The 71,497-nt window shown below is 49.8% G+C and overlaps 1 protein-coding gene and 1 pseudogene across 1 annotated transcript; one reads left to right on the top strand and one right to left on the bottom strand.

The window, feature by feature from the left end:
* Window positions 1–20,142: 20,142 nt before the first annotated feature.
* On the bottom strand, window positions 20,143–30,153 carry LOC135568512 (proline-rich protein 36-like). The gene is made up of 24 exons (XM_065015305.1): window positions 30,017–30,153; window positions 27,820–27,937; window positions 27,571–27,777; window positions 27,035–27,481; window positions 26,839–26,941; window positions 26,500–26,695; window positions 26,159–26,312; window positions 25,897–26,071; window positions 25,326–25,624; window positions 24,748–24,940; window positions 24,505–24,660; window positions 24,173–24,276; window positions 23,890–24,036; window positions 23,663–23,758; window positions 23,228–23,570; window positions 22,989–23,137; window positions 22,800–22,901; window positions 22,421–22,708; window positions 21,847–22,279; window positions 21,643–21,799; window positions 21,303–21,556; window positions 20,869–21,209; window positions 20,675–20,777; window positions 20,143–20,531 (listed from the first exon to the last, which is right to left on the bottom strand). The coding sequence occupies exons 1-24, from the start codon at window positions 30,151–30,153 to the stop codon at window positions 20,143–20,145; spliced, it is 5,091 nt and encodes a 1,696-aa protein (XP_064871377.1).
* Window positions 30,154–32,355: 2,202 nt separating this feature from the next.
* On the top strand, window positions 32,356–43,840 carry LOC135568513 (coilin-like; annotated as a pseudogene).
* Window positions 43,841–71,497: the final 27,657 nt, after the last annotated feature.

Raw genomic sequence — 71,497 nt, 5'->3', positions numbered from 1 at the left:
TACATCCTCCCCTCCCTCCTCCTCTCCCTGTAAGAGATACATCCTCTCCTCCCTCTCCCTGTAAGAGATACCCTCCCCTCCTCCCTCTCCCCTGTAAGAGATACATCCTCTACCCCTCCCTCCCCTCCCCCCTCCCTCCTCTCTCCCTGTAAGAGATACATCCCTCCCTACCCTCCCTGTTAGAGATACCCTCCCTCCCTCTCCCTGTAAGAGATACATCCTCTACCCTCCCTCCCCTCCTATCCCTGTAAGAGATACATCCTCTACCCTCCTCTCCCTCTCCCTGTAAGAGATACATCCTCTACCTCCTCCCTCCCTCCTGTAAGAGACAATCCTCTACCCTCCCTCCCTCTCCTCTCCCTGTAAGAGATACATCCTCTACCCTCCCTCCCTCCCTCCCTGTAAGAGATACATCCTCTACCCTCCCTCCCTCCCTCCCTGTAAGAGATACATCCTCTACCCTCCTCCTCCCCTCCCTGTAAGAGATACATCCTCTACCCTCCCTCCCTCCCTCCCTCTCCCTGTAAGAGATACATCCTCTACCCTCCCTCCCTCTCCCTGTAAGAGACATCCTCTACCTCTCCTCCCTCCCTCCCTCTCCTGTAAGAGATACATCCTCTACCCTCCCCCTCCCCCTCTCCCTGTAAGAGATACATCCTCTACCCTCCCTCCCTCCCTCTCCTGTAAGAGATACATCCTCTCTCCCTCCCTCCCTCTCCCTGTAAGAGATACATCCTCTACCCTCCCTCCCTCCCTCTCCCTGTAAGAATACATCCTCTACCCTCCCTCCCTCCCTCATCCTCCCCTGTAAGAGATACATCCTCTACCCTCCTCTCCCTCCCTCTCCCTGTAAGAGATACATCCTCTACCCTCCCTCCCTCCCTCCCTCTCCCTGTAAGAGATACATCCTCTACCCTCCCTCCCCTCCCTCCCTCCCTGTAAGAGATACATCCTCTACCCTCCCTCCCTCTCCCTGTAAGAGATACATCCTCTACCCTCCCTCTCCCTGTAAGAGATACATCCTCTACCCTCCCTCCCTCCCTCTCCTGTAAGAGATACATCCTCTACCCTCCCTCCCTCCCTCCCTCATCCTCTGCCCTCCCTCTCCCTGTAAGAGATACATCCTCTACCCTCCCTCCCTCTCCCCTGTAAGAGATACATCCTCTACCCTCCCTCCCTCCCTCCCTGTAAGAGATACATCCTCTACCCTCCCCCTCCCCTCTCCCTGTAAGAGATACATCCTCTACCCTCCCCTCCCTCCCCTCTCCCTGTAAGAGATACATCCTCTACCCTCCCTCCCTCCCTCTCCCTGTAAGAGATACATCCTCTACCCTCCCTCCCTCCCTCTCCCCCTGTAAGAGATACATCCTCTACCCTCCCTCCCTCATCCTCTCCCTGTAAGAGATACATCCTCTACCCTCCTCCCTCCCTCTCCCTGTAAGAGATACATCCCTCTACCCCCTCCCTCCCTCTCCCTGTAAGAGATACATCCTCTACCCTCCCTCCCTCTCCCTGTAAAGAGATACATCCTCTACCCTCCCTCCCTCCCTCTCCCTGTAAGAGATACATCCTCTACCCTCCCTCCTCCCTCCCTCTCCCTGTAAGAGATACATCCTCTACCCTCCCTCCCCTCCCTCTCCCTGTAAGAGATACATCCTCTACCCTCCCTCCCCCTGTAAGAGATACATCCTCTACCCTCCCTCTCCCTGTGTAAGAGATACATCCTCTACCCTCCCTCCCTCCCTCCTCTCCCTGTAAGAGATACATCCTCTACCCTCCCTCCCTCCCTCTCCCTGTAAGAGATACATCCTCTACCCTCCCTCCCTCCCTCTCCCTGTAAGAGATACATCCTCTACCCTCCCTCCCTCCCTCTCCCCTGTAAGAGAGATAAGCATCCTACCCTCCCTCCCCTCCTCTCCTGTAAGAGACCCCTCTACCCTCCCTCTCCCTCTCCCTGTAAGAGATACATCCTCTACCACTCCCTCCCTCCCTCTCCCTGTAAGAGATACATCCTCTACCCTCCCTCCCTCCCTCTCCCTGTAAGAGATACATCCTCTACCCTCCCTCCCTCCCTCTCCCTGTAAGAGATACATCCCTCTACCCTCCCTCCCTCTCCCCTGTAAGAGATACATCCTCTACCCTCCCTCCCTCCCTCCCTCTCCCTGTAAGAGATACATCCTCTACCCTCCCTCCCTCTCCCTGTAAGAGATACATCCTCTACCCTCCCCTCCCTCCCTCCCTCTCCCTGTAAGAGATACATCCTCTACCCTCCCTCCCCCCCTCTCCCTGTAAGAGATACATCCTCTACCCTCCCTCCCTCTCCCTGTAAGAGATACATCCTCTATCCTCCCTCCCTCCCTCCCTCCCTCTCCTGTAAGAGATACATCCTCTACCCCCTCCCTCCCTCCCTCTCCCTGTAAGAGATACATCCTCTACCCTCCCTCTCCCCTCCCTCCTCCCTCCCTCCCTCTCCCTGTAAGAGATACATCCTCCTCCCTCCCTGTAAGAGATACCTCCCTCCCTCCCTCTCCCTGTAAGAGATACATCCTCTACCCTCCCTCCTCTACCCTCCCTCCCTCCCTGTAAGAGATACATCCTCTACCCTCCCTCCCTCCCTCCCTCTCCCTGTAAGAGATACATCCTCTACCCTCCCTCCCTCCCTCTCCCTGTAAGAGATACATCCTCTACCCTCCCTCCCTCCCTCTCCCTGTAAGAGATACATCCTCTACCCTCCCCCTCCCTCCCTCTCCCTGTAAGAGATACATCCTCTACCCTCCCTCCCTCCCTCCCTCTCCCTGTAAGAGATACATCCTCTACCCTCCTCCCTCCCTCTCCTGTAAGAGATACATCCTCTACCCTCCCTCCCTCCCCTCTCCCTGTAAGAGATACATCCTCTACCCTCCCTCCTCCCTCTCCCTGTAAGAGATACATCCTCTACCCTCCCTCCCTCCCTCCCTCCCTCTCCTCCCTCCCTCCTCTCTGTAAGAGATACATCCTCTACCCTCCCTCCCTCCCTCCCTCTCCCTGTAAGAGATACATCCTCTACCCTCCCTCCCTCCCTCCCCTGTAAGAGATACATCCTCTACCCTCCCTCCCTCCCTCCCTCCCTGTAAGAGATACATCCTCTACCCTCCCTCCCTCCCTCTCCCTGTAAGAGATACATCCTCTACCCTCCCTCCCTCCCTCCCTCCCTCTCCCTGTAAGAGATACATCCTCTACCCTCCTCCTCCCTCCTCCCTCTCCCTGTAAGAGATACATCCTCTACCCTCCCCTCCCTCCCTCTCCCTGTAAGAGATACATCCTCTACCCTCCCTCCCTCCCTCCCTCTCCCTGTAAGAGATACATCCTCTACCCTCCCTCCCTCCCTCTCCCTGTAAGAGATACATCCTCTACCCTCCCTCCCTCCCTCCCTCCCTGTAAGAGATACATCCTCTACCCTCCCTCCCTCCCTCTCCCTGTAAGAGATACATCCTCTCCCTCCCTCCCTCTCCCTCTCCCTGTAAGAGATACATCCTCTACCCTCCCTCCCTCCCTCTCCCTGTAAGAGATACATCCTCTCCCTCCCTCCCTCCCTCCCTCCCTCTACCCTCCCTCCCTCTCCCTGTAAGAGATACATCCTCTGCCTCCCTCCCTCCCTCTCCCTGTAAGAGATACATCCTCTACCCTCCCTCCCTCCCTCCCTCTCCCTGTAAGAGATACATCCTCTACCCTCCCTCCCTCCCTCCCTCCCTCCCTGTAAGAGATACATCCTCTACCCTCCCTCCTCTCTCCCTGTAAGAGATACATCCTCTACCCTCCCTCCCTCCCCTCCTCCCTGTAAGAGATACATCCTCTACCCTCCCTCTCCCTCTCCCCTGTAAGAGATACATCCTCTACCCTCCCTCCCTCCCTCCCTCTCCCTGTAAGAGATACATCCTCTACCCTCCCTCCCTCCCTCTCCCTGTAAGAGATACATCCTCTACCCTCCCTCCCTCCCTCTCCCTGTAAGAGATACATCCTCTACCCTCCCTCCTCCCTCTCCCTGTAAGAGATACATCCTCTACCCTCCCTCCCTCCCTCTCCCCTGTAAGAGATACATCCTCTACCCTCCCTCCCCTCCCTCCCTCTCCCTGTAAGAGATACATCCTCTACCCTCCCTCCCTCCCCTCCCTCTCCCTGTAAGAGATACATCCTCTACCCTCCCTCCCTCCCTCTCCCCTGTAAGAGATACATCCTCTACCCTCCCTCCCTCCCTCTCCCCTGTAAGAGATACATCCTCTACCCTCCCTCCCTCCCTCTCCCTGTAAGAGATACATCCTCTACCCTCCCTCCCTCCCTCTCCCTGTAAGAGATACATCCTCTACCCTCCCTCCCTCCCTCTCCTGTAAGAGATACATCCTCTACCCTCCCTCCCTCCCTCTCCCTGTAAGAGATACATCCTCTACCCTCCCTCCCTCCCTCTCCCTGTAAGAGATACATCCTCCCCTCCCTCCCTCCCTCTCCCTCCCTCCCTCCCTGTAAGAGATACATCCTCTACCCTCCCTCCCTCCCTCCCCTGTAAGAGATACATCCTCTACCCTCCCTCCCTCCCTCTCCCTGTAAGAGATACATCCTCTACCCTCCCTGTAAGAGATACATCCTCTACCCTCCCCTCCCTCTCCCTGTAAGAGATACATCCTCTACCCTCCCTCCCTCCCTCTCCCTGTAAGAGATACATCCTCTACCCTCCCCTCCCTCCCTCTCCCTGTAAGAGATACATCCTCTACCCTCCCTCCTCCTCTCCTGTAAGAGATACATCCTCTACCCTCCCTCCTCCCTCTCCCTGTAAGAGATACATCCTCTACCCTCCCTCCCCTCTCCTCTCCCTGTAAGAGATACATCCTCTACCCTCCCTCCCTCCTCTCCCTGTAAGAGATACATCCTCTACCCCTCCCTCCTCTCCCTGTAAGAGATACATCCTCTACCCTCCCTCCCTCCCTCTCCCTGTAAGAGATACATCCTCTCCCTCCTCCTCTCCCTGTAAGAGATACATCCTCTACCCTCCCTCCCTCTCTCCTGTAAGAGATACATCCTCTACCCTCCCTCCCTCCCTCTCCCTGTAAGAGATACATCCTCTACCCTCCCTCCCTCCCTCCCTGTAAGAGATATATCCTCTACCCTCCCTCCCTCCTCTCCCTGTAAGAGATACATCCTCTACCCTCCCTCCCTCCTCTCCCTGTAAGAGATACATCCTCTACCCTCCTCTCCCTCTCCCTGTAAGAGATACATCCTCTACCCTCCCTCCCTCCCTCTCCCTGTAAGAGATACATCCTCTACCCTCCCTCCCTCCCTCCCTCCTCTCCCTGTAAGAGATACATCCTCTACCCTCCCTCCCTCCCTCTCCCTGTAAGAGATACATCCTCTACCCTCCCTCCCCTCCCTCTCCCTGTAAGAGATACATCCTCTACCCTCCCTCCCTCCCTCCCTCCCTCTCCCTGTAAGAGATACATCCTCTACTCCTCCCTCCCTCCCTCTCCCTGTAAGAGATACATCCTCTACCCTCCCTCCCTCCCTCTCCCTGTAAGAGATACATCCTCTACCCTCCCTCCCTCTCCCTGTAAGAGATACATCCTCTACCCTCCCTCCCTCCCTCTCCCTGTAAGAGATACATCCTCTACCCTCCCTCCCTCCCTCTCCCCCCTGTAAGAGATACATCCTCTACCCTCCCTCCCTCCCTCTCCCTGTAAGAGATACATCCTCTACCCTCCCTCCCTCCCTCTCCCTGTAAGAGATACCTCCCTGTAAGAGAGACATCCTCTACCCTCCCTCCCTCCCTCCCTCTCCCTGTAAGAGATACATCCTCTCCCCTCCCTCCCTCCCTCCCTCTCCCTGTAAGAGATACATCCTCTACCCCCCTCCCTCCCTCTCCCTGTAAGAGATACATCCTCTACCCTCCCTCCCTCCCTCCTCTCCCTGTAAGAGATACATCCTCTACCCTCCCTCCCTCCCTCTCCCTGTAAGAGATACATCCTCTACCCTCCCTCCCTCCTCTCCCTGTAAGAGATACATCCTCTACCCTCCCCCTCCCTCCCCTATCTCCCTCCCTGTAAGAGATACATCCTCTACCCTCCCTCCCTCCCTCCCTCTCCCTGTAAGAGATACATCCTCTACCCTCCCTCCCTCCCTCTCCCCTGTAAGAGATACATCCTCTCTCCCTCCCTCCCTCCCTCTCCCTGTAAGAGATACATCCTCTACCCTCCCTCCCTCCCTCTCCCTGTAAGAGATACATCCTCTACCCTCCCTCCCTCTCCTGTAAGAGATACATCCTCTACCCTCCCTCCCTCCCTCTCCCTGTAAGAGATACATCCTCTACCTCCCTCCCTCCCTCTCCCTGTAAGAGATACATCCTCTACCCTCCCTCCCTCCCTCCCTCCCTCTCCCTGTAAGAGATACATCCTCTACCCTCCTCCTCCCTCCCTCTCCCTGTAAGAGATACATCCTCTACCCTCCCTCCCTCCCTCTCCCTGTAAGAGATACATCCTCTACCCTCCCTCCCTCCCTCCCTCTCCCTGTAAGAGATACATCCTCTACCCCCTCCCTCCCTCCCTCTCCCTGTAAGAGATACATCCTCTACCCTCCCTCCCTCCCTCTCCCTGTAAGAGATACATCCTCTACCTCCCTCCCTCCCTCCCTCCCCTGTAAGAGATACATCCTCTACCTCCCTCCCTCCCTCTCCCTGTAAGAGATACATCCTCTACCCTCCCTCTCCCCTCTCCCTGTAAGAGATACATCCTCTACCCTCCCTCTCCCTGTAAGAGATACATCCTCTACCCTCCCTCCCTCCCTCTCCCTGTAAGAGATACATCCTCTACCCTCCTCCCTCCCTCCCTCTCCCTGTAAGAGATACATCCTCTACCCTCCCTCCCTCCCTCCCTCCCTCCCTGTAAGAGATATATCCTCCCTCCCTCCCTCTCCCTGTAAGAGATACATCCTCTACCCTCCCTCCCTCCCTCTCCCTGTAAGAGATACATCCTCTACCCCCTCCTCCCTCTCCCTGTAAGAGATACATCCTCTCCCTCCCTCCCTCTCCCTGTAAGAGATACATCCTCTACCCCCTCCCTCCCTCCCTCCCCTGTAAGAGATACATCCTCTACCCTCCCTCCCTCCCTCTCCCTGTAAGAGATACATCCTCTACCCTCCCTCCCTCCCTCCCTGTAAGAGATACATCCTCTACCCTCCCTCCCTCTCCCTGTAAGAGATACATCCTCTACCCTCCCTCCCTCCCTCTCCCTGTAAGAGATACATCCTCTACCCTCCCTCCCTCCCCCTCTCCCTGTAAGAGATACATCCTCTACCTCTCCCTCCCTCCCTCCCTCCCCTGTAAGAGATACATCCTCTCCCTCCCTCCCTGTAAGAGATCCCTCCCTCCCTCCCTCTCCCTGTAAGAGATACATCCTCTACCCTCCCTCCCTCTCCTGTAAGAGATACATCCTCTACCCTCCCTCCCTCCCTCTCCCTGTAAGAGATACATCCTCTACCCTCCCTCCCTCCCTCTCCCCTGTAAGAGATACATCCTCTACCCTCCCCTCTCCCTCTCCCTGTAAGAGATACATCCTCTACCCTCCCTCCCTCCCTCTCCCTGTAAGAGATACATCCTCTACCCTCCCTCCCTCTCCCTGTAAGAGATACATCCTCTACCCTCCCTCCCTCCCTCTCCCTGTAAGAGATACATCCTCTACCCTCCCTCCCTCCCTCTCCCTGTAAAGAGATACATCCTCTACCCTCCTCCCTCCCTCCCTCTCCCTGTAAGAGATATATCCTCTACCCTCCCTCCCTCTCCCCTGTAAGAGATACATCCTCTACCCTCCCTCCCCCTCCCTCTCCCTGTAAGAGATACATCCTCCCTCCCTCCCTCCCTCCCTCCCTCTCCCTGTAAGAGATATATCCTCTACCCTCCTCCCTCCCTCCCTCTCCCTGTAAGAGATACATCCTCTACCCTCCCTCCCTCTCCCTGTAAGAGATACATCCTCTACCCTCCCTCCCTCTCCCTGTAAGAGATACATCCTCTACCCTCCCTCCCTCTCCCTGTAAGAGATACATCCTCTACCCTCCCTCCCTCTCCCTGTAAGAGATACATCCTCTACCCTCCCTCCCCCTCTCCCTGTAAGAGATACATCCTCTACCCTCCCTCCCTCTCCCTGTAAGAGATACATCCTCTACCCTCCCTCCCTCTCCCCTGTAAGAGATACATCCTCTACCTCCCTCCCTCCTCTCCCTCCCTCCCTCTCCCTGTAAGAGATACATCCTCTACCCTCCCTCCCTCCAAGAGATACATCCTCTACCCTCCCTCCCTCTCCAAGAGATACATCCTCTATCCTCTCCCTGTAAGAGATACCCTCCTCCCTCTCTCCTGTAAGAGATACATCCTCTACCCTCCCTCTCCCTGTAAGAGATACATCCTCTACCCTCCCTCCCTCCAAGAGATACATCCTCTACCCTCCCTCCCTCCCTCTCCCTGTAAGAGATACATCCTCTACCCTCCCTCCCCTCCCTCTACCCTCCCCTAAGAGATACATCCTCTACCCTCCCTCCCTCCTCCCTGTAAGAGATACATCCTCTCCCCTCCCTGTAAGAGATATCCCCTCCCTCCCTCTCCCTGTAAGAGATACATCCTCTCTCCTCCACCCTCCCTCCTCCCTCCCCTCCCTCCCCTGTAAGAGATACATCCTCTACCCTCCCTCCCTCCCTCCCTCTCCCTGTAAGAGATACATCCTCTACCCTCCCTCCCTCCCTCCCTCTCCCTGTAAGAGATACATCCTCTACCCTCCCTCCCCTCCCTCTCCCTGTAAGAGATACATCCTCTACCCTCCCTCCCTCCCTCTCCCTGTAAGAGATACATCCTCTACCATCCCTCCCTCTCTTACAGGGAGAGGGAGGGTAGAGGATATATCTCTTGCAGTTCTGCTCCAGTCATTATCATGAGCCTGCCCTCCCCAATTAAGGTGCTACCAACCACCTGTGGTGTAAGGTTACCCACTTGTAGCTAAGTAAGAGTCGTGTAGTGTAAGGTTACCCACTTCACTTCTAGATGGGTAAGAGAGTAGTATAGTGTAGACTAGTGTAGTGTAAGGTTACCCACTTGTAGCTAAGTAAGAGTTGTGTAGTGTAAGGTTACCCACTTGTAAGCAAGGTAAGAGTTGTGTAGTGTAGTGCAGGTTACCCACTTCACTTCTAGATGGGTAAGAGAGTAGTATAGTGTAGACTAGTGTAGTGTAAGGTTACCCACTTCACGTCTAGATGGGTAAGAGAGTAGTAGTGTAGACTAGTGTAGTGTAAGGTTATAGTATAGTGTAGACTAGTGTAGTGTAAGGTTACCCACTTCACGTCTAGATGGGTAAGAGAGTAGTATAGTGTAGACTAGTGTAGTGTAAGGTTACCCACTTCACGTCTAGATGGGTAAGAGAGTAGTATAGTGTAGACTAGTGTAGTGTAAGGTTACCCACTTCACTTCTAGATGGGTAAGAGAGTAGTATAGTGTAGACTAGTGTAGTGTAAAGTTACTCACCTGCAGCCACATCACGAGAGGCAGCTGGGAGTAGCTGGTGGAAGGGCTGTCAGCATAGTAAAGCCACCAGAACATATGTGCCCCCTCGCGTACGTCAACATATCCCCAGGATTCTTTAGATTTGAGGGGATTCGAGAACCCTGCATACAAGAGTTGGAGACATTGAAATGATGTTATTAAAAATACTGCGGTTGGTCTTAAAATGCAGTCTAATGGCAAAATCCCAGCCCTGATTGCTGCAGCAGACGTCGTGGAACAGCGCAGTGGGGGTTTCTGATCAGGAAAACGTTAACATTGTAGCTAAGCCAACTTTTTGCTTTCACATTTAACGCTGACATGAAACCCGAACAAGTAAAGCACATTAATGGATTTGATCAATTTGATTGTTGGAGCCTGAGTCAACATACTTAGCGGACTAAACTCTGTGGAGTCACCGTCGTGATTTCAAGCATGTTTGGATAACGGCGCAGTTAATATTCAAACTGGAATTGAACCATTTGAAACACCGATATATCGGACACAATCACTCGACAGAGCTAACTACTTACCTGTATCAATTGCCACGACAAGTAGCAACACAACGCTGCAAGCGCTTGTTTTCGTCAACCCCATCATCCCGACTTGTTCACAAGAACTTCACAACGACAACACTTTTCATTACACTATTGTGTCATGTCAGACTTTAGTCACATGACTGACCGACTCCTCAGCTGACCAGAATATGGAAAATGGGGAGAGACCATCAGGATATTTAGAGCCAATCAATGAGCATTGTGAAGCTAGCCACGCCTACCTCCGCCTTGAATTGTGTCAAAATAAAAGTCCCGGGCAAAATGTCCTGTGAATTTTCCATATTAAAAGCCACGGAACACAGGAGCGGTATAAACTGAAGATTGACCAAGAAAAATACATTTATTTATCAAGTCATAAGAACGCAATCATGGTTGTATACTTCTGCCGGAGGACAAAAGAGCTAATCAAATGAATCAATCAATCTCAATCAATCAAACCTCCAAATCATGTGACTTACTCTGGAAACTTTTTTTTCAAACAGCACCTAGCAACAAATTTAGCTACTTTTAAAACATTTATTTTTAACTTTTAGCGACTTTTGAAAAGTGACTCATGTTAAAATGCACGCATTTTCCCTCTAAATGACACAAAAACGTTTTTCTGTCACACACTCAGTCACAACACACGTGCCTGACTGTAGAAGTGCATTGTGAGTGACGTCAGCAGCAGGCGCTCAGCTCGTGCAGAGGCAGCAGCAATTTAAACAAATTGCAAATCATTGTTGGATGACTGCAGCTGCAGTAGCACGGGTTTAACAAGCCAACCCCAATGAATACAGTTGGTCACGAATGCTTGATCTTGAACAGAACTTACAACATCAATAAAAATGGTACAGCCATAAGAACAGAAACGAGTGGGAGTCGGTACCTGAACAAATGTCAAATCATATTTTTCGCTGAGATGGCCAGTCAATTTGAGTAACGTTGTTGTGTATTCTACGCTAAGACGCAGTTTTACGCTATCACTCAATGACATCACAACGTCATTTAGCAACAAATCAACCTGCCTCTAGCATTTTACCCTGAACATTTGTTGGCAACACCGGTCTTAGAGTGAGCAGTCTTGACTCGTGACCTGAAGGAACGAGATGTCAACTCGTCCCAGCTAATGCTCTAGGGTTTGGATCCCATCAGTGAGAGTCTGTCTCAATCCATCTCCATCTCATCTTTTCGCTGAGATGGCCAGTCAATTTGAGTAACGTTGTTGTGTATTCTACGAAAAGACGCAGTTTTACGCTATCACTCAATGACATCACAACGTCATTTAGCAACAAATCAACCTGCCTCTAGCGTCTTACCCTAAAAATGTCCTATCTTCTCTTGAATCCGCTTCATCTTCTACTCAACCTCGTTCTTCAAGGCAGCGATCCTGACTGCCTCATCCTCTCTCAGGAACTGATGAAGCTTCTCAAACTCACCTATTATCTGCTGTTCAGTGGCTCTGGAGACAGGGAGAAAACTGTTACTGACTTAGTTGCCATAATAAAGCTATGTAATTATTAAGTAAGTTACATAGGGGCGGCAGGTAGTCTAGTGGTTAGAGCAGGTAGTCTAGTGGTTAGAGGGGCGGCAGGTAGCCTAGTGGTTAGAGGGGCGGCAGGTAGCCTAGTGGTTAGAGGGGCGGCAGGCAGTCTAGTGGTTAGAGCAGGTAGCCTAGTGGTTAGAGGGGCGGCAGGTAGCCTAGTGGTTAGAGGGGCGGCAGAGGGGTTAGAGCAGGTAGCCTAGTGGTTAGAGGGGGCGGCAGGTAGCCTAGTGGTTAAAGGGGAGGCGGGTAGCCTAGTGGTTAGAGGGGCGGCAGGTAGTCTAGTGGTTAGGGAGCAGGTAGTCTAGTGGTTAGAGGGGCGGCAGGTAGCCTAGTGGTTAGAGGGTAGTCTAGTGGTTGGCAGGTAGCCTAGTGGTTAGAGGGGCGGCAGGTAGCCTAGTGGTTAAGGTAGCCTAGGGGAGGCGGGTAGCCTAGTGGTTAGAGGGGCGGCAGGTAGCCTAGTGGTTAGAGGGGCGGCAGGTAGCCTAGTGTTTAGAGGGGCGTCAGATAGCCTAGAGGGGTTAGAGGAGCGGCAGGTAGCCTAGTGGTTAGAGGAGCGGCAGGGTAGCCTAGTGGTTAGAGGGGCGTCAGGTAGCCTAGTGGTTAGAGGGGCGGCAGGTAGCCTAGTGGTTAGAGGAGCGGCAGGTAGCCTAGTGGTTAGAGGGGCGGCAGGTAGCCTAGTGGTTAGAGGGGCGGCAGGTAGCCTAGTGGTTAGAGGGGCGGCAGGTAGCCTAGTGGTTAGAGGGGCGGCAGGTAGCCTAGTGGTTAGAGGAGCGGCAGGTAGCCTAGTGGTTGGTTAGAGAGGCGGCAGGTAGCCTAGTGGTTAGAGGGGCGGCAGGTAGCCTAGTGGTTAGAGGAGCGGCAGGTAGCCTAGTGGTTAGAGGAGCGGCAGGTAGCCTAGTGGTTAGAGGGGCGTCAGATAGCCTAGTGGTTAGAGGGGCGGTAGGTAGCCTAGTGGTTAGAGGGGCGTCAGATAGCCTAGTGGTCCTCCCCTCCCGCTCCGTGGCTCAATGACTCATTGCGAGCTCACAGAACAGGGCTCCGGGCAGCAGAGCGGAAATGGAGGAAAACTCGCCTCCCTGCGGACCTGACATCCTTTCACTCCCTCCTCTCTACATTTTCCTCTTCTCTCTCTGCTGCTAAAGCCACTTTCTACCACTCTAAATTCCAAGCATCTGCCTCTAACCCTAGGAAGCTCTTTGCAACCTTCTCCTCCCTCCTGAATCCTCCTCCCCCTCCCCCCCCTCCTCCCTCTCTGCAGATGACTTCGTCAACCATTTTGAAAAGAAGGTCGACGACATCCGATCCTCGTTTGCTAAGTCAAACGACACCGCTGGTTCTGCTCACACTGCCCTACCCTATGCTCTGACCTCTTTCTCCCCCTCTCTCCAGATGAAATCTCGCGTCTTGTGACGGCCGGCGCCCAACAACCTGCCCGCTTGACCCTATCCCCTCCTCTCTTCTCCAGACCATTTCCGGAGACCTTCTCCCTTACCTCACCTCGCTCATCAACTCATCCCTGACCGCTGGCTACGTCCCTTCCGTCTTCAAGAGAGCGAGAGTTGCACCCTTCTGAAAAAAACCTACACTCGATCCCTCCGATGTCAACAACTACAGACCAGTATCCCTTCTTTCTTTTCTCTCCAAAACTCTTGAACGTGCCGTCCTTGGCCAGCTCTCCCGCTATCTCTCTCAGAATGACCTTCTTGATCCAAATCAGTCAGGTTTCAAGACTAGTCATTCAACTGAGACTGCTCTTCTCTGTATCACGGAGGCGCTCCGCACTGCTAAAGCTAACTCTCTCTCCTCTGCTCTCATCCTTCTAGACCTATCGGCTGCCTTCGATACTGTGAACCATCAGATCCTCCTCTCCACCCTCTCCGAGTTGGGCATCTCCGGCGCGGCCCACGCTGGATTGCGTCCTACCTGACAGGTCGCTCCTACCAGGTGGCGTGGCGAGAATCCGTCTCCACACCACGTGCTCTCACCACTGGTGTCCCCCAGGGCTCTGTTCTAGGCCCTCTCCTATTCTCGCTATACACCAAGTCACTTGGCTCTGTCATAACCTCACATGGTCTCTCCTATCATTGCTATGCAGACGACACACAATTAATCTTCTCCTTTCCCCTTCTGATGATCAGGTGGCGAATCGCATCTCTGCATGTCTGGCAGACATATCAGTGTGGATGACGGATCACCACCTCAAGCTGAACCTCGGCAAGACGGAGCTGCTCTTCCTCCCGGGGAAGGACTGCCCGTTCCATGATCTCGCCATCACGGTTGACAACTCCATTGTGTCCTCCTCCCAGAGCGCTAAGAACCTTGGCGTGATCCTGGACAACACCCTGTCGTTCTCAACTAACATCAAGGCGGTGGCCCGTTCCTGTAGGTTCATGCTCTACAACATCCGCAGAGTACGACCCTGCCTCACACAGGAAGCGGCGCAGGTCCTAATCCAGGCACTCGTCATCTCCCGTCTGGATTACTGCAACTCGCTGTTGGCTGGGCTCCCTGCCTGTGCCATTAAACCCCTACAACTCATCCAGAACGCCGCAGCCCGTCTGGTGTTCAACCTTCCCAAGTTCTCTCACGTCACCCCGCTCCTCCACTCTCTCCACTGGCTTCCAGTTGAAGCTCGCATCCGCTACAAGACCATGGTGCTTGCCTACGGAGCTGTGAGGGGAACGGCACCTCAGTACCTCCAGGCTCTGATCAGGCCCTACACCCAAACAAGGGCACTGCGTTCATCCACCTCTGGCCTGCTCGCCTCCCTACCACTGAGGAAGTACAGTTCCCGCTCAGCCCAGTCAAAACTGTTCGCTGCTCTGGCCCCCAAATGGTGGAACAAACTCCCTCACGACGCCAGGACAGCGGAGTCAATCACCACCTTCCGGAGACACCTGAAACCCCACCTCTTTAAGGAATACCTAGGATAGGATAAAGTAATCCCTCTCACCCCCTTAAAAGATTTAGATGCACTACTGTTCCACTGGATGTCATAAGGTGAATGCACCAATTTGTAAGTCGCTCTGGATAAGAGCGTCTGCTAAATGACTTAAATGTAAATGTAAATGTAGTGGTTAGAGGGGCGGTAGGTAGCCTAGTGTTTAGAGGGGCGGCAAGTAGCCTAGTGGTTAGAGGAGCGGCAGGTAGTCTAGTGGTTAGAGGGGCGGTAGGTAGCCTAGTGGTTAGAGGAGCGGCAGGTAGCCTAGTGGTTAGAGGGGCGGTAGGTAGCCTAGTGGTTAGAGGGGAGGTAGGTAGCCTAGTGGTTAGAGGGGCGGTAGGTAGCCTAGTGGTTAGGTAGCCTAGTGGTTAGAGGGGCGGTAGGTAGCCTAGTGGTTAGAGGAGCGGCAGGTAGCCTAGTGGTTAGAGGAGCGGCAGGTAGCCTAGTGGTTAGAGGAGCGGCAGGTAGCCTAGTGGTTAGAGGGGCCTAGCCTAGTGGTTAGAGGAGCGGCAGGTAGCCTAGTGGTTAGAGGGGCGGCAGGTAGCCTAGTGGTTAGAGGGGCGGTAGGTAGCCTAGTGGTTAGAGGGGCGGCAGGTAGCCTAGTGGTTAGAGGGGCGGCAGGTAGCCTAGTGGTTAGAGGGCGGTGGTAGCCTAGTGGTTAGAGGGGCGGCAGGTAGCCTAGTGGTTAGAGGAGCCAGGTAGCCTAGTGGTTAGAGGGGCGGTAGGTAGCCTAGTGGTTAGAGGGGCGGCAGGTAGCCTAGTGGTTAGAGGAGCGGCAGGTAGTCTAGTGGTTAGAGGGGCGGCAGGTAGTCTAGTGGTTAGAGGGGCGGTAGGTAGCCTAGTGGTTAGAGGGGCGGTAGGTAGCCTAGTGGTTAGAGGGGCGGCAGGTAGCCTAGTGGTTAGAGGGGCGGCAGGTAGCCTAGTGGTTAGAGGGCGGCAGGTAGCCTAGTGGTTAGAGGGGCGGCAGGTAGCCTAGTGGTTAGAGGGGCGGTAGGTAGCCTAGTGGTTAGAGGGGCGGCAGGTAGCCTAGTGGTTAGAGGGGCGGTAGGTAGCCTAGTGGTTAGAGGGGCGGTAGGTAGCCTAGTGGTTAGAGGGGCGGCAGGTAGCCTAGTGGTTAGAGGGGCGGCAGGTAGCCTAGTGGTTAGAGGGGCGGCAGGTAGCCTAGTGGTTAGAGGGGCGGCAGGTAGCCTAGTGGTTAGAGGGGCGGTAGGTAGCCTAGTGGTTAGAGGGGCGGCAGGTAGCCTAGTGTTTAGAGGGGCGTCAGGTAGCCTAGTGGTTAGAGGGGCGGCAGGTAGCCTAGTGTTTAGAGCGTTGGGTCAGTAACCAAAAGGTTGCTAGATCGAATCCCCTAGCTGTCGTTCTGCACCTAAACAAGGAAGTTAACCTACTAGGCAGTCGTTGTAAATAAGAATTTGTTCTTAACTGACTTGCCTAGTTAAATAAGTGTTTTCTATGTAAAAAAACAAACACCACTACCATGAGGAATACTGACCAGGGCTTGGGGTCAGAAAGGGTACCTTAATACGCCCTGCAGTTTCTTATAAGTCTTGTTGTGCATTAAGACAGGTGCCCAGCTTCCTCCATACCCTATTCAGGGTAGTCACCAGTTCATCCATAGCCTATTCAGGGTAGTCACCAGTTCCTCCATAGCCTATTCAGGGTAGTCATCAGTTCCTCCATAGCCTATTCAGGGTAGTCACCAGTTCCTCCATACCCTATTCAGGGTAGTCACCAGTTCCTCCATAGCCTATTCAGGGTAGTCACCAGTTCCTCCATAGCCTATTCAGGGTAGTCACCAGTTCCTCCATAGCCTATTCAGGGTAGTCACCAGTTCCTCCATAGCCTATTCAGGGTAGTCATCAGTTCCTCCATACCCTATTCAGGGTAGTCATCAGTTCCTCCATAGCCTATTCAGGGTAGTCACCAGTTCCTCCATAGCCTATTCAGGGTAGTCACCAGTTCCTCCATAGCCTATTCAGGGTAGTCACCAGTTCCTCCATAGCCTATTCAGGGTAGTCACCAGTTCCTCCATAGCCTATTCAGGGTAGTCACCAGTTCCTCCATAGCCTATTCAGGATAGTCATCAGTTCCTCCATAGCCTATTCAGGGTAGTCACCAGTTCCTCCATACCCTATTCAGGGTAGTCACCAGTTCCTCCATACCCTATTCAGGGTAGTCACCAGTTCCTCCATAGCCTATTCAGGGTAGTCACCAGTTCCTCCATAGCCTATTCAGGGTAGTCACCAGTTCCTCCATACCCTATTCAGGGTAGTCACCAGTTCCTCCATAGCCTATTCAGGGTAGTCACCAGTTCCTCCATAGCCTATTCAGGGTAGTCACCAGTTCCTCCATAGCCTATTCAGGGTAGTCACCAGTTCCTCCATACCCTATTCAGGGTAGTCACCAGTTCCTCCATACCCTATTCAGGGTAGTCACCAGTTCCTCCATAGCCTATTCAGGGTAGTCACCAGTTCCTCCATACCCTATTCAGGGTAGTCACCAGTTCCTCCATAGCCTATTCAGGGTAGTCACCAGTTCCTCCATAGCCTATTCAGGGTAGTCACCAGTTCCTCCATACCCTATTCAGGGTAGTCACCAGTTCCTCCATACCCTATTCAGGGTAGTCATCAGTTCCTCCATAGCCTATTCAGGATAGTCACCAGTTCCTCCATAGCCTATTCAGGGTAGTCACCAGTTCCTCCATACCCTATTCAGGGTAGTCACCAGTTCCTCCATAGCCTATTCAGGGTAGTCATCAGTTCCTCCATAGCCTATTCAGGATAGTCACCAGTTCCTCCATAGCCTATTCAGGGTAGTCATCAGTTCCTCCATAGCCTATTCAGGTAGTCACCAGTTCCTCCATACCCTATTCAGGGTAGTCACCAGTTCATCCATAGCCTATTCAGGGTAGTCACCAGTTCATCCATACCCTATTCAGGGTAGTCACCAGTTCATCCATAGCCTATTCAGGGTAGTCACCAGTTCCTCCATACCCTATTCAGGGTAGTCACCAGTTCCTCCATAGCCTATTCAGGGTAGTCATCAGTTCCTCCATACCCTATTCAGGGTAGTCACCAGTTCCTCCATACCCTATTCAGGGTAGTCACCAGTTCATCCTGAAAATATTAATATTTATGCCAGTGGAGAGAGACTGTTTAACGTTAACTAGCCTCACTGAAACTGACAGTATAATGACAAGTAGACATGTCTATGTTCTGGTACAGACAGTGAATTTATTTATGCTATTGTACCTTGTACTAGGAATGTCAAACATCCAGACTGCTACACAGACCCTATGGACACTCAGGTCTAAAGCGCTTGGTTAAATTGTGTTTGGGAGCATTTTTAAACTCTCACCTTTAGTGATGCACGGGTTGACTCGTAGCCCGCAGTCCCCATGGTTAGGACAGTCGTCAGTTCCTCCTGAAAATATGTTGATGAAGGGCGGGTTGAATAAAGAGAAAACGAAACAAAAATCCATAAATATATAATTATTGTGTCATTTATATCTATAGGCTAAATAAAAAAGTAGTTTATTTATTTATTTTAGGCTCTCTGGTATTATTGCGTAGCAGCTTTTAAAGCCGAGTTGGGTATGTGCGCCAAACAGCCTACATGCCTATCGCCAAGTGCTTTTGGAACGGGCAGACAAAGTTCACATTGATCCATGGAGCTGAAAAGGGACAATGTCGGAGTTTAATTCAATAATAGAAAAGCTGCGAAATGGAGAGTTGAAAATAAAGAGAAGGGAGGGACAGGAAATTAATGTTTGAGAAATATTTGGTGAAATGGTAAAAGACGATGATAGCAGTGCCGGCTTTGTCATGTGTGGTGATTGTGAGGCACAATACAAGTTCGACAGTCACAAGTCGGGACTTCAAATAGGCCTAAAACACGTCAAAGGAACTTCTCAAATGGATTGAATGGGAATTGAAATCTGGACACTGACTGTAGGTCTATAACCTCTCACATTGCCTTAACATTAACTTCTGCTGAATTAACATTTTTTTTCAGTAAAATTATACACCAAATGTCGGCAATTTTTAAAATTTGGAAACAGGAGTGGAGATATTATTTATTAATCTCAGCATCTTGAGAGAATCCGAATGTGCAGTTAGATACCATCTGTAGAGGTGCTATCTTTGTCAGCATCATAAAAGCTGATAGTGTTTCAACCAGATAAAATATGCATCCAAGCCAAACAGAAATCAGAAACATGTTGGGTCGTTTTCACAGCTTTATATTTCATTATGAGGTCGAAAAAAAAGACTGAATGCGTCCCAAAACATTGATTTAGATTATAGTGAAATCGTGAAAATATATGTTTATCTTGGCTACTTGTACTCTTGAGTAGATTCTTCAATGGGGTAGCAGTCGTGTTTTTGGTGGTCTGTCAAACAACACCTACAGTGCATTCGGAAAGTATTCAGACCACTGGACCTTTTCCAAATGCTGTTATGTTACAGCAGTATTCTAAAATGGATTAAATAAAACCTTTTCCTCATCAATCTACACACAATACCTCATAACGACAGCGAAAACATGTTTTTACAAATTTTAGCAAATTTATTAAGAATGTAAAAAACAGAAATACCTTATTTACATAAGTATTCAGACCCTTTGCTATGAGACTCGATATTCAGCTCAGGAGCATCCTGTTTTCATTGATCATCCTAGAGATGTTTCTACAACTTCATTGGAGTCCACCTGTGGTACATTAAAATGAATGGACATGATTTGGAAAGGCACACACCTGTCTATAAAAGGTCCCACAGTTGACAGTGTATGTCAGAGCAAGAACTAAGCCATGAGGTAGAAGGAATTGTCCGTAGAACTCTGAGACATGATTGTGTCGAGACACAGATCTGGAGAAGGGAACCATGTCTGCAGCTTTGAAGATCCCCCAAGAACACAGTGACCTCCATCATTCTTAAATGGAAGAAATTTGGAACCACCAAGACTCATCCTAGAGCTGGCCGACCTGCCAAACTGAGCTATCGGGGGAGAAGGGCCTTGGTCAGGGAGGTGACCTATGACCCCATGATCAAACCCTAGAGCAGGAGCTGGGATGAGTTGACATCTCATTCCTTCAACTCAAGACTGCTCTCTCCAAGTACACATGATCTGTGGGTTTGATTGATTGACTGGTAGGTATTGATTGATTTTGATTCTCTCATTTGACCTGCAGAAATGTAAAGCCACAGCAAATACAAGGTAAGTCAACCATCTCTGTCTCTATCTCTCTCCCCCCTTATTTCCCTCTCTCCTCTGTTGTTCTGAACCCAGCCCCAAAGCAGCCCTGACTCCTGAATGTTCCTCCAGAGACTGACGCGTTGCTGTACCTGAACAAGACCGGGTCTCGGGATGGCTGGTCGACGTGGCCAAAACACCTGGGCAACCTGCGCTTCAGAGTGTCGGAGAAGATGAAGGACATTCTGACCTGTAGTGAGTATCAATGTGTGATTATACTGTGCAATATGTAGGTTTACAATTTCAATGAAATAAGGGAACTACTGTATCAGAATCAAAGGTTCTACTTCAGAATGTCTCTATTTCTCCTCCACTCCTGTGGTTCTGGACCTCAACACTGCCCACTCAGATGACTTGACAAGTATGTAAAGTTCCTGAAAACATTGTGGCACCTCAGAGTCCTGACAACAGAAATAGGTTTCTTCCGTCCTGGGCTCAGAGGCATATCACTCAGTGGAACACTGTTGGGACGGGACGGACACTGGAGGCTGGGTGGGCCGAAGGAGCCGGGGGGCAACGGACACTGAGGCTGGGTGTGGGCCGTAGGAGCCAGGAGGGGGGGCAACGACACTGGAGGCTGGGTGGGCCGAGGAGCCGAGAGGGGGGGCAACGGACACTGGAGGCTGGGCGTGGCCGAGGGAGCCCGAGAGGGGGGGGCAACGGACACTGGAGGCTGGGTGTGGGCCAAGGAGCCGAGAGGGGGGCAACGGACACTGGAGGCTGGGTGTGGGCCGAGGAGCCGAGAGGGGGGGCAACGGACACTGGAGGCTGGGTGTGGGCCGAAGGAGCCGAGAGGGGGGGCAACGGACACTGGAGGCTGGGTGTGGGCCGTAGGAGCCGAGAGGGGGGGGGGGGGGGCAGACACTGGAGGCTGGGTGGGCCGTAGGAGCCGAGAGGGGGGCCAACGGACACTGGAGGCTGGTTGTAAATCGTAGGAGCCGAGAGGGGGGCAACGGACACTGGAGGCTGGGTGGGGCCGAGGAGCCGAGAGGGGGGGGAGGCAACGGACACTGGAGGCTGGGTGTGGGCCGTAGGAGCCGAGAGGGGGGCAACAGACACTGGAGGCTGGGTGTGGGCCGTAGGAGCCGAGAGGGGGGCAACGGACACTGAGGCTGGGTGTGGGCCGTATGAGCCGAGAGGGGGGGGCAACAGACACTGGAGGCTGGGTGTGGGCCGTATGAGCCGAGAGGGGGGCAACGGACACTGGAGGCTGGGTGTGGCCGAAGGAGCCGGGGGGCAACGGACACTGGAGGCTGGGTGTGGGCCGTAGGAGCCGAGAGGGGGCAACGGACACTGGAGGCTGGGTGTGGGCCGAGGAGCCGAGGGGGGAGGGGCAACGGACACTGGAGGCTGGGTGTGGGCCGTAGGAGCCGAGAGGGGGGCAACGGACACTGGAGGCTGGGTGTGGGCCGAAGGAGCCGAGAGGGGGGCAACGGACACTGGAGGCTGGGTGTGGGCCGTAGGAGAGGAGCCGAGAGGGGGGCAACAGACACTGAGGCTGGGTGTGGGCCGAGGAGCCGAGAGGGGGGGGCACAGACACTGGAGGCTGGGTGTGGGCCGAGGAGCCGAGAGGGGGGAGGGGCAACAGACACTGGAGGCTGGGTGTGGCCGTAGGAGCGAGAGGGGGGCAACGGACACTGGAGGCTGGGTTGGGGCCGTAGGAGCCGAGAGGGGGGCAACGGACACTGGAGGCTGGGTGTGGGCCGTAGGAGCCGAAGGGGGGGTGAGGCAACGGACACTGGAGGCTGGGTGGGCCGAGGAGCCGAGAGGGGGGCAACAGACACTGGAGGCTGGGTGTGGGCCGAGGAGCGAGAGGGGGGGGGCAACGGACACTGGAGGCTGGGTGTGGGCCGAAGGAGCCGAGAGGGGGGCAACGGACACTGGAGGCTGGGTGTGGGCCGTAGGAGAGAGCCGAGAGGGGGGGGCAACAGACACTGGAGGCTGGGTGTGGGCCGAGGAGCCGAGAGGGGGGCAACAGACACTGGAGGCTGGGTGTGGGCCGTAGGAGCCGAGAGGGGGGGGAGGGGCAACAGACACTGGAGGCTGGGTGTGGGCCGTAGGAGCCGAGAGGGGGGGGCAACGGACACTGGAGGCTGGTTGTGGGCCGAGGAGCCGAGAGGGGGGCAACGGACACTGGAGGCTGGGTGTGGGCCGTAGGAGCCGAAGGGGGGAGGCAACGGACACTGGAGGCTGGGTGTGGGCCGAGAGCGAGAGGGGGGGCAACAGACACTGGAGGCTGGGTGTGGGCCGTAGGAGTCGAGAGGGGGGGGCAAACGGACACTGGAGGCTGGGTGTGGGCCGAGGAGCCGAGAGGGGGGCAACGGACACTGGAGGCTGGGTGTGGGCCGTAGGAGCGAGAGGGGGGCAACAGACACTGGAGGCTGGGTGGGCCGTAGCAGCCGAGAGGGGGGCAACGGACACTGGAGGCTGGTTGTGGGCCGTAGGAGCCGAGAGGGGGGCAACGGACACTGGAGGCTGGGTGTGGGCCGAGGAGCCGAGAGGGGGGGCAACGGACACTGGAGGCTGGGTGGGGCCGAGGAGCCGAGAGGGGGGCAACAGACACTGGAGGCTGGGTGGGGCCGAGGAGCCGAGAGGGGGGCAACGGACACTGGAGGCTGGGTGTGGGCCGATGAGCCGAGAGGGGGGAGGGGGGCAACAGACACTGGAGGCTGGGTGGGGCCGATGAGCCGAGAGGGGGGCAACGGACACTGGAGGCTGGGTGGGGCCGAAGGAGCCGGGGGCAACGGACACTGGAGGCTGGGTGTGGGCCGTAGAGCCGAGAGGGGGCAACGGACACTGGAGGCTGGGTGTGGGCCGTAGGAGCCGAGAGGGGGGGGCAACGGACACTGAGGCTGGGTGTGGGCCGAGGAGCGAGAGGGGGCAACGGACACTGGAGGCTGGGTGTGGGCCGAGGAGCCGAGAGGGGGGAGGCAACGGACACTGGAGGCTGGGTGTGGGCCGTAGGAGCCGAGAGGGGGGGCAACAGACACTGGAGGCTGGGTGTGGGCCGTAGGAGCCGAGAGGGGGACAACGGACACTGAGGCTGGGTGTGGGCCGAGGAGCCGAGAGGGGGGCAACGGACACTGGAGGCTGGGTGTGGGCCGTAGGAGCCGAGAGGGGGGCAACGGACACTGGAGGCTGGGTGTGGGCCGTATGAGCGAGAGGGGGGCAACGGACACTGGAGGCTGGGTGTGGGCCGTATGAGCGAGAGGGGGGGGCAAACGGACACTGGAGGCTGGGTGTGGGCCGAAGGAGCCGGGGGCAACGGACACTGGAGGCTGGGTGTGGGCCGTAGGAGCCGAGAGGGGGGCAACGGACACTGGAGGCTGGGTGTGGGCCGTAGGAGCCGAGAGGGGGGCAACGGACACTGGAGGCTGGGTGTGGGCCGAGGAGCCGAGAGGGGGGGGGCAACGGACACTGGAGGCTGGGTGTGGGCCGTAGGGAGCCGAGAGGGGGGCAACGGACACTGGAGGCTGGGTGTGGGCCGAAGGAGCCGAGAGGGGGGGCAACGGACGCTGGAGGCTGGTTGTGGGCCGTAGGAGCCGAGAGGGGGGCAACGGACACTGGAGGCTGGGTGTGGCCGTATGAGCCGAGAGGGGGAGGGGGGCAACAGACACTGGAGGCTGGGTGGGCCGTATGAGCGAGAGGGGGCAACGGACACTGGAGGCTGGGTGTGGGCCGAAGGAGCCGGGGGCAACGGACACTGGAGGCTGGGTGTGGGCCGTAGGAGCCGAGAGGGGGGGCAACGGACACTGGAGGCTGGGTGTGGGCCGAGGAGCCGAGAGGGGGGGGCAACGGACACTGGAGGCTGGGTGTGGGCCGTAGGAGCCGAGAGGGGGGGCAACGGACACTGGAGGCTGGGTGTGGCCGTAGGAGCCGAGAGGGGGGGGAGGCAACGGACACTGGAGGCTGGGTGTGGGCCGAGAGGGGGGCAACAGACACTGAGGCTGGGTGGGAGGGAGCCGAGAGGGGGACAACGGACACTGGAGGCTGGGTGTGGGCCGTAGGAGCCGAGAGGGGGGCAACGGACACTGGAGGCTGGGTGTGGGCCGAGGAGCCGAGAGGGGGGGCAACGGACACTGGAGGCTGGGTGTGGGCCGTATGAGCCGAGAGGGGGGCAACGGACACTGGAGGCTGGGTGTGGGCCGAAGGAGCCGGGGGCAACGGACACTGGAGGCTGGGTGGGGCCGTAGGAGCCGAGAGGGGGGGCAACGGACACTGGAGGCTGGGTGTGGGCCGAGGAGCCGAGAGGGGGGCAACGGACACTGGAGGCTGGGTGTGGGCCGTAGGAGCCGAGAGGGGGGGCAACGGACACTGGAGGCTGGGTGTGGGCCGTAGGAGCCGAGAGGGGGGCAACGGACACTGGAGGCTGGGTGTGGGCCGAAGGAGCCGAGAGGGGGGCAACGGACGCTGGAGGCTGGTTGTGGGCCGTAGGAGCCGAGAGGGGGCAAACGGACACTGGAGGCTGGGTGTGGGCCGAGGAGCCGAGAGGGGGGCAACGGACACTGGAGGCTGGGTGTGGGCCGAGGAGCCGAGAGGGGGCAACGGACACTGGAGGCTGGGTGTGGGCCGTAGGAGCCGAGAGGGGGCAACGGACACTGGAGGCTGGGTGTGGGCCGTAGGAGCCGAGAGGGGGGCAACGGACACTGGAGGCTGGGTGTGGGCCGTAGGAGCCGAGAGGGGGGCAACGGACACTGGAGGCTGGGTGTGGGCCGAGGAGCCGAGAGGGGGGCAACGGACACTGGAGGCTGGGTGGGGCCGGAAGGGAGCCGAGAGGGGGGGGGCAACGGACACTGGAGGCTGGGTGTGGGCCGGAGGAGCCGAGAGGGGGGGCAACGGACACTGGAGGCTGGGTGTGGGCCGTAGGAGCCGAGAGGGGGGCAACGGACACTGGAGGCTGGGTGTGGGCCGAGGAGCCGAGAGGGGGGCAACGGACACTGGAGGCTGGGTGTGGGCCGAGGAGCGAGAGGGGGGCAACGGACACTGGAGGCTGGGTGTAATGCCGAGGAGCCGAGAGGGGGGCAACGGACACTGGAGGCTGGGTGGGCCGGGAGCCGAGAGGGGGCAACGGACACTGGAGGCTGGTTGTGGGCCGTAGGAGCCGAGAGGGGGGCAACGGACACTGGAGGCTGGGTGTGGGCCGTAGGAGCCGAGAGGGGGCAACGGACACTGGAGGCTGGGTGTGGGCCGTAGGAGCCGAGAGGGGGGCAACGGACACTGGAGGCTGGGTGTGGGCCGTAGGAGCCGAGAGGGGGGGCAACGGACACTGGAGGCTGGGTGTGGGCCGTAGGAGCCGAGAGGGGGCAACGGACACTGGAGGCTGGGTGTGGGCCGAGGAGCCGAGAGGGGGGGGGGCAACGGACACTGGAGGCTGGGTGTGGGCCGTAGGAGCCGAGAGGGGGGGGCAACGGACACTGGAGGCTGGGTGTGGGCCGTAGGAGCCGAGAGGGGGGGGCAACGGACACTGGAGGCTGGGTGTGGGCCGTAGGGAGCCGAGAGGGGGGCAACGGACACTGGAGGCTGGGTGTGGGCCGTAGGAGCCGAGAGGGGGGGGCAACGGACACTGGAGGCTGGGTGTGGGCCGTAGGAGCGAGAGGGGGGGCAACGGACACTGGAGGCTGGGTGTGGGCCGTGGGAGCCGAGAGGGGGGCAACGGACACTGGAGGCTGGGTGTGGGCCGTAGGAGCCGAGAGGGGGGGCAACGGACACTGGAGGCTGGGTGTGGGCCGTGGGTGTGCCCAGAGCCGAGAGGGGGGCAACGGACACTGGAGGCTGGGTGTGGGCCGAGGAGGGGGGGCAACGGACACTGGAGGCTGGGTGTGGGCCGTGGAGCCGAGAGGGGGGGCAACGGACACTGGAGGCTGGGTGTGGGCCGAGGAGCCGAGAGGGGGGCAACGGACACTGGAGGCTGGGTGTGGGCCGTAGGAGCAGGGGGGCAACGGACACTGGAGGCTGGGTGTGGGCCGAGAGCCGAGAGGGGGGCAACGGACACTGGAGGCTGGGTGTGGGCCGAGGAGCCGAGAGGGGGGCAACGGACACTGGAGGCTGGGTGTGGGCCGTAGGAGCCGAGAGGGGGGCAACGGACACTGGAGGCTGGGTGTGGGCCGTAGGAGCCGAGAGGGGGGCAACGGACACTGGAGGCTGGGTGTGGGCCAACGGACACTGGAGCTGGGTGTGGGCGAGCGAGGGGGGGGCAACGGACACTGGAGGCTGGGTGTGGGCCGTAGGAGCCGAGAGGGGGGGGCAACGGACACTGGAGGCTGGGTGTGGGCCGAGGAGCCGAGAGGGGGGGCAACGGACACTGGAGGCTGGGTGTGGGCCGTAGGAGCCGAGAGGGGGCAACGGACACTGGAGGCTGGGTGTGGGGCCGAGGAGCCGAGAGGGGGCAACGGACACTGGAGGCTGGGTGTGGGCCGTAGAGCCGAGAGGGGGGGGCAACGGACACTGGAGGCTGGGTGTGGGCCGTAGGAGCCGAGAGGGGGAGGCAACGGACACTGGAGGCTGGGTGTGGGCCGTAGGAGCCGAGAGGGGGGCAACGGACACTGGAGGCTGGGTGTGGGCCGTAGGAGCCGAGAGGGGGGGCAACGGACACTGGAGGCTGGGTGTGGGCCGTAGGAGCCGAGAGGGGGGCAACGGACACTGGAGGCTGGGTGTGGGCCGTAGGAGCCGAGAGGGGGGCAACGGACACTGGAGGCTGGGTGTGGGCCGTATGAGCCGAGAGGGGGGCAACGGACACTGGAGGCTGGGTGTGGGCCGTATGAGCCGAGAGGGGGGGGCAACGGACACTGGAGGCTGGGTGTGGGCCGAAGGAGCCGGGGGGCAACGGACACTGGAGGCTGGGTGTGGGCCGTAGGAGCCGAGAGGGGGGCAACGGACACTGGAGGCTGGGTGTGGGCCGTAGGAGCCGAGAGGGGGGCAACGGACACTGGAGGCTGGGTGTGGGCCGTAGGAGCCGAGAGGGGGGCAACGGACACTGGAGGCTGGGTGTGGGCCGTAGGAGCCGAGAGGGGGGGGGGGCAACGGACACTGGAGGCTGGGTGTGGGCCGAAGGAGCCGAGAGGGGGGCAACGGACGCTGGAGGCTGGTTGTGGGCCGTAGGAGCCGAGAGGGGGGGCAACAGACACTGGAGGCTGGGTGTGGGCCGTAGGAGCCGAGAGGGGGGCAACGGACACTGGAGGCTGGGTGTGGGCCGTAGGAGCCGAGAGGGGGGGGCCAACGGACACTGGAGGCTGGGTGTGGGCCGTATGAGCCGAGAGGGGGGCAACGGACACTGGAGGCTGGGTGTGGGCCGTAGGAGTCGAGAGGGGGGGGCAACAGACACTGGAGACTGGGTGTGGGCCGTAGGAGTCGAGAGGGGGGGCAACGGACACTGGAGGCTGGGTGTGGGCCGTAGGAGCCGAGAGGGGGGAGGCAACGGACACTGGAGGCTGGGTGTGGGCCGTAGGAGCCGAGGGGGGCAACAGACACTGGAGGCTGGGTGTGGGCCGTAGGAGTCGAGAGGGGGGGCAACGGACACTGGAGGCTGGGTGTGGGCCGTAGGAGCCGAGAGGGGGGGAGGCAACGGACACTGGAGGCTGGGTGTGGGCCGTAGGAGCGAGAGGGGGGGCAACGGACACTGGAGGCTGGGTGTGGGCCGTAGGAGCCGAGAGGGGGGCAACGGACACTGGAGGCTGGGTGTGGGCCGTATGAGCCGAGAGGGGGGCAACGGACACTGGAGGCTGGGTGTGGGCCGTAGGAGCCGAGAGGGGGGGCAACAGACACTGGAGGCTGGGTGTGGGCCGTAGGAGTCGAGAGGGGGGGCAACAGACACTGGAGGCTGGGTGTGGGCCGTAGGAGTCGAGAGGGGGGGGCAACGGACACTGGAGGCTGGGTGTGGGCCGTAGGAGCCGATAGGGGGGGGGAGGCAACGGACACTGGAGGCTGGGTGTGGGCCGTAGGAGCCGAGGGGGGCAACAGACACTGGAGGCTGGGTGTGGGCCGTAGGAGCCGAGAGGGGGGGGCAACGGACACTGGAGGCTGGGTGTGGGCCGTAGGAGCCGAGAGGGGGAGGCAACGGACACTGGAGGCTGGGTGTGGGCCGTAGGAGCCGAGGGGGGGGGGCAAACTTCACCTGGTCAAACTGCAGTCTGTTGGACAAGGATGGGATCTACAGACTCATCTCCTCTGTAGAACAGGGTACTGGTCATACTGTGTTGTACAAGGATGGGATCTACAGACTCATCTCCTCTGTAGAACAGGGTACTGGTCAAACTGCAGTCTGTTGGACAAGGATGGGATCTACAGACTCATCTCCTCTGTAGAACAGGGTACTGGTCATACTGTGTTGTACAAGGATGGGATCTACAGACTCATCTCCTCTGTAGAACAGGGTACTGGTCATACTGTGTTGTACAAGGATGGGATCTACAGACTCATCTCCTCTGTAGAACAGGGTACTGGTCATACTGCAGTCTGTTGTACAAGGATGGGATCTACAGACTCATCTCCTCTGTAGTACAGGATACTGGTCATAAATATGGTTCATTAAAGTGCAGTAAGAGACAGACCTCGGAGGATCAGGGTGTTTGTGGACATGGACAGAGGATGTGGGGAATTCTATGAACCCCCCATTAACAAAATATCAGTATACTGACTTCGTTACAACTTTGTTAACAAGAGAGTTTTTCCATTTGTTGTCCATGGACAGTCTCCTTTGAGTATCGTACCAGTCAAACCCACTGTCTCAGTACCACCAGTAAACTACTGATTGCTGTGGCTAACAGTACGTCACCGTCAGAGGGTTCACAAGTAGCTGCCGTGGGGTTTATTCACTAGAAACCCAACAGAACCAAACAGAAGAATACGAAACGGGTGGGACTTACCTGAATTCGTCCAATAGAAACTCTTGTTTTCATTGCAAAATGTTTTGCTCAGTGTACACTAATCAATAGACTCCTGTCTGAACAACAGGAGTGTGGCGCCAAAGGTTATCCACAAACGTATTAGATTACTTTGGAAGGTTGTTGATGCTCAGTTCATGTTGGCAATCAACTAAATATAACTTGAAGCAATCCTACATCTTTACATACTAGGTCGTTTCTTTATGTAGCTCTGATATATATATATATATATACAATACTACGTTGAAGCAATAAGACCCGAGGGGCTGTGGTATATGGCCAATATACCACGGCTTAGGGCTGTTCTTTCACGCGATGCAGAGCGGGGAGCCTGGACACAGACCTTAGCCGTGGTATATTGACCATATACCACAGCCCCTCGGACCTTATTGCTATTATAAAATGGTTACTAAAGTAATTAGAGCAGTAATAACACATGTTTTGTCATACCTGTGGTATACGGTCTCATATACCACGGCTGTCAGCCAATCAGCATTCAAGGCTGGAACCACCCAGTTTATAATTGTTGGTATATTTTAAGGAGGGATTTTTAGTTGACCAAAATTGCTTCTACTTTGTCGTCTACTCTGTTTAAATCAGTTGTAAAAGCTGTTTGTTAAAAAACATGGTTTGATACATCTTCTGTGAAGGTTTCCATGGTTTGATACATCTTCTGTGAAGGTTTCCATGTCTTGATACATCTTCTGTGAAGGTTTCCATGGTTTGATACATCTTCTGTGAAGGTTTCCATGTCTTGATACATCTTCTGTGAAGGTTTCCATGGTTTGATACATCTTCTGTGGAGGTTTCCATGTCTTGATACATCTTCTGTGAAGGTTTCCATGGTTTGATACATCTTCTGTGAAGGTTCCATGTCTTGATACATCTTCTGTGAAGGTTTCCATGGTTTGATACATCTTCTGTGAAGGTTCCATGTCTTGATACATCTTCTGTGAAGGTTTCCATGGTTTGATACATCTTCTGTGAAGGTTTCCATGGTTTGATACATCTTCTGTGAAGGTTTCTATGCCTTGATACATCTTCTGTGAAGGTTTCCATGTCTTGATACATCTTCTGTGAAGGTTTCCATGTCTTGATACATCTTCGGTGAAGGTTTCCATGTCTTGATACATCTTCGGTGAAGGTTTCCATGTCTTGATACATCTTCTGTGAAGGTTTCCATGATGACATCTTCTGTGAAGGTTTCCATGTCTTGATACATCTTCGGTGTCTGTCTTGATACATCTTCTCCATGTCTTGATACATCTTCTGTGAAGGTTTCCATGGGTTGATACATCTTCGGTGAAGGTTTCCATGTCTTGATACATCTTCTGTGAAGGTTTCCATGTCTTGATACATCTTCTGTGAAGGTTTCCATGTCTTGATACATCTTCGGTGAAGGTTTCCATGTCTTGATACATCTTCTTTTCCATGTCTTGAACATCTTCTGTGAAGGTTTCCATGTCTTGATACATCTTCTGTGAAGGTTTCCATGTCTTGATACATCTTCGGTGAAGGTTTCCATGTCTTGATACATCTTCTGTGAAGGTTTCCATGTCTTGATACATCTTCTGTGAAGGTTTCCATGGGTTGATACATCTTCTGTGAAGGTTTCCATGTCTTGATACATCTTCTGTGAAGTTCCATGTCTTGATACATCTTCTGTGAAGGTTTCCATGGTTTGATACATCTTCTGTGAAGGTTCCCATGGTTTGATACATCTTCTGTGAAGGTTTCCATGGTTTAATATATCTTCTGTGAAGGTTTCCATGTCGTGATACATCTTCTGTGAAGGTTTCCATGTCTTGATACATCTTCTGTGAAGGTTTCCATGTCTTGATACATCTTCTGTGAAGGTTTCCATTGTTTGATACATATTCTGTGAAGGTTTCCATGGTTTGATACATCTTCTGTGAAGGTTTCCATGTCTTATGTATATCCATGTATCCTAACCAGCGGTACCAGAACCCCTGGGGGGTAATGGGCATATCCACAGGGGGTACCTGAGAAGCCTGAGGCCATAGGCTTACTAGTAATGGGCATGAGGGGGTACTCTGGGCAGAGTAAAATGGACTTGGTGGTACATTAACCAAAAGGTTGGGAGCCACTGATGTACATTAAGAAAATGCTTGGTTGAAAATACTGCCACTTGGTGTTTACAACTACTACTACTAAAGATTGAGTATACTCTGCTGTCGCCTATTGGCAAGAAAGGGAATCGCATATTTAAACCGTGTGAAACATTCGGCTCCTCAGTGCTTCCAGTCAGAGCGTTTGTTTTGAAATGGGGAAGTCAAGTTTTGTAACAATCCAATAGGAGGAATGAAAACAGCAGCTTCACATTACAGTTGGTCGAATAATCAGATTTTTTACAAATATATAAGAATGCAACTAGCCAGCTAAGCAACTAGTTAGTTAGTTAGCGGTCGAAATTTAAGGAATTGTTACCTGGAGGAAAATGGGGGAGGGTTTAGTATTTTCTTGTATTTAGTCCAGGGGAGGGTCATGTAATTTGTAATCGATTTATATGTCAATATTTGTCCGCATTTTGGAATGTACGTGTTGAATTCGGCTATGTAAACTTTGGTGTACAACCCTGCTCTCTCTCGTTCTCCTCGCTGAGCTCGGCTGGGTGGGCACTTAGCTTTCCATTGGCTTTTTGATCAGACCCTCTCTGTGCTTGGTGTATCAGAACGTGGGCATGTAGAGTATCTGGTGAATCAAATGGTGCTTGTAGTGATGACGTAGAGAGCTAGCGCACAATAAGAACGATGGTTGAGATGCTGCATTCAAAACAACTGGGAACTCAGAAATCTCAGACTTCGGTGCATTCAAGACAACTCGGGGAAAGGGAGGGGAGAACGAGCTCCGACTGGGGAAAATAGTTTTGAAAGGTCATCCAACTCCGAATTCAAAGTCGGAAACTCAGGCATCTTGCTAGAGCTCTGACTTTCAGACCTGAAGATCACTGCCATTATTTGTCTCTTTTGTGTGTGTGTGTTGAGTTCCCAGTTGTCTTGAAAGCGCCAAAAAACTGGTGTATCACAACAACACGCATGGCGTTGCACAATTATGGAAGGACCACAGCTCGTGAAACATGCATCTTCACTACAATTTACAGGTTTCTTTGCGCTGAAGAGAGTCTAGAAAAGTTTAATAGAATTTTGGAGTTGAATGGAGATGGTTCCTCAATGTGGAAAAACGTGACGGGGTAAAATCAGGTGTTGGAGGAGTTACTGAGTTTTTCAAGCAATATGTTTATCATAGGCTGCCTGTCATTACATCATGATTTTGGTTTTTATTCGAAGCATTAGTCTCACATTCTATAGTCAACTTTACACACGACACTGACATGCACTACCTCACCAGCTATGTGTCTACATACATAAATGCTTCTACTTTGTCGTCTACTCTGTTTAAATCAGTTGTAAAAGCTGTTTGTAGATCTGTCCCTAATGAATGTTTTGTTGTTGACCAAAATGGTTCCTACTGTTGCCTACTACTAGGTTCTGCTCATCAATTGTTAGGCTATTTGTTAATAAAACATGTAAAGACTGCCTCTTTACCGGACTTATGTTTTTTTTATGTTTTCAACTACCCCTACCAAAGATTTTAGAGTATAATTGACTTTGTGGCTGTGTTATCTAGTGGGAACCGGCTAGTGCTTCCGGTTTGAGGGAGAGTTGAATGAAATATTTAGCTGGCTAATTCCCTTCCGTACCAACAGGTGGCAGTAACTGAACGAGTCAACTCTTCAAAAGACAGGCAACTAGTTTTCTGAACGGCGTGTGAGATAGATTTCCTTCCACACAGCAACAATGGCAGCCTCCAATACCAATGTGATACGGGTGCGATTGTATTTTGATTACCCGCCGCCCTCGGTATCCGACTGTCGCATGTGCTGGGTCCTCGTGGATCTGAACAAATGCCGCGTGGTAGCAGACATAGCCAGCGTGATCAGGGAAAAGTTCGACTTCAGTCGCAGGAGCATTTTGAGTCTGTTCATTGAAGACTGCTATCTGCCGCACACAGAGAGCATCTACGTAGTCCGAGATAACGACAGCATCAGGTGCGTCACACACACCCGCCTAGCCAGACATGTTTTTATCCAGTCTGATCCACGCTTAGCTCTAGACCTGCGCTAGTGCTTTGGACAAGAGCTAATGGCGCTGTAACTTTCATTAGGATTTCAGTCTGTGATCTAACCCACGTGGTTGGTTCATTCAATTTATTTGGGTTGGTTATACAGCCTAACTAGGTAGCTAGCTACACCGGCTTGCAACAAAACAATAGAGGGATTGCACTGCAAGCCTGGTCTTAGCCTAGGCCGATCTGTTTTCACACACACCACCCCTAGTACTTTGAGAATATCTACCGTTCCAACCCTCCGTGTTGTGTTGATTGACAGAGTGAAGGTGGACACCCTAACCCTTTCGAATGGAAGTCAGTCGAACACATCTGTTGTGAAGTCCAAGAAGAGGAGGAGAGATGCCGAGGAGGAGGAGCCCACACAGAACCGAGTGAGTGAAGAGTGGAAGAAGAAGAAGAGAAAGAAGGAGAGTCAGGTGGCCGATTCCAACCAGGCTGCGGTTGAAGAGAGGAGGAAAGAAGACAAGCAGAAACAGAAGAAGAAAATGAAAAATAAGGTGGTGACCAAAACCACTGCTTCGTCCACAGGACCCCCTCCCACCTCATCCACAGGACCCCCTCCCACCTCATCCACAGGACCCTCTCCCACCTCATCCACAGGACCCTCTCCCACCTCGTCTACAGGACCCTCTCCCACCGTAGTCAAAGCGGACAAAAAAAATAAGAAGGATCCAGCAGTATCTGTTAACGGTAAAGCCACAGCAAAGACCCCGAATGGGGAAACGGACGACTCTTCTGATTCCAGTGAAAGCAGTAGTGAGGAGGAGGAGGCCCCCAGTAAAACCCCCATGCAGAAACTACCCCCCCAAATCACACTCTGCTAGCTCTACACCCCCTGTCACATCTAAAGCCACCCCTGTAGTTAAACCCCGAGTCCCCATTAAGAAACCACGCCCACCTCCCTCATCATCTGATTCGGACTCCTCAGACTCATCGGGTGACGATGCCTCTAGCAAAGCCACCACAGGCAAACCTCCCGTTAAAAACCAAACTCCTCTATCCAAACCTGCTGCCACTCCTCCTACCACTATACCCACCGGCCCCAGAGCTGGTCCTAGAGACAAAACCACCCCCTCCAGGGTCAGCCTCCCTTCCTCAGGTCCCAGGACCTCTGTATCCCCTGGCCAGAGAGCTAATGCTCCAGGGCCAGGCTCTACCCCAGCAGTGCAGAAGGCCCACAGGAGGCCTGAGAGCCCAGGCTCTAGTAGTAGTAGTAGTGAGGAGGAGATCCAGCTGGTTATCAAACAACCGGGCCTGGGGATGGGGATAGTCCCTGCTATGGCAGCACAACCCACCTGGAGAGGCAGGGGAAGCCCTAGGGGTGCGGAGAGGTGGGGGTAGAGGGGTTAGGGGTAGAGGGGATGGAGGCCAGAGTTGGGGTGGTGGAGGTAGGGGGGTTAGAGGGGACTGGGACAGGGGTCCTCGTGGTGGGGGTAGAAGTGGGGAGTGGGACAGGGGTCCTCGTGGTGGGGGTAGAGGTGGGAGAGGGGAAGATAGCGGGGCAGGGGGAGGAGATAATGCAGGGTTTTATTTCAACTATGAAGGTGGACAGCGACAGCAGACTCCTCAGCCACCATCGTACCAGAAGGACTCCCTGATTAACAGCTCTGTGGTGTTCCAGGTAAGTCAACTGACTGCTACACGGTATTCCAGGGTTGGTCAATTCAAGTCATTTAGATTGTTTAAAAAAAATTCTCATTGAAAAGCTCAGAACTGGAATTGGCATTTTACTTCCTGAATTGAAATGGACTCGACACCAACCCTGTGGCATTCTGTAACCTGTGATGTGGGAGGTATGATATTTATAGGTGTGTGTGTGTGCTGTCCCTCAGGACGGACAGAAGATCGCCTTCAGAACCCATCGGAGAGTGTCCCCAAGAGGGACTACAGTGAGATGCCCCTCCTAGCTGCTCCCCCTCAGGACGGACAGAAGATCGCCTTCAAGGTAACCCACCTTTTATAGACCGCCGAGGTAACCCACCGCTTATAGACCGAGGTAACCCACCTCTTATAGACCGAGGTAACCCACCTTTTATAGACCGTCGAGGTAACCCACCTCTTATAGACCGTCGAGGTAACCCACCTCTTATAGACCGCCGAGGTAACCCACCTCGTATAGACCGAGGTAACCCACCTCTTATAGACCGTCGAGGTAACCGAGGTAACCCACCTCTTATAGACCGTCGAGGTAACCCACCTCTCCGAGGTAATCCACCATAGACCGTCGAGGTAACCCACCTCTTATAGACCGTCGAGGTAACCCACCTCTTATAGACCGTCGAGGTAACCCACCTCTTATAGACCGTCGAGGTAACCCACCTCTTATAGACCGTCGAGGTAACCCACCTCTTATAGACCGTCGAGGTAACCCACCTCTTATAGACCGTCGAGGTAACCCACCTCTTATAGACCGTCGAGGTAACCCACCTCTTATAGACCGTAACCCACCTCTTATAGACCGGAGGTAACCCAACCCACCTCTTATAGACCGTCGAGGTAACCCACCTCTTATAGACCGTCGAGGTAACCCACCTCTTATAGACCGACCGTCGAGGTAACCCACCTCTTATAGACCGTCGAGGTAACCCACCTCTTATAGACCGTCGAGGTAACCCACCACTTATAGACAGTCGAGGTAACCCACCTCTTATAGACCGAGGTAACCCACCTCTTATAGACCGAGGTAACCCACCTCTTATAGACCTTCGAGGTAACCCACCTCTTATAGACCGACCGCGGTAACCCACCTCTTATAGACCGTCGCGGTAACCCACCGCTTATAGACTCTTATAGACCGTCGAGGTAACCCACCTCTTATAGACCGTAACCCACCACTTATAGACCGTCGAGGTAACCCACCTCTTATAGACCGTCGAGGTAACCCACCTCTTATAGACCTTCGAGGTAACCCACCTCTTATAGACCGTCGAGGTAACCGTCAACCTCTTATAGACCGAGGTAACCCACCTCTTATAGACCGTCGATAACCCACCTCTTATAGACCGAGGTAACCCACCTCTTATAGACCTGCTGACCGCGAGGTTCCCGTTGAGGTAACTCACCACAGCCCAGTCTGATACACAGGGTTCAAATGGAAGCAATGCGTTTTACCTTCACTCAGGTCATGTGACCAGGAAACTCCTAGCTGTACTAATTCAGTCGACTCTCCCTGGTCGAGGAGGGAAAGAGTTAAAGATGCTGCTGATGTACAACGGCAAGAGAAAGTAGGTGAACCCTTTGGCATTACCTGGATTTCTGCATTCATTCATCATCACATTTTATCTGATCTTCACCTAAGTCACAACAATAGACAGTCTGCTGCTTAAAACTAATAACAAACAATTATATGTTTTCATGTCTTTCTTGAACCCCCCGTGTAAACATGCACAGTGGAGGGGTGTAAACATGCACAGTGGAGGGTTGTAAACATGCACAGTGCGGGGTTGTAAACATGCACAGTGGAGGGTTGTAAACATGCACAGTGGAGGGGTGTAAACATGCACAGTGGAGGGGTGTAAACATGCACAGTGGAGGGTTGTAAACATGCACAGTGGAGGGTTGTAAACATGCACAGTGGGGGGTTGTAAACATGCACAGTGGAGGGTTGTAAACATGCACAGTGGAGGGTTGTAAACATGCACAGTGGAGGGTTGTAAAGCCTTGGATTTAATAACTGGTTGACTCTCCTTTCGCAGCAATAACCTCAACCGAATGTGTCCTGTAGTTGTAGGTCAGACCAGTACAACGGTCAGGAGGAATTTTGGACCATTCCTCTTTACAAAACCGCTTCAGTTCAGCAATGTTCTTGGGATGTCTGGTGTAAACCGCTCTCTCGAGGTCATGCCACAGCATCTCAAATCGGGTTGAGGTCAGGGCCACTCCAGAAGGCGTATTTTCTTCTGTTGAAGCCATTCTGTTGTTGGTTTAACTTCTGTGTTTTGGGTCGTTGTCCTGTTTCATCACCCAACTTCTGTTGAACTTCAATTGGCGTACAGATAGCCTTACATTCTCCTGCAAAATGTCTTGATAAACTTGGGAATTCATTTTTCTGCCGACGATAGCAAGCTGTCCAGGCCCTGAGGCAACAAAGCAGCCCCAAACCTTGATTCTCCCTCCACTGTACTTTACAGTTGGGATGAGGTTTTGATGTTGGTGTGCTGGGCTTTTTTTCTCCACACATAGTGATGTCTGTTCCTTCCAAACAACTCAACTGTAGTTTCATCTGCCCACAGAATATTTTGCCGCTAAGAGCTGTGGAACATCAAGGTGCTCTTTTGCGAACTTCAGACTTGCAGCAATGGCTTCTTCCGTGGCGTCCTCCCATGAACACCATTCTTGTTTAGTGTTTTACGTATCGAAGACTCGTCAACAGAGATGTTAGCATGTTCCAGAGATTTCTGTAAGTCTTAAGCTGACACTCTAGGATTCTTCTTAACCTCATTGATCATTCTGCTCTGTGCTCTTGCAGTCATCTTTGCAGGACAGCCACTCCTAGGGAAAGTAGCAACAGTGAAGAACTTCATCCATTTATAGACCATTTGTCTGACCGAGGACTGATGAACATCAAGGCTTTTAGAGATACTTTGTAACCCTTTCCAGCTTTATGCAAATCAATCATTCTTAATCTTAGGTCTTCTGATCTCTTTTGTTCGAGGCATGGTTCACATCGGGCAATGCTTCTTGTGAATAGCAAACTCAAATTTTGTGAGTTTTTTTTTTAAAGGGCTGGGCAGCTCTAACCAACATCTCCAATCTCGTCTCATTGATTGGACTCCAGGTTAGCCGACTCCTGACTCCAATTAGCTTTTGGAGAAGTCATTAGCCTCGGGGTTCACATACTTTTTCCAACCTACGTTGTGAATGTTCAAATGATGTATTCAATATAGACAAGAAAAATACAGTCATTTGTGTGTTATTAGTTTTAAGCACACTGTGTTTTGTCTATTGTTGTAACTTAGATGAAGATCAGGTCAAATGTGATGACCAATTTATGCAGAAATCCAGGTAATTCATCCAGAAATCCAGGTAATTCATCCAGAAATCCAGGTAATTCCAAAGGGTTCACATACCTTTTTCTTACCACTGTAAGACCCTCCGTTTTCCATGTGAATAAAACCTCTTTAATTAACATAGAAGAACAGTGAGAGACGACTGTAGAGTTGTGTGTTGCTAAGGTGCTACACACCTCCATGTAACTCCATGTAATCACTCTGTCGTGTGTGTGTGTGGTGTGTGTGTTCACAGCTGCTGGAGCTGACAGAGAACTACACACCAGAGGTGTCGGAGTATAAAGTAAGTAAAAATAGTTGAAAGACTCGCTGTTTTCTCTCTCCTCTGTCTGGTATAACTTGAGGAGAAACAGCTGTGTGAACAGGGTTAGGAACTGTTTTCTCTCCTGTGTCTGGTATAACTTGAGGAGAAACAGCTGTGTGAACAGGGTTAGGAACTGTTTTCTCTCTCTGTGTCTGGTATAACTTGAGGAGAAACAGCTGTGTGAACACGGTTAGGAACTGTTTTCTCTCTGTGTCTGGTATAACTTGAGGAGAAAGAGCTGTGTGAACAGGGTTAGGAACTGTTTTCTCTCTGTCTGGTATAACTTGAGGAGAAACAGCTGTGTGAACAGGGTTAGGAACTGTTTTCTCTCTGTCTGGTATAACCTGAGGAGAAACAGCTGTGTGAACAGGGTTAGGAACTGTTTTCTCTCTCTGTGTCTGGTATAACTTGAGGAGAAACAGCTGTGTGAACACGGTTAGGAACTGTTTTCTCTCTGTCTGGTATAACTTGAGGAGAAACAGCTGTGTGAACAGGGTTAGGAACTGTTTTCTCTCTGTCTGGTATAACTTGAGGAGAAACAGCTGTGTGAACAGGGTTAGGAACTGTTTTCTCTCTGTCTGGTATAACTTGAGGAGAAACAGCTGTGTGAACAGGGTTAGGAACTGTTTTCTCTCTCTGTCTGGTATAACTTGAGGAGAAACAGCTGTGTGAACACGGTTAGGAACTGTTTTCTCTAACCGTAGGTGGACAGCACTTTTTTTTCTTAAGTTATGTCCTGAACTAGGACTAAATACATGTGGTAAGAAATGTTTATATGCTACATATTTAAAAATATAATCGGTTTCATTTGGGTAATGTTCTTTAACACTGTGTGTCTCCCCGTTTGTCTATCAGGAGGGGAAAATCATTCATTTTGACCACAGCACCAAACAGATTGAGCTCGAACTGCTCTCTACTTATCAAGGTAGGACAAAACGGATGACTGCTCTCTGCTTATCAAGGTAGGACAAAACGGATGACTGCTCTCTACTTATCAAGGTAAGACAAAACGGATGACTGCTCTCTACTTATCAAGGTAAGACCAAACGGATGACTGCTCTCTGCTTATCAAGGTAGAACAAACGGATGACTGCTCTCTGCTTATCAAGGTAAGATCAAACGGATGACTGCTCTCTACTTATCAAGGTAAGACAAAACGGATGACTGCTCTCTGCTTATCAAGGTAAGACAAAACGGATGACTGCTCTCTACTTATTCAAGTAATGTTGATGCTCCAGTCTGCTTATCAAGGTAAGACCAAACGGATGACTGCTCTCTGCTTATCAAGGTAAGACCAAACGGATGACTGCTCTCTGCTTATCAAGGTAAGGCCAAACGGATGACTGCTCTCTGCTTATCAAGGTAAGGCCAAACGGATGACTGCTCTCTGCTTATCAAGGTAAGGCCAAACGGATGACTGCTCTCTGCTTATCAAGGTAAGGCCAAACGGATGACTGCTCTCTGCTTATCAAGGTAAGGCCAAACGGATGACTGCTCTCTGCTTATCAAGGTAAGGCCAAACGGATGACTGCTCTCTGCTTATCAAGGTAAGGCCAAACAGATGACTGCTCTCTGCTTATCAAGGTAAGACCAAACGGATGACTGCTCTCTGCTTATCAAGGTACGGCCAAACGGATGACTGCTCTCTGCTTATCAAGCTAGGATGAAGATCCCTCACTTAACAGTTTAAACGAATGGGGGGAAATGAAGGAAATAACTGTTGAATGGCGATACTCCACCCTTCTCCCAGAATGCACTGGCACAACTTCCTGTCATTGTATTGATGTAATGATTGGCTGGAGTGAGCTTCCACTGTTACATCCATGATGAGAAGTGTTCCAGTGTGCAACTTTGGGAGAAAGGTGGAGAATCGGGACTCGGACAATGTTTCCCTCAGCCATCTGAAGGCACCTTGGCACTACCTGTCATTGTCTGCCCCTCACCTGGCACTACCTGTCATTGTCTGCCCCTCACCTGGCACTACCTGTCATTGTCTGCCCCTCACCTTGGCACTACCTGTCATTGTCTGCCCCTCACCTTGTCATTGCACCCGGCACTACCTGTCATTGTCTCACCCGGCACTACCTGTCATTGTCTGCCCTCACCCGGCACTACCTCACCCGGCACTACCTGTCATTGTCTGCCCCTCACCCGCACTACCTGTCATTGTCTGCACTACCTGTCATTGTCTGCCCCTCACCCGCACTACCTGTCATTGTCTGGCACTACCTGTCATTGTCTGCCCCTCACCTACCTGTCATTGCACTACCTGTCATTGTCTGCCCTCACCCGGCACTACCTGTCATTGTCTGCCCCTTACCTGGCACTACCTGTCATTGTCTGCCCCTCACCTGGCACTACCTGTCATTGTCTGCCCCTCACCTGGCACTACCTGTCATTGTCTGCCCCTCACCTTGGCACTACCTGTCATTGTCTGCCCCTCACCTTGGCACTACCTGTCATTGTCTGCCCCTCACCTGGCACTACCTGTCATTGTCTGCCCTCACCTGCACTACCTCACCTGGCACTACCTGTCATTGCCTGCCCCTCATTGTCCTCACCTGGCACTACCTGTCATTGCTGCCCTCACCTGGCACTACCTCACCTGGCACTACCTGTCATTGCCCCCTCACCTGGCACTACCTCATTGTCTGCCCTCACCTGGCACTACCTGTCATTGTCTGCCCCTCACCTGGCACTACATGTCATTGTCTGCCCCTCACCTGGCACTACCTGTCATTGTCTGCCCTCACCTGGCACTACCTGTCATTGTCATGCCCCTCACCTGGCACTACCTGTCACCTGGCACTACCTGTCATTGTCTGCCCTCACCTGCACTACCTGTCATTGTCTGCCCCTCACCTGGCACTACCTGTCATTGTCTGCCCCTCACCTGGCACACTATTGTCCTCACCTGTACCTGTCATTGTCTGCCCCTCACCTGCCACTACCTGTCATTGGACCTTACCAAGATGGACCAACCTTAACATGTCTGTCTTCCCCTCAGCGCCAGTGGAGCCGGGGAAGTTTGACCTGGTGTATCAGAACGCGGACGGATCCGAGAGTGTGGAGTACGCTGTGTCCCGGGGCTCCAGGGTAAGACATAAAATACTGTTACTGTATGTTTTATATATACATGAATAAAACCAATAGAATCAGTGTGGAGTACGCTGTGTCCCGGGGCTCCAGGGTAAGACATAAAATACTGTTACTGTACGTTTATATATACATGAATAAAACCAATAGAATCAGTGTGGAGTACGCTGTGTCCCGGGGCTCCTGGGTAAGACATAAAATACTGTTACTGTACGTTTATATATACATGAATAAAACCAATAGAATCAGTGTGGAGTACGCTGTGTCCCGGGGCTCCTGGGTAAGACATATAATACTGTTACTACAGTGTTATTTCACAGAACCTGCCTATATGCACACTGATCCTGCAGCACAATTGATCTGCACACATTCATCACAATTTAGACTTCATTTCTACAATAATGTATTATCAGATTGTATGTCAGAGCCAGGGTCTGGCTTAACACTGGGGGTGGCTTAACACTGGGAGGGTGGGGGTGGCTTAACACTGGGGGGTGGCTTAACACTGGGAGGGGTGGGGGTGGCTTAACACTCTGGGAGGGGGGGGGTGGCTTAACACTGGGAGGGGTGGGGGTGGCTTAACACTGGGAGGGGGTGGGGGTGGCTTAACACTCTGGGAGGGGTGGGGGTGGCTTAACACTCTGGGGGGGGTGGGGGTGGCTTAACACTCTGGGGGTGGGTGGGGGGGGTGGCTTAACACTCTGGGGGTGGTTAACACTCTGGGGGTGGCTTAACACTCTGGGGGTGGGGGGGGGTGGCTTAACACTCTGGGGGGGTGGGGGTGGCTTAACACTGGGGGGGGTGGGGGTGGCTTAACACTCTGGGGGGGTGGGGTGGCTTAACACTCTGGGGGGGGGTGGGGGTGGCTTAACACTCTGGGGGGGGGGTGGGGGGGTGGGTGGGGGGTGGCTTAACACTCTGGGGGTGGCTTAACACTCTGGGGGTGGGGGTGGCTTAACACTCTGGGGGGGTGGGGGTGGCTTAACACTCTGTGGGGGGGGTGGCTTAACACTCTGGGGGTGGGGGTGGCTTAACACTCTGGGGGGTGGCTTAACACTCTGGGGGGGACTGGGGGTGGCTTAACATTCTGGGGGTGGGGGTGGCTTAACACTCTGGGGGGTGGTGTGGCTTAACACTCTGGGGGTGGCTTAACACTCTGGGGGGGCTTAACACTCTGGGGGGGGGGGGGGGGGTGGAACACTCTGGGGGTGGGGGGGGTGGCTTAACGGGGGTGGCTCTGTGGGGGGTGGCTTAACACTCTGTGGGAGGGGGGGCTTAACACTCTGTGGGGTGGTGTGTGGCTTAACACTCTGGGGGCTGGGGCTTAACACTCTGGGGGGTGGCTTAACACTCTGGGGTGGCTTAACACTCTGGGGGTCTGGGGGTGGCTTAACACTCTGGGGGGGGGGGGCTTAACCTTTGAATGTTTTGGTTCCATTGACCATCCTCTCTTCACTAAGCAGGCCTCTTCTCACTGTACTGGCTCTGTGACACAGTATGGATAAGCTTGACCCCCTCTCTATTGTCCCTGACTGCATTTTAACCCCATCACCCACATGTTGAGGGAAGCTGTTCATTGTCCAATGAATGTCCCTTATAATCGTTTAGTTGAAAGAGAAACCTGTTGGGAGACTTTAAACCAGGCATAATGGAGGTTAAATACTTTCCAATAAAACAGCTGTATGTGCAGAATTTGGAATGTTGTGGTTTTCCGGTTGCCATGGGGATGTGTTTGTGATGTCACTCCCATAGAATTGAATAGAATCCCATTTCAGTGTCTTTTTCTCTCTCTCTCTCTGCAGGTGACTGAACGTTGGGACTCACTGCTGGAACCCAGGCTAGTTGTTGGGAATTTGAGCTGAGGAACAAGATGGACGTTCTTGGTCGACTTGGCCCAGGCATTTCTAACACACTGGCCCATTTCCCCCACTTGAGTTCCCCAGTATTGGCCAAATTATAATAATTCAGCACACAACCCCAATTTAGACTAAGTTAAAGATGGACCAGCCCAAATCTGGCATTTGCCGGATCTGCCCCATGCCCAGTCCGTTTCTGGTTGGATCGACTGTGGCTTGTTCTGACACCTCCATAGACAGTTTACCCTGAACCCAGATTAAGCTGGAGATGTTTCATTGACTATGATTATGTTTAGTTCAGGAGTAGAACCTTAATCTGGGTCTGGGAAACCAGCCTTACTGTCAACATGTGGTTGACTCAACTAATTCAGGATGTTTTTTTAATGGAGATTTGTTAAATTCAATAGTTTTGCGTTTCAGTTTATTTCCTCAGTAGACGAGTTAAAATGAAATTGACCAGAACCTTGGATTCAGCTAATCAAAGTCTGGATTAAAGCTATTGATTAGTTTTAGTTCTGGGTGTGATGAGCACCATTTTAATGATTTACTTAAAACATCTTCTAATGTTGTATTGTGGAAGGGAGGGGTACAGGGTAGGTTGCTTAAGTACCTTCAAATGTTATTTCCTCTTTGGTCTCTTTACTTTATTTTTTTTACACATTGATATAACTGTGAATGTCCATCTTGAATTTAAAAAAAAATAGTTTGTAAGATAATAAAGTTTGATATCCTATGACCGGATAGGTGGGGTTTCTTAAGCTATGCCCTAGTTCCAGTAGTTATCAAGAATAGCATCCACACCAGAGGTCAGGACAATTTAATGGAACGTAAAGTAGCTATTCAGGGTAACCATGGAGCTGGGGCGTGTACAAGGACAATACATACATTGGCGATTGGAAAACGTGTCATATTAGGTTCTGTTTTTTTTTTCTTTTTAAATATCACCATTTATTTTACGTTGATATTACAGTAATGATTAACTTCCAATTCTGTTCAATAGTCCTATGGTTGGAAAACAACCAAGGAGCTAGATGGTGTCACAATAACATCAAATTGTATCTTTCTCAGTATCATAACATAAAAACACCTGACCTGACACTTTGAAAACACGCTCATGGGCAGATGTTTTTTTTCCTTCATGATCGTGAATCGTAGCCATTTATCGTCTCTACCCACCGCGCGTCGATCAGTGGTCCTTCCCAGTCCGTAACGGGATGCTGCTGATGTCACAGCACCAACCGAGCCAGTCAGCAACGGCACCAGCGGAGAACAGCAACCGGAATGATGGCGAATACAGAACCAATTCAAACAAAGTCCGTCCAATAACGACGTTATCTGACAAACCGAACTCTTAAGATGGAAGGAAACGTCTTCCCCGACCAAGAACAGCTTCTAGGGTTCCTGAAAAAGCTCAAGGAGGTATTCGACGTGTGTGATGAGGATGCTGATGGTTATATTCGGGTCGAACATTTTGTGGATTTGGGGCTTCAGTTCGGGCAGGGGGACAGAGATGAGGTAAGTCCATCTGTCGGTTGACGACATCCACGGATGATGAATGATAATTTGGAGGATATTTGATCGAAGGAAGCTCCTGTCTGTGCAAGTGTTTTGAAATATGATCATCACAACATGTATTAGGCCGTATGTGTGTGTACGTTAGTTTATTATACATGTTTTAGGCCGTATGTGTGTGTGTGTACGTTAGTTTATTATACATGTTTTAGGCCGTGTGTGTGTGTACGTTAGTTTATTATACATGTTTTAGGCCGTGTGTGTGTGTGTACGTTAGTTTATTATACATGTTTTAGGCCGTATGTGTGTGTGTACGTTAGTTTATTATACATGTTTTAGGCCGTATGTGTGTGTACGTTAGTGTATTATACATGTATTCATCGCCAACGTCGCTATGACACTGAGACAAACAGGTTGCCAGCCAGAACCGAATGTGATCTCGAGGTGACCGTTGGATTTATTTTCTGATGGATTATACGATTTGGTGTTAAAAATCAAATCTGTCTGATAGGATCATTTAGTCGACACGGTTTAAATAGGAACGATACGTTCTCATTGACGTCAACACATCTGTACGCGCGCCAACCACAGGTAGGCATATTCCTCCAGGATAGTCAGACATCGATAGGTCTTTCATAATGGGGATGGTGAGTCAGATAGACCTAATGGGGAGATGTATATTATATGTGTATTTGTACCGGAGATCGTGTGTGTCTGTATAAGTGTGGTTACATTTGCCAGGTTGCCATTAGGCTTCTTTATCAATGCACTCATTCATTTCACATGAATCATTATCATTTCTCTATAATGAATTAGAAATAAAACAATTATTATAGATTTGGAAAACTATTGGTGTCTGCTGTTTCACTTGTCACTGTACAGGTTATCCGATACACCTTTATAGACTTGACAAGCTTACATTCAACCAACATCAATACAAACACATTGAAATGACATGTTGTAGTATCATGTGGAAGCTTATTTAACCCTGTTACAATATCCTTATAACAAACAGGCAGGGTAGGCAGACAGGCATACAGACAGACAGGCAGACTGACAGACAGGCAGGGCAGGAAGACAGGAACGTAGGCAGACAGACAGGCAGGGCAGGAAGACAGGCATGGAAGGTAGGCAGACAGACAGACAGGCAGGGCAGGAAGACAGGCAGGCAGGCAGACTGATAGACAGGCAGGGCAGGAAGACGGGAACGTAGGCAGACAGGCATACAGACAGGCTGGCAGACTGACAGACAGACAGGGCAGGAAGATGGGAACGTAGGCAGACAGGCAGGGCAGGAAGACAGGCATGGAAGGTAGGCAGACAGACAGGGCAGGAAGACAGGCAGGCAGGCAGACTGACAGGCATATAGACAGGCAGTGCAGGAAGACAGACAGACAAGCAGGAAGACAGGCAGGGCAGGAAGACAGGCAGACAAGCAGGAAGACAGGCAGGCAGGGCAGGAAGACAGACAGACAGCAGGAAGACAGGCAGGCAGGGCAGGAAGACAGGCAGGAAGACAGGCAGGCAGACAGGACAGGCAGGGCAGGTAGACAGACAGACAGACAGGCAGGGCAGGAAGACAGACAGGCAGGGCAGGAAGACAGACAGACAAGCAGGAAGACAGACAGACAAGCAGGAAGACAGACAGACAAGCAGGGCAGGAAGACAGGCAGACAAGCAGGAAGACAAGCAGGCAGGGCAGGAAGACAGACAGACAGGCAGGGCAGGAAGACAGACAGACAAGCAGGAAGACAAGCAGGCAGGGCAGGAAGAGAGGCAGGCAGGGCAGGAAGACAGACAGACAAGCAGGAAGACAAGCAGGCAGGGCAGGAAGAGAGGCAGGCAGGGCAGGAAGACAGGCAGCTGAGGTGCAGCCTAGTAAACGACCTCTGTCTGTCTGTCTCAGCAGGATATCACTAAATTACAGTTCCCTGCTTTTTTGATAAATGCTCTGTGTATTTTTCCTTCCTGAGACAAGATAAACTATCTATCTATCTATCTATCTATCTATCTATCTATCTATCTATCTATCTATATCTATACTATCTAGTGTACAAAACATTAAGAACACCTGCTCTTTCCATGACATAGACTGACCAGGTGAAGTCTATGATCCCTTATTGATGTCACTTGCTAAATCCACTTCAATCAGAAAAAAGTGTTCCAAAAGGGTTCTACGGCTGTCCCCAAAAGATAACCCTTTTTGTTCCAGGTAGAAAGGGTTCTACCTGCAACCAAAAAGGGTTCTTCAAAGGGTTCTCCTATGGGCACAGTTGAAAAACCCTTTAAGGTTCTAGATAGCATTTGTTTTCCTGAGAGTGTAGATGAACGGGAGGAGACAGGTTAAAATATAGATTTTTAACCCTTAAGACAATTGGGCATGAATTGTGTATGTGTGCCATTCAGAAAGTGAATGACAAGACTAAATATTTAAGTGCCTATGGTAGTAGATGGCCGGCGCACCAATTGGTGTCAAAAACTGCAACGTTGCTGTGTTCTTCACGCTCAACAGTTTCCTGTGTGTATCAAGAATGGTCCACCACCCAAAGGACATCCAGACAACTTGACACCGCTGTGCCTCGACAAACAGCCGGAATCCTTCAGGGGCCATGGATTCTACAAGGTGTTGGAAATGTTTGTTTCTCAATTGGTGTCAAGGGACCAAACGTGTGCCAGGAAAACATTCCCCACACCTTTACACTACCGCCAGCCTGTACCAGGCAGGATGGACAGGGAAACATTCCCCACACCTTTACACTACCGCCAGCCTGTACCAGGCAGGATGGACAGGGAAACATTCCCCACACCTTTACACTACCGCCAGCCTGTACCAGGCAGGATGGACAGGAAAAGGGGATACCTAGTCAGTGGCACAACGGAATGCATTCAACTTAAGGACTCTTGTTTAAGAACTATTGTTTAAGGACTCTTGTTTAAGGACTCTTGTTTAAGAACTATTGTTTAAGAACTCTTGTTTAAGGACTCTTGTTTAAGGACTCTTGTTTAAGGACTCTTGTTTAAGGGCTCTTGTTTAAGGGCTCTTGTTCCTTAACTTACCTCATTTGCACTCACTGTATATAGACTTTTTGTTTTCATCTTGTTCCACTTCTTTCTCTCTCTCTCTCTCTCTCTCTCTCTCTCTCTCTCTCTCTCTTTCTCTGTTTGTGTCTATCTATCTATCTGTCTGTCTGCTTGTATCGATCTGTCTGTCTGTCTGTCTGTCTGTCTGTCTGTCTGTCTGTCTGTCTGTCTGTCTGTCTCCTGAAAGTCACATACAGTAAATCTCAGATCCAATCTCCAGGTTCTGATGCCTCCAGCTGTTAGGCTAATGGGTTTGTGTAGTCTTGATGCTAACGAGGAACATTTAACGCAGGGTAAACACACATCCAATGTTTTTCGTCCCGTCCCAGATGCCAAGATCAGTAGGCCTAACATTTCTCTCTGTGTAGAGGGCCTATGTGTGATGTCTACACACGACTCAACACGACTCAGTAATATACCTTATAGAGGCAGCTCAGTGCATCAAAACACGACTCAACACAGTAATATACCTTATAGAGGCAGCTCAGTGCATCAAAACACGACCCAACACAGTAATATACCTTATAGAGGCAGCTCAGTGCATCAGCACACGACTCAACACAGTAATGTACCTTATAGAGGCAGCTCAGTGCATCAACACACGACTCAACACAGTAATATACCTTATAGAGGCAGATCAGTGCATCAACACACGACTCAACACAGTAATATACCTTACAGAGACAGCTCAGTGCATCAACACGACTCAACACGACTCAACACAGTAATGTACCTTACAGAGGCAGCTCAGTGCATCAACACACGACTCAACATGACTCAACACAGTAATATACCTTATAGAGGCAGCTCAGTGCATCAGCACACGACTCAACACAGTAATATACCTTATAGAGGCAGCTCAGTGCATCAACACGACTCAACACGACTCAACACAGTAATGTACCTTACAGAGGCAGCTCAGTGCATCAACACACGACTCAACACAGTAATATACCTTACAGGGGCAGCTCAGTGCATCAGCACACGACTCAACATAGTAATATACCTTATAGAGGCAGCTCAGTGCATCAACACACGACTCAACACAGTAATATACCTTATAGAGGCAGCTCAGTGCATCAACACACGACTCAACACAGTAATATACCTTATAGAGGCAGCTCAGTGCATCAACACGACTCAACATAGTAATATACCTTATAGAGGCAGCTCAGTGCATCAACACACGACTCAACACAGTAATATACCTTATAGAGGCAGCTCAGTGCATCAACACACGACTCAACACAGTAATATACCTTATAGAGGCAGCTCAGTGCATCAACACACGACTCAATGCAGTAATATACCTTATAGAGGCAGCTCAGTGCATCAACACACGACTCAATGCAGTAATATACCTTATAGAGGCAGCTCAGTGCATCAACACACGACTCAATGCAGTAATATACCTTATAGAGGCAGCTCAGTGCATCAACACACGACTCAACACAGTAATATACCTTAGAGAGGCAGCTCAGTGCATCAACACACGACTCAACACGACTCAACACAGTAATATACCTTACAGAGGCAGCTCAGTGCATCAACACATGACTCAACACAGTAATATACCTTATAGAGGCAGCTCAGTTCATCAACATGACTCAACCCAGTAATATACCTTATAGAGGCAGCTCAGTTCATCAACATGACTCAACCCAGTAATATACCTTATAGAGGCAGCTCAGTGCATCAACATGACTCAACACAGTAATATACCTTAGAGAGGCAGCTCAGTGCATCAACACACGACTCAACACAGTAATATACCTTATAGAGGCAGCTCAGTGCATCAACACACGACTCAACACGACTCAACACAGTAATATACCCTACAGAGGCAGCTCAGTGCATCAACACATGACTCAACATAGTAATATACCTTATAGAGGCAGCTCAGTTCATCAACACACGACTCAACACAGTAATATACCTTATAGAGGCAGCTCAGTTCATCAACACACGACTCAACACGACTCAACACAGTAATATACCTTATAGAGGCAGCTCAGTGCATCAACACACGACTCAACACGACTCAACACAGTAATATACCCTACAGAGGCAGCTCAGTGCATCAACACACGACTCAACACGACTCAACACGGTAATATACCTTATAGAGGCAGCTCAGTGCATCAACACACGACTCAACACGACTCAACACAGTAATATACCTTATAGAGGCAGCTCAGTGCATCAACACACGACTCAACACAGTAATATACCTTATAGAGGCAGCTCAGTGCATCAACACACTCAACACGACTCAACACAATAATATACCCTACAGAGGCAGCTCAGTGTATCAAAACACAACTCAACACAGTAATATACCTTATAGAGGCAGCTCAGTGCATCAACACACGACTCAACATAGTAATATACCTTATAGAGGCAGCTCAGTGCATCAACACACGACTCAACACAGTAATATACCCTACAGAGGCAGCTCAGTGCATCAACACACACTCAACACAGTAATATACCCTACAGAGGCAGCTCAGTGCATCAACACACGACTCAACACAGTAATATACCCTACAGAGGCAGCTCAGTGCATCAACACACGACTCAACACAGTAATATACCCTACAGAGGCAGCTCAGTGCATCAACACACGACTCAACACAGTAATATACCCTACAGAGGCAGCTCAGTGCATCAACACACGACTCAACACAGTAATGTACCTTATAGAGGCAGCTCAGTGCATCAACACACGACTCAACACAGTAATATACCCTACAGAGGCAGCTCAGTGCATCAACACACGACTCAACACGACTCAACACAGTAATATACCTTACAGAGGCAGCTCAGTGCATCAAAACACGACTCAACACAGTAATATACCTTATAGAGGCAGCTCAGTGCATCAGCACACGACTCAACACAGTAATGTACCTTATAGAGGCAGCTCAGTGCATCAACACACGACTCAACACAGTAATATACCTTACAGAGACAGCTCAGTGCATCAACACACGACTCAACATGACTCAACACAGTAATATACCTTATAGAGGCAGCTCAGTGCATCAACACGACTCAACACAGTAATGTACCTTACAGAGGCAGCTCAGTGCATCAACACACGACTCAACATGACTCAACACAGTAATATACCTTATAGAGGCAGCTCAGTGCATCAGCACACGACTCAACACAGTAATATACCTTATAGAGGCAGCTCAGTGCATCAAAACACGACTCAACACAGTAATATACCTTATAGAGGCAGCTCAGTGCATCAAAACACGACTCAACACAGTAATATACCTTATAGAGGCAGCTCAGTGCATCAGCACACGACTCAACACAGTAATGTACCTTATAGAGGCAGCTCAGTGCATCAACACACGACTCAACACAGTAATATACCTTATAGAGGCAGCTCAGTGCATCAACACACGACTCAACACAGTAATATACCTTACAGAGACAGCTCAGTGCATCAACACGACTCAACACGACTCAACACAGTAATGTACCTTACAGAGGCAGCTCAGTGCATCAACACACGACTCAACACAGTAATATACCTTACAGGGGCAGCTCAGTGCATCAGCACACGACTCAACATAGTAATATACCTTATAGAGGCAGCTCAGTGCATCAACACACGACTCAACACAGTAATATACCTTATAGAGGCAGCTCAGTGCATCAACACACGACTCAACACAGTAATATACCTTATAGAGGCAGCTCAGTGCATCAACACGACTCAACACGACTCAACATAGTAATATACCTTATAGAGGCAGCTCAGTGCATCAACACACGACTCAACACAGTAATATACCTTATAGAGGCAGCTCAGTGCATCAACACACGACTCAACACAGTAATATACTTTACAGAGGCAGCTCAGTGCATCAACACACGACTCAACACAGTAATATACCTTATAGAGGCAGCTCAGTGCATCAACACACGACTCAATGCAGTAATATACCTTATAGAGGCAGCTCAGTGCATCAACACACGACTCAATGCAGTAATATACCTTATAGAGGCAGCTCAGTGCATCAACACATGACTCAACATAGTAATATACCTTATAGAGGCAGCTCAGTGCATCAACACACGACTCAACACGACTCAACACAGTAATATACCCTACAGAGGCAGCTCAGTGCATCAACACACGACTCAACACGGTAATATACCTTATAGAGGCAGCTCAGTGCATCAACACACGACTCAACACGACTCAACACAGTAATATACCTTACAGAGGCAGCTCAGTGCATCAACACACGACTCAACACAGTAATATACCTTATAGAGGCAGCTCAGTGCATCAACACAATAATATACCCTACAGAGGCAGCTCAGTGTATCAAAACACAACTCAACACAGTAATATACCTTATAGAGGCAGCTCAGTGCATCAACACACGACTCAACATAGTAATGTACCTTATAGAGGCAGCTCAGTGCATCAACACACGACTCAACACAGTAATATACCCTACAGAGGCAGCTCAGTGCATCAACACACGACTTAACACAGTAATATACCCTACAGAGGCAGCTCAGTGCATCAACACACGACTCAACACAGTAATATACCCTACAGAGGCAGCTCAGTGCATCAACACACGACTCAACACAGTAATATACCCTACAGAGGCAGCTCAGTGCATCAACACACGACTCAACACAGTAATATACCCTACAGAGGCAGCTAAGTGCATCAACACACGACTCAACACAGTAATATACCCTACAGAGGCAGCTCAGTGCATCAACACACGACTCAACACAGTAATGTACCTTATAGAGGCAGCTCAGTGCATCAACACACGACTCAACACAGTAATATACCCTACAGAGGCAGCTCAGTGCATCAACACACGACTCAACACGACTCAACACAGTAATATACCTTACAGAGGCAGCTCAGTGCATCAACACACGACTCAACACAGTAATATACCCTACAGAGGCAGCTCAGTGCATCAACACACGACTCAACACAGTAATGTACCTTATAGAGGCAGCTCAGTGCATCAACACACGACTCAACACAGTAATATACCCTACAGAGGCAGCTCAGTGCATCAACACACGACTCAACACGACTCAACACAGTAATATACCTTACAGAGGCAGCTCAGTGCATCAAAACACGACTCAACACAGTAGTATACCTTATAGAGGCAGCTCAGTGCATCAGCACACGACTCAACACAGTAATGTACCTTATAGAGGCAGCTCAGTGCATCAACACACGACTCAACACAGTAATATACCTTATAGAGGCAGCTCAGTGCATCAACACACGACTCAACACAGTAATATACCTTACAGAGACAGCTCAGTGCATCAACACGACTCAACACAGTAATGTACCTTACAGAGGCAGCTCAGTGCATCAACACACGACTCAACATGACTCAACACAGTAATATACCTTATAGAGGCAGCTCAGTGCATCAGCACACGACTCAACACAGTAATATACCTTATAGAGGCAGCTCAGTGCATCAAAACACGACTCAACACAGTAATATACCTTATAGAGGCAGCTCAGTGCATCAAAACACGACTCAACACAGTAATATACCTTATAGAGGCAGCTCAGTGCATCAGCACACGACTCAACACAGTAATGTACCTTATAGAGGCAGCTCAGTGCATCAACACACGACTCAACACAGTAATATACCTTATAGAGGCAGCTCAGTGCATCAACACACGACTCAACACAGTAATATACCTTACAGAGACAGCTCAGTGCATCAACACGACTCAACACGACTCAACACAGTAATGTACCTTACAGAGGCAGCTCAGTGCATCAACACACGACTCAACACAGTAATATACCTTACAGGGGCAGCTCAGTGCATCAGCACACGACTCAACATAGTAATATACCTTATAGAGGCAGCTCAGTGCATCAACACACGACTCAACACAGTAATATACCTTATAGAGGCAGCTCAGTGCATCAACACACGACTCAACACAGTAATATACCTTATAGAGGCAGCTCAGTGCATCAACACGACTCAACACGACTCAACATAGTAATATACCTTATAGAGGCAGCTCAGTGCATCAACACACGACTCAACACAGTAATATACCTTATAGAGGCAGCTCAGTGCATCAACACACGACTCAACACAGTAATATACTTTACAGAGGCAGCTCAGTGCATCAACACACGACTCAACACAGTAATATACCTTATAGAGGCAGCTCAGTGCATCAACACACGACTCAATGCAGTAATATACCTTATAGAGGCAGCTCAGTGCATCAACACACGACTCAATGCAGTAATATACCTTATAGAGGCAGCTCAGTGCATCAACACACGACTCAACACGACTCAACACAGTAATATACCTTACAGAGGCAGCTCAGTGCATCAACACATGACTCAACCCAGTAATATACCTTATAGAGGCAGCTCAGTTCATCAACATGACTCAACCCAGTAATATACCTTATAGAGGCAGCTCAGTTCATCAACATGACTCAACCCAGTAATATACCTTATAGAGGCAGCTCAGTGCATCAACACACGACTCAACACAGTAATATACCTTACAGAGGCAGCTCAGTGCATCAACACACGACTCAACACAGTAATATACCTTATAGAGGCAGCTCAGTGCATCAACACACGACTCAACACGACTCAACACAGTAATATACCCTACAGAGGCAGCTCAGTGCATCAACACATGACTCAACATAGTAATATACCTTATAGAGGCAGCTCAGTTCATCAACACACGACTCAACACGACTCAACACAGTAATATACCCTACAGAGGCAGCTCAGTTCATCAACACACGACTCAACACAGTAATATACCTTATAGAGGCAGCTCAGTTCATCAACACACAACTCAACACGACTCAACACAGTAATATACCTTATAGAGGCAGCTCAGTGCAACAACACACGACTCAACACGACTCAACACAGTAATATACCCTACAGAGGCAGCTCAGTGCATCAACACACGACTCAACACGACTCAACACGGTAATATACCTTATAGAGGCAGCTCAGTGCATCAAAACACGACTCAACACAGTAATATACCTTATAGAGGCAGCTCAGTGCATCAAAACACGACTCAACACAGTAATATACCTTATAGAGGCAGCTCAGTGCATCAGCACACGACTCAACACAGTAATGTACCTTATAGAGGCAGCTCAGTGCATCAACACACGACTCAACACAGTAATATACCTTATAGAGGCAGCTCAGTGCATCAACACACGACTCAACACAGTAATATACCTTACAGAGACAGCTCAGTGCATCAACACGACTCAACACGACTCAACACAGTAATGTACCTTACAGAGGCAGCTCAGTGCATCAACACACGACTCAACACAGTAATATACCTTACAGGGGCAGCTCAGTGCATCAGCACACGACTCAACACAGTAATATACCTTATAGAGGCAGCTCAGTGCATCAACACACGACTCAACACAGTAATATACCTTATAGAGGCAGCTCAGTGCATCAACACACGACTCAACACAGTAATATACCTTATAGAGGCAGCTCAGTGCATCAACACGACTCAACACGACTCAACATAGTAATATACCTTATAGAGGCAGCTCAGTGCATCAACACACGACTCAACACAGTAATATACCTTATAGAGGCAGCTCAGTGCATCAACACATGACTCAACACAGTAATATACTTTACAGAGGCAGCTCAGTGCATCAACACACGACTCAACACAGTAATATACCTTATAGAGGCAGCTCAGTGCATCAACACACGACTCAATGCAGTAATATACCTTATAGAGGCAGCTCAGTGCATCAACACACGACTCAATGCAGTAATATACCTTATAGAGGCAGCTCAGTGCATCAACACACGACTCAACACGACTCAACACAGTAATATACCTTAGAGAGGCAGCTCAGTGCATCAACACACGACTCAACACGACTCAACACAGTAATATACCTTATAGAGGCAGCTCAGTGCATCAACACATGACTCAACCCAGTAATATACCTTATAGAGGCAGCTCAGTTCATCAACATGACTCAACCCAGTAATATACCTTATAGAGGCAGCTCAGTTCATCAACATGACTCAACCCAGTAATATACCTTATAGAGGCAGCTCAGTGCATCAACACACGACTCAACACAGTAATATACCTTACAGAGGCAGCTCAGTGCATCAACACACGACTCAACACAGTAATATACCTTATAGAGGCAGCTCAGTGCATCAACACACGACTCAACACGACTCAACACAGTAATATACCCTACAGAGGCAGCTCAGTGCATCAACACACGACTCAACACAGTAATATACCTTATAGAGGCAGCTCAGTTCATCAACACACGACTCAACACGACTCAACACAGTAATATACCTTATAGAGGCAGCTCAGTGCATCAACACACGACTCAACACGACTCAACACAGTAATATACCCTACAGAGGCAGCTCAGTGCATCAACACACGACTCAACACGACTCAACACGGTAATATACCTTATAGAGGCAGCTCAGTGCATCAACACACGACTCAACACGACTCAACACAGTAATATACCCTACAGAGGCAGCTCAGTGCATCAACACATGACTCAACATAGTAATATACCTTATAGAGGCAGCTCAGTTCATCAACACACGACTCAACACGACTCAACACAGTAATATACCCTACAGAGGCAGCTCAGTTCATCAACACACGACTCAACACAGTAATATACCTTATAGAGGCAGCTCAGTTCATCAACACACGACTCAACACGACTCAACACAGTAATATACCTTATAGAGGCAGCTCAGTGCATCAACACACGACTCAACACGACTCAACACAGTAATATACCCTACAGAGGCAGCTCAGTGCATCAACACACGACTCAACACGACTCAACACGGTAATATACCTTATAGAGGCAGCTCAGTGCATCAACACACGACTCAACACGACTCAACACAGTAATATACCTTACAGAGGCAGCTCAGTGCATCAACACACGACTCAACACAGTAATATACCTTATAGAGGCAGCTCAGTGCATCAACACACGACTCAACACAATAATATACCCTACAGAGGCAGCTCAGTGTATCAAAACACAACTCAACACAGTAATATACCTTATAGAGGCAGCTCAGTGCATCAACACACGACTCAACATAGTAATGTACCTTATAGAGGCAGCTCAGTGCATCAACACACGACTCAACACAGTAATATACCCTACAGAGGCAGCTCAGTGCATCAACACACGACTTAACACAGTAATATACCCTACAGAGGCAGCTCAGTGCATCAACACACGACTCAACACAGTAATATACCTTATAGAGGCAGCTCAGTTCATCAACACACGACTCAACACGACTCAACACAGTAATATACATTATAGAGGCAGCTCAGTGCATCAACACACGACTCAACACGACTCAACACAGTAATATACCCTACAGAGGCAGCTCAGTGCATCAACACACGACTCAACACGGTAATATACCTTATAGAGGCAGCTCAGTGCATCAACACACGACTCAACACGACTCAACACAGTAATATACCTTACAGAGGCAGCTCAGTGCATCAACACACGACTCAACACAGTAATATACCTTATAGAGGCAGCTCAGTGCATCAACACACGACTCAACACAATAATATACCCTACAGAGGCAGCTCAGTGTATCAAAACACAACTCAACACAGTAATATACCTTATAGAGGCAGCTCAGTGCATCAACACACGACTCAACATAGTAATGTACCTTATAGAGGCAGCTCAGTGCATCAACACACGACTCAACACAGTAATATACCCTACAGAGGCAGCTCAGTGCATCAACACACGACTTAACACAGTAATATACCCTACAGAGGCAGCTCAGTGCATCAACACACGACTCAACACAGTAATATACCCTACAGAGGCAGCTCAGTGCATCAACACACGACTCAACACAGTAATATACCCTACAGAGGCAGCTCAGTGCATCAACACACGACTCAACACAGTAATATACCCTACAGAGGCAGCTCAGTGCATCAACACACGACTCAACACAGTAATATACCCTACAGAGGCAGCTCAGTGCATCAACACACGACTCAACACAGTAATGTACCTTATAGAGGCAGCTCAGTGCATCAACACACGACTCAACACAGTAATATACCCTACAGAGGCAGCTCAGTGCATCAACACACGACTCAACACGACTCAACACAGTAATATACCTTACAGAGGCAGCTCAGTGCATCAACACACGACTCAACACAGTAATATACCCTACAGAGGCAGCTCAGTGCATCAACACACGACTCAACACAGTAATGTACCTTATAGAGGCAGCTCAGTGCATCAACACACGACTCAACACAGTAATATACCCTACAGAGGCAGCTCAGTGCATCAACACACGACTCAACACGACTCAACACAGTAATATACCTTACAGAGGCAGCTCAGTGCATCAAAACACGACTCAACACAGTAGTATACCTTATAGAGGCAGCTCAGTGCATCAGCACACGACTCAACACAGTAATGTACCTTATAGAGGCAGCTCAGTGCATCAACACACGACTCAACACAGTAATATACCTTACAGAGACAGCTCAGTGCATCAACACGACTCAACACGACTCAACACAGTAATGTACCTTACAGAGGCAGCTCAGTGCATCAACACACGACTCAACATGACTCAACACAGTAATATACCTTATAGAGGCAGCTCAGTGCATCAGCACACGACTCAACACAGTAATATACCTTATAGAGGCAGCTCAGTGCATCAAAACACGACTCAACACAGTAATATACCTTATAGAGGCAGCTCAGTGCATCAAAACACGACTCAACACAGTAATATACCTTATAGAGGCAGCTCAGTGCATCAGCACACGACTCAACACAGTAATGTACCTTATAGAGGCAGCTCAGTGCATCAACACACGACTCAACACAGTAATATACCTTATAGAGGCAGCTCAGTGCATCAACACACGACTCAACACAGTAATATACCTTACAGAGACAGCTCAGTGCATCAACACGACTCAACACGACTCAACACAGTAATGTACCTTACAGAGGCAGCTCAGTGCATCAACACACGACTCAACACAGTAATATACCTTACAGGGGCAGCTCAGTGCATCAGCACACGACTCAACATAGTAATATACCTTATAGAGGCAGCTCAGTGCATCAACACACGACTCAACACAGTAATATACCTTATAGAGGCAGCTCAGTGCATCAACACACGACTCAACACAGTAATATACCTTATAGAGGCAGCTCAGTGCATCAACACGACTCAACACGACTCAACATAGTAATATACCTTATAGAGGCAGCTCAGTGCATCAACACACGACTCAACACAGTAATATACCTTATAGAGGCAGCTCAGTGCATCAACACGACTCAACACGACTCAACATAGTAATATACCTTATAGAGGCAGCTCAGTGCATCAACACACGACTCAACACAGTAATATACCTTATAGAGGCAGCTCAGTGCATCAACACACGACTCAACACGACTCAACACAGTAATATACCTTACAGAGGCAGCTCAGTGCATCAACACACGACTCAACACAGTAATATACCCTACAGAGGCAGCTCAGTGCATCAACACACGACTCAACACAGTAATGTACCTTATAGAGGCAGCTCAGTGCATCAACACACGACTCAACACAGTAATATACCCTACAGAGGCAGCTCAGTGCATCAACACACGACTCAACACGACTCAACACAGTAATATACCTTACAGAGGCAGCTCAGTGCATCAAAACACGACTCAACACAGTAGTATACCTTATAGAGGCAGCTCAGTGCATCAGCACACGACTCAACACAGTAATGTACCTTATAGAGGCAGCTCAGTGCATCAACACACGACTCAACACAGTAATATACCTTACAGAGACAGCTCAGTGCATCAACACGACTCAACACGACTCAACACAGTAATGTACCTTACAGAGGCAGCTCAGTGCATCAACACACGACTCAACATGACTCAACACAGTAATATACCTTATAGAGGCAGCTCAGTGCATCAGCACACGACTCAACACAGTAATATACCTTATAGAGGCAGCTCAGTGCATCAAAACACGACTCAACACAGTAATATACCTTATAGAGGCAGCTCAGTGCATCAAAACACGACTCAACACAGTAATATACCTTATAGAGGCAGCTCAGTGCATCAGCACACGACTCAACACAGTAATGTACCTTATAGAGGCAGCTCAGTGCATCAACACACGACTCAACACAGTAATATACCTTATAGAGGCAGCTCAGTGCATCAACACACGACTCAACACAGTAATATACCTTACAGAGACAGCTCAGTGCATCAACACGACTCAACATAGTAATATACCTTATAGAGGCAGCTCAGTGCATCAACACACGACTCAACACAGTAATATACCTTATAGAGGCAGCTCAGTGCATCAACACACGACTCAACACAGTAATATACCTTACAGGGGCAGCTCAGTGCATCAGCACACGACTCAACATAGTAATATACCTTATAGAGGCAGCTCAGTGCATCAACACACGACTCAACACAGTAATATACCTTATAGAGGCAGCTCAGTGCATCAACACACGACTCAACACAGTAATATACCTTATAGAGGCAGCTCAGTGCATCAACACGACTCAACACGACTCAACATAGTAATATACCTTATAGAGGCAGCTCAGTGCATCAACACACGACTCAACACAGTAATATACCTTATAGAGGCAGCTCAGTGCATCAACACGACTCAACACGACTCAACATAGTAATATACCTTATAGAGGCAGCTCAGTGCATCAACACACGACTCAACACAGTAATATACTTTACAGAGGCAGCTCAGTGCATCAACACACGACTCAACACAGTAATATACCTTATAGAGGCAGCTCAGTGCATCAACACACGACTCAATGCAGTAATATACCTTATAGAGGCAGCTCAGTGCATCAACACACGACTCAATGCAGTAATATACCTTATAGAGGCAGCTCAGTGCATCAACACACGACTCAACACGACTCAACACAGTAATATACCTTACAGAGGCAGCTCAGTGCATCAACACATGACTCAACCCAGTAATATACCTTATAGAGGCAGCTCAGTTCATCAACATGACTCAACCCAGTAATATACCTTATAGAGGCAGCTCAGTGCATCAACACACGACTCAACACAGTAATATACCTTACAGAGGCAGCTCAGTGCATCAACACACGACTCAACACAGTAATATACCTTATAGAGGCAGCTCAGTGCATCAACACACGACTCAACACGACTCAACACAGTAATATACCCTACAGAGGCAGCTCAGTGCATCAACACATGACTCAACATAGTAATATACCTTATAGAGGCAGCTCAGTTCATCAACACACGACTCAACACGACTCAACACAGTAATATACCCTACAGAGGCAGCTCAGTTCATCAACACACGACTCAACACAGTAATATACCTTATAGAGGCAGCTCATTTCATCAACACACAACTCAACACGACTCAACACAGTAATATACCTTATAGAGGCAGCTCAGTGCATCAACACACGACTCAACACGACTCAACACAGTAATATACCCTACAGAGGCAGCTCAGTGCATCAACACACGACTCAACACGACTCAACACGGTAATATACCTTATAGAGGCAGCTCAGTGCATCAAAACACGACTCAACACAGTAATATACCTTATAGAGGCAGCTCAGTGCATCAAAACACGACTCAACACAGTAATATACCTTATAGAGGCAGCTCAGTGCATCAGCACACGACTCAACACAGTAATGTACCTTATAGAGGCAGCTCAGTGCATCAACACACGACTCAACACAGTAATATACCTTATAGAGGCAGCTCAGTGCATCAACACACGACTCAACACAGTAATATACCTTATAGAGGCAGCTCAGTGCATCAACACACGACTCAACACAGTAATATACCTTATAGAGGCAGCTCAGTGCATCAACACGACTCAACACGACTCAACACAGTAATGTACCTTACAGAGGCAGCTCAGTGCATCAACACACGACTCAACACAGTAATATACCTTATAGAGGCAGCGCAGTGCATCAACACACGACTCAATGCAGTAATATACCTTATAGAGGCAGCTCAGTGCATCAACACACGACTCAATGCAGTAATATACCTTATAGAGGCAGCTCAGTGCATCAACACACGACTCAACACAGTAATATACCTTAGAGAGGCAGCTCAGTGCATCAACACACGACTCAACACGACTCAACACAGTAATATACCTTACAGAGGCAGCTCAGTGCATCAACACATGACTCAACCCAGTAATATACCTTATAGAGGCAGCTCAGTTCATCAACATGACTCAACCCAGTAATATACCTTATAGAGGCAGCTCAGTTCATCAACATGACTCAACACAGTAATATACCTTATAGAGGCAGCTCAGTGCATCAACACACGACTCAACACAGTAATATACCTTACAGGGGCAGCTCAGTGCATCAGCACACGACTCAACATAGTAATATACCTTATAGAGGCAGCTCAGTGCATCAACACACGACTCAACACAGTAATATACCTTATAGAGGCAGCTCAGTGCATCAACACACGACTCAACACAGTAATATACCTTATAGAGGCAGCTCAGTGCATCAACACGACTCAACACGACTCAACATAGTAATATACCTTATAGAGGCAGCTCAGTGCATCAACACACGACTCAACACAGTAATATACCTTATAGAGGCAGCTCAGTGCATCAACACGACTCAACACGACTCAACATAGTAATATACCTTATAGAGGCAGCTCAGTGCATCAACACACGACTCAACACAGTAATATACCTTATAGAGGCAGCTCAGTGCATCAACACACGACTCAACACGACTCAACACAGTAATATACCTTACAGAGGCAGCTCAGTGCATCAACACACGACTCAACACAGTAATATACCCTACAGAGGCAGCTCAGTGCATCAACACACGACTCAACACAGTAATGTACCTTATAGAGGCAGCTCAGTGCATCAACACACGACTCAACACAGTAATATACCCTACAGAGGCAGCTCAGTGCATCAACACACGACTCAACACGACTCAACACAGTAATATACCTTACAGAGGCAGCTCAGTGCATCAAACACGACTCAACACAGTAGTATACCTTATAGAGGCAGCTCAGTGCATCAGCACACGACTCAACACAGTAATGTACCTTATAGAGGCAGCTCAGTGCATCAACACACGACTCAACACAGTAATATACCTTACAGAGACAGCTCAGTGCATCAACACGACTCAACACGACTCAACACAGTAATGTACCTTACAGAGGCAGCTCAGTGCATCAACACACGACTCAACATGACTCAACACAGTAATATACCTTATAGAGGCAGCTCAGTGCATCAGCACACGACTCAACACAGTAATATACCTTATAGAGGCAGCTCAGTGCATCAAAACACGACTCAACACAGTAATATACCTTATAGAGGCAGCTCAGTGCATCAAAACACGACTCAACACAGTAATATACCTTATAGAGGCAGCTCAGTGCATCAGCACACGACTCAACACAGTAATGTACCTTATAGAGGCAGCTCAGTGCATCAACACACGACTCAACACAGTAATATACCTTATAGAGGCAGCTCAGTGCATCAACACACGACTCAACACAGTAATATACCTTACAGAGACAGCTCAGTGCATCAACACGACTCAACACGACTCAACACAGTAATGTACCTTACAGAGGCAGCTCAGTGCATCAACACACGACTCAACACAGTAATATACCTTACAGGGGCAGCTCAGTGCATCAGCACACGACTCAACATAGTAATATACCTTATAGAGGCAGCTCAGTGCATCAACACACGACTCAACACAGTAATATACCTTATAGAGGCAGCTCAGTGCATCAACACACGACTCAACACAGTAATATACCTTATAGAGGCAGCTCAGTGCATCAACACGACTCAACACGACTCAACATAGTAATATACCTTATAGAGGCAGCTCAGTGCATCAACACACGACTCAACACAGTAATATACCTTATAGAGGCAGCTCAGTGCATCAACACGACTCAACACAACTCAACATAGTAATATACCTTATAGAGGCAGCTCAGTGCATCAACACACGACTCAACACAGTAATATACTTTACAGAGGCAGCTCAGTGCATCAACACACGACTCAACACAGTAATATACCTTATAGAGGCAGCTCAGTGCATCAACACACGACTCAATGCAGTAATATACCTTATAGAGGCAGCTCAGTGCATCAACACACGACTCAATGCAGTAATATACCTTATAGAGGCAGCTCAGTGCATCAACACACGACTCAACACGACTCAACACAGTAATATACCTTACAGAGGCAGCTCAGTGCATCAACACATGACTCAACCCAGTAATATACCTTATAGAGGCAGCTCAGTTCATCAACATGACTCAACCCAGTAATATACCTTATAGAGGCAGCTCAGTGCATCAACACACGACTCAACACAGTAATATACCTTACAGAGGCAGCTCAGTGCATCAACACACGACTCAACACAGTAATATACCTTATAGAGGCAGCTCAGTGCATCAACACACGACTCAACACGACTCAACACAGTAATATACCCTACAGAGGCAGCTCAGTGCATCAACACATGACTCAACATAGTAATATACCTTATAGAGGCAGCTCAGTTCATCAACACACGACTCAACACGACTCAACACAGTAATATACCCTACAGAGGCAGCTCAGTTCATCAACACACGACTCAACACAGTAATATACCTTATAGAGGCAGCTCAGTTCATCAACACACAACTCAACACGACTCAACACAGTAATATACCTTATAGAGGCAGCTCAGTGCATCAACACACGACTCAACACGACTCAACACAGTAATATACCCTACAGAGGCAGCTCAGTGCATCAACACACGACTCAACACGACTCAACACGGTAATATACCTTATAGAGGCAGCTCAGTGCATCAAAACACGACTCAACACAGTAATATACCTTATAGAGGCAGCTCAGTGCATCAAAACACGACTCAACACAGTAATATACCTTATAGAGGCAGCTCAGTGCATCAACACACGACTCAACACAGTAATATACCTTACAGGGGCAGCTCAGTGCATCAGCACACGACTCAACATAGTAATATACCTTATAGAGGCAGCTCAGTGCATCAACACACGACTCAACACAGTAATATACCTTATAGAGGCAGCTCAGTGCATCAACACACGACTCAACACAGTAATATACCTTATAGAGGCAGCTCAGTGCATCAACACACGACTCAACACAGTAATATACCTTATAGAGGCAGCTCAGTGCATCAACACACGACTCAACACAGTAATATACCTTATAGAGGCAGCTCAGTGCATCAACACGACTCAACACGACTCAACATAGTAATATACCTTATAGAGGCAGCTCAGTGCATCAACACACGACTCAACACAGTAATATACCTTACAGGGGCAGCTCAGTGCATCAGCACACGACTCAACATAGTAATATACCTTATAGAGGCAGCTCAGTGCATCAACACACGACTCAACACAGTAATATACCTTATAGAGGCAGCTCAGTGCATCAACACACGACTCAACACAGTAATATACCTTATAGAGGCAGCTCAGTGCATCAACACGACTCAACACGACTCAACATAGTAATATACCTTATAGAGGCAGCTCAGTGCATCAACACACGACTCAACACAGTAATATACCTTATAGAGGCAGCTCAGTGCATCAACACGACTCAACACGACTCAACATAGTAATATACCTTATAGAGGCAGCTCAGTGCATCAACACACGACTCAACACAGTAATATACTTTACAGAGGCAGCTCAGTGCATCAACACACGACTCAACACAGTAATATACCTTATAGAGGCAGCTCAGTGCATCAACACACGACTCAATGCAGTAATATACCTTATAGAGGCAGCTCAGTGCATCAACACACGACTCAATGCAGTAATATACCTTATAGAGGCAGCTCAGTGCATCAACACACGACTCAACACGACTCAACACAGTAATATACCTTACAGAGGCAGCTCAGTGCATCAACACATGACTCAACCCAGTAATATACCTTATAGAGGCAGCTCAGTTCATCAACATGACTCAACCCAGTAATATACCTTATAGAGGCAGCTCAGTGCATCAACACACGACTCAACACAGTAATATACCTTACAGAGGCAGCTCAGTGCATCAACACACGACTCAACACAGTAATATACCTTATAGAGGCAGCTCAGTGCATCAACACACGACTCAACACGACTCAACACAGTAATATACCCTACAGAGGCAGCTCAGTGCATCAACACATGACTCAACATAGTAATATACCTTATAGAGGCAGCTCAGTTCATCAACACACGACTCAACACGACTCAACACAGTAATATACCCTACAGAGGCAGCTCAGTTCATCAACACACGACTCAACACAGTAATATACCTTATAGAGGCAGCTCAGTTCATCAACACACAACTCAACACGACTCAACACAGTAATATACCTTATAGAGGCAGCTCAGTGCATCAACACACGACTCAACACGACTCAACACAGTAATATACCCTACAGAGGCAGCTCAGTGCATCAACACACGACTCAACACGACTCAACACGGTAATATACCTTATAGAGGCAGCTCAGTGCATCAAAACACGACTCAACACAGTAATATACCTTATAGAGGCAGCTCAGTGCATCAAAACACGACTCAACACAGTAATATACCTTATAGAGGCAGCTCAGTGCATCAGCACACGACTCAACACAGTAATGTACCTTATAGAGGCAGCTCAGTGCATCAACACACGACTCAACACAGTAATATACCTTATAGAGGCAGCTCAGTGCATCAACACACGACTCAACACAGTAATATACCTTATAGAGGCAGCTCAGTGCATCAACACACGACTCAACACAGTAATATACCTTATAGAGGCAGCTCAGTGCATCAACACGACTCAACACGACTCAACACAGTAATGTACCTTACAGAGGCAGCTCAGTGCATCAACACACGACTCAACACAGTAATATACCTTATAGAGGCAGCGCAGTGCATCAACACACGACTCAATGCAGTAATATACCTTATAGAGGCAGCTCAGTGCATCAACACACGACTCAATGCAGTAATATACCTTATAGAGGCAGCTCAGTGCATCAACACACGACTCAACACAGTAATATACCTTAGAGAGGCAGCTCAGTGCATCAACACACGACTCAACACGACTCAACACAGTAATATACCTTACAGAGGCAGCTCAGTGCATCAACACATGACTCAACCCAGTAATATACCTTATAGAGGCAGCTCAGTTCATCAACATGACTCAACCCAGTAATATACCTTATAGAGGCAGCTCAGTTCATCAACATGACTCAACCCAGTAATATACCTTATACAGGCAGCTCAGTGCATCAACACACGACTCAACACAGTAATATACCTTACAGAGGCAGCTCAGTGCATCAACACACGACTCAACACAGTAATATACCTTATAGAGGCAGCTCAGTGCATCAACACACGACTCAACACGACTCAACACAGTAATATACCCTACAGAGGCAGCTCAGTGCATCAACACATGACTCAACATAGTAATATACCTTATAGAGGCAGCTCAGTTCATCAACACACGACTCAACACGACTCAACACAGTAATATACCCTACAGAGGCAGCTCAGTTCATCAACACACGACTCAACACAGTAATATACCTTATAGAGGCAGCTCAGTTCATCAACACACGACTCAACACGACTCAACACAGTAATATACCTTATAGAGGCAGCTCAGTGCATCAACACACGACTCAACACGACTCAACACAGTAATATACCCTACAGAGGCAGCTCAGTGCATCAACACACGACTCAACACGGTAATATACCTTATAGAGGCAGCTCAGTGCATCAACACACGACTCAACACGACTCAACACAGTAATATACCCTACAGAGGCAGCTCAGTGCATCAACACATGACTCAACATAGTAATATACCTTATAGAGGCAGCTCAGTTCATCAACACACGACTCAACACGACTCAACACAGTAATATACCCTACAGAGGCAGCTCAGTTCATCAACACACGACTCAACACAGTAATATACCTTATAGAGGCAGCTCAGTTCATCAACACACGACTCAACACGACTCAACACAGTAATATACCTTATAGAGGCAGCTCAGTGCATCAACACACGACTCAACACGACTCAACACAGTAATATACCCTACAGAGGCAGCTCAGTGCATCAACACACGACTCAACACGACTCAACACGGTAATATACCTTATAGAGGCAGCTCAGTGCATCAACACACGACTCAACACGACTCAACTCAGTAATATACCTTACAGAGGCAGCTCAGTGCATCAACACACGACTCAACACAGTAATATACCCTACAGAGGCAGCTCAGTGTATCAAAACACAACTCAACACAGTAATATACCTTATAGAGGCAGCTCAGTGCATCAACACACGACTCAACATAGTAATGTACCTTATAGAGGCAGCTCAGTGCATCAACACACGACTCAACACAGTAATATACCCTACAGAGGCAGCTCAGTGCATCAACACACGACTCAACACAGTAATATACCCTACAGAGGCAGCTCAGTGCATCAACACACGACTCAACACAGTAATATACCCTACAGAGGCAGCTCAGTGCATCAACACACGACTCAACACAGTAATATACCCTACAGAGGCAGCTCAGTGCATCAACACACGACTCAACACAGTAATATACCTTATAGAGGCAGCTCAGTGCATCAACACACGACTCAACACAGTAATATACCCTACAGAGGCAGCTCAGTGCATCAACACACGACTCAACACGACTCAACACAGTAATATACCTTACAGAGGCAGCTCAGTGCATCAACACACGACTCAACACAGTAATATACCTTATAGAGGCAGCTCAGTGCATCAACACATGACTCAACATGACTCAACACAGTAATATACCTTATAGAGGCAGCTCAGTGCATCAACACACGACTCAACACAGTAATATACCCTACAGAGGCAGCTCAGTGCATCAACACACGACTCAACACAGTAATATACCCTACAGAGGCAGCTCAGTGCATCAACACACGACTCAACACAGTAATATACCTTATAGAGGCAGCTCAGTGCATCAACACACGACTCAACACAGTAATATACCTTATAGAGGCAGCTCAGTTCATCAACACACGACTCAACACGACTCAACACAGTAATATACCTTATAGAGGCAGCTCAGTTCATCAACACACGACTCAACACGACTCAACACAGTAATATACCTTACAGAGGCAGCTCAGTGCATCAGCACACGACTCAACACAGTAATATACCTTATAGAGGCAGCTCAGTGCATCAACACACGACTCAACACAGTAATATACCTTATAGAGGCAGCTCAGTGCATCAGCACACAACTCAACACAGTAATATACCTTATAGAGGCAGCTCAGTGCATCAGCACACGACTCAACACAGTAATATACCTTATAGAGGCAGCTCAGTGCATCAACACACGACTCAACACGACTCAACACAGTAATATACCCTACAGAGGCAGCTCAGTGCATCAACACACGACTCAACACAGTAATATACCTTATAGAGGCAGCTCAGTGCATCAACACATGACTCAACATGACTCAACACAGTAATATACCTTATAGAGGCAGCTCAGTGCATCAACACACGACTCAACACAGTAATATACCCTACAGAGGCAGCTCAGTGCATCAACACACGACTCAACACAGTAATATACCCTACAGAGGCAGCTCAGTGCATCAACACACGACTCAATGCAGTAATATACCTTATAGAGGCAGCTCAGTGCATCAACACACGACTCAACACAGTAATATACCTTATAGAGGCAGCTCAGTTCATCAACACACGACTCAACACGACTCAACACAGTAATATACCTTATAGAGGCAGCTCAGTTCATCAACACACGACTCAACACAGTCAACACAGTAATATACCTTACAGAGGCAGCTCAGTGCATCAGCACACGACTCAACACAGTAATATACCTTATAGACAGCTCAGTGCATCAACTCAACACAGTAATATACCTTATAGAGGCAGCTCAGTGCATCAGCACACAACTCAACACAGTAATATACCTTATAGAGGCAGCTCAGTGCATCAGCACACGACTCAACACAGTAATATACCTTATAGAGGCAGCTCAGTGCATCAACACACGACTCAACACGACTCAACACAGTAATATACCCTACAGAGGCAGCTCAGTGCATCAACACACGACTCAACACAGTAATATACCTTATAGAGGCAGCTCAGTGCATCAACACATGACTCAACATGACTCAACACAGTAATATACCTTATAGAGGCAGCTCAGTGCATCAACACACGACTCAACACAGTAATATACCCTACAGAGGCAGCTCAGTGCATCAACACACGACTCAACACAGTAATATACCCTACAGAGGCAGCTCAGTGCATCAACACACGACTCAACACAGTAATATACCTTATAGAGGCAGCTCAGTGCATCAACACACGACTCAACACAGTAATATACCTTATAGAGGCAGCTCAGTTCATCAACACACGACTCAACACGACTCAACACAGTAATATACCTTATAGAGGCAGCTCAGTTCATCAACACACGACTCAACACGACTCAACACAGTAATATACCTTATAGAGGCAGCTCAGTGCATCAGCACACGACTCAACACAGTAATATACCTTATAGAGGCAGCTCAGTGCATCAACACACGACTCAACACAGTAATATACCTTATAGAGGCAGCTCAGTGCATCAGCACACAACTCAACACAGTAATATACCTTATAGAGGCAGCTCAGTGCATCAGCACACGACTCAACACAGTAATATACCTTATAGAGGCAGCTCAGTGCATCAACACACGACTCAACACAGTAATATACCTTATAGAGGCAGCTCAGTGCATCAACACACGACTCAACACGACTCAACACAGTAATATACCCTACAGAGGCAGCTCAGTGCATCAACACACGACTCAATGCAGTAATATACCCGTAGTAATTAGTGTCCTTCATGCCAATGAAGTGAAATTCCTCCTGGGAAATTACATTCTTTATATCTTTCAAATGGGAGATTTAAGTGTGTGTGTGTGTTGTGTGTGTGTGTGTGTGTGTGTTTGTGTGTGTGTGTGTGTGTGCGTGCGTGCGTGCGTGTGTGCGTGCGTATGTATGTATGAATGTATGTATGTATGTATGTATGTATGTATGTATGTATGTGTGTGTGTGTGTGTGTGTGTGTGTGATGGCCATCTTGGTATTTCTGTTTGTACTTGGGTCTTGATTAATCAAGATTAATGGTTGTTAATGGCTTCCTGTTTATACCAGGGAGGAGGTATTTGTTGTTGTTATTTGTTGTTGTTATTTGTGGTTGTTAGTTGTTGTTATTTGTGGTTGTTAGTTGTTGTTATTTGTGGTTGTTAGTGGTTGTTATTTGTGGTTGTTAGTGGTTATTAGTAGTTGTTAGTGGTTGTTAGTGGTTGTTATTTGTGGTTGTTAGTGGTTGTTAGTGGT

The sequence above is a fragment of the Oncorhynchus nerka genome, unplaced genomic scaffold, assembly GCF_034236695.1.
Source record: "Oncorhynchus nerka isolate Pitt River unplaced genomic scaffold, Oner_Uvic_2.0 unplaced_scaffold_1531, whole genome shotgun sequence".
In the NCBI taxonomy this organism is placed as follows: domain Eukaryota; kingdom Metazoa; phylum Chordata; class Actinopteri; order Salmoniformes; family Salmonidae; genus Oncorhynchus; species Oncorhynchus nerka.
This window is presented reverse-complemented; position numbering and strand designations above follow the sequence as displayed.

Coding starts and splice junctions, on each gene's coding strand:
- LOC135568512 (XM_065015305.1), bottom strand. CDS start 30,153: ATGGAAACCTTCACAGAAGATGTTCAAGACATGGAAAAGAAGATGTAT. Junction 27,938..30,016: donor TGGAAACCTTCACAGAAGAT/GTATCAAGACAT, acceptor CTTGTCCAACAG/ACTGCAGTTTGACCAGGTGA. Junction 23,759..23,889: donor GCCCACACCCAGCCTCCAGT/GTCCGTTGCCCC, acceptor CCTCCCACCCAG/CCTCAGTGTCTGTTGCCCCC.